Genomic DNA, 72,089 nt, shown 5'->3' with positions numbered 1-72,089 from the left:
TTGTCTTTCTGCAGGATGTGGTCAGGGACTCCACTAAGTGCTGGTGTTCCAAGGTAGGGGGGGGGAGTGCACCATGTGCTGACTGAGGCCTAACCAGATGAAGCAGCTGCTGCTCCAGGCCGAGTTCCAGAGGTTCAGACATGGACTGTATGGAATCTGCTGTCACTGGGCACACATCAGGTGCTGCTTTGTAGTCTGTCCCTGCCCGACAACACAGATCAGCAAAACATGTCTGTAACATATGCTGCAGTTGCACATATAGCAATGGCTCAAGGGTGCACATTGCCCACATCTGCACCCTGACCTGTATAATCTGTGCCAGCATTTGTTATGATGGGAATCTCACACAACCCTAATTGGGCCACATATGGCACCATGGATTGTGTGGGGTTGCCACCTCCCACAAGTGGGGATTCTGGCCCCAGTGAGAGGTTGGAGTGGTTCTGGGTCTATGCAGCCAATGGTCATAATCCATCATTCTATGCTTTTTCCAAACCCCACTGTGCAGATGGATCTTGGTTTACTTGACCTGGAGCTGGCCATGTTGGTGACAGCAGGGACGGAGGAGGAGGAGGAGACGGCGGATCAGGAGGTGGCGGGCGTGGAGAGACCACCACAAAGAGACCCTCAGGAAGGAGGGCAGGTTGCTGCCGCCGAAGGCCTGGAGGCGGGTGAGCAGACTCCAAAGTGGGTGCACAGAAGGTGGAGGGTGTCGAGGCCAAGGACTTATAAGGCCTGCAATTCCTTTGAGGCCCTCTCAGAGGAGATTTACCATTGCCGGCTGCGCTTGTCCAAGACCATGGTGCATCACATTTGTGAGGTGCTCTCACACCTGGCTCCTGGGGGGACCGGAGGCCATGCGCTCCCTGAGGACGTGAAGGTGATGGCAGTCCTCAATTTCTATGCTTCCGGGTCATTCTAGGCTCCCGGTGGCGACCTAGTTGGGATCTTCCAGGCCTCCGTGCAAAGATGTGTGTGGCAGGTCACAGATGTCCTGTATGCCTGGGCAGGACAGTTCATTAATTTCAATGTGGTCCATACACAGCAGGAGGCCCGAGCTCTCGATTTCACCTCCATCGCTGGGATTCCAAATGTGCAGAGTGCAGTGGATGGCACGCACATCGACTTGTGGGCCCCCCACGCAGGGCTGCAGTGATTTGTGAACCAAAAGGGGTTCAACTCTCTGAACATCCAAATCATCTGTGAGCATCGGCTCAAGATCATGCAGGTCAATGCACGCCACCCAGGGAGTGTCTGTGACAGCTTTATGATCCGGCAATCGGACATCACTCGGCTCTTTGAAGACCAGCCCAGGCTCCCGGGATGGTTACTGGATGACAAGGGTTACTCACTAAGGTCATGGCTGATGATGCCTGTGTGGAGGCCCCCGACGAGACAGAGACCCGCTACAATGAGGCCCATGTTGCCACCCTGTCTGCCCCTGAGTATTCTGCTGAAGATGTGGTTCCGCTGCTTGGACCATTCTGGGAGAGTCCTTCCAGTATGACTCTGTGCATGCTTCACGCATCGTGATCATTTGCTGCACTCTGCACAACATCACCCAGCAACGGGGAGACCAGCTGGAGCAGGAATAGGAGAAGGAGAAGGAGGAGGAAGAGAAGGAGCGGCAACGAGGTGGGCACCCAACCACATGAAGAGCCAAAGGAACATCGACGTGCAACAATGGCAGCTGTCCAGCAAGAAATGGCAGTGAGGGATGCTTTGATTTCAGCCTGCTTCACGTAGCTGGTGCTGTGCAGTGAGGGGGGTGCAACTAACACACACCCATCACACTCCATGAGCAAGTGCAGCCACTAATTCCCCCTCCAAATTGCCCTGTACCCTCAAACCACCACATCATCCTTCCCCTGCTCCTGTCATCCCATCACCATTTTTCGCAGAAACATTTGATCCTATTAATGTGCCTGGGCTGGCAATGGTTGCAAGTCTTGTTTGAAGGCTGGAGGATGATGACGACTTGCTGCTGTGCACACTGCGATCCTGCCAGTGGTGGATTAACTACCACCCGGACCCCTAGGCTGAGCTTAGGTAAGGCCCCCTGACCTTGCCCCCTGCTCCTGCCCCATCCTTCGTTGAATAGAATAAAGTGACGTTAAGTGATATTACATAAGTTACATCGTTGTACTATGTGTAATGTACTACATGTATAATATAATGCTACATGAATCAATTATGGCCCTTTTATTCATTTATTTTTCATTTTCTTTACATTTGTACTTTAAAAAGCTTCCATGTTTTTTGGTTTACAGAAGTGTTGATAACAGCATGTAAATCAACAGATTGAAGCATGCCTGATTCAATGTACATGAGTGCCAGACGACTAAGTTTCTCATCGTTCATTGTTGAGTGCAAATAGATTTTGATCCTCTTCAGTGCCGAAAATGAACGCTCACCTGAACAGCTAGTGATCATTAAGGACAGATAAATATGCACTAAAATACACGTTATAGCATGATAATAAACCCTTTGTTGCATTTATTTTGTATTTATTTGCATGTAATACAAGTCTGGGGGTGAAGCTCCTCTATTTCCCTGGGAATCAATTGATTCCTATGGACCTTCCAACATATTTCGTGGCTCACTTGTCTTACTTTTGTGCTTCTGGGGATTCCGTAAATGTCTGTCTAAGTTTTGCATGTTTATTGATGTCTTTTCTTTTACTTCACAGGTGATTCGGTCCGCCTTCTTGTCCAACAAGGGGCATACACGCGGTGGCTCGTGCGATGGCTGTTCTTGGATATTGCTTCGAGAGTTACCTAGTGTTTCACGTCGTTAGTGTATGCTTAAACTGGACCATCTGACAGGCAACATGACAGCTCAGTGACTATCACTGTTTGCTGTGCAGATACATGGATTTGGGCCAGTGTCTGCGGGAGTTTGCACATTCTCCCCGTGATTGCATGGGTTTTCTCCGGGTGCTCCGGTTTCCTCCCACACCCCCAAAGATGTGTCCTTAGGCTGATTGGTGTAACAAGTTGTCCCTAAATTAGTTTTCCCTCAATCTTCCCCAATAGGCGTAGACAAAGGAAGAGGAGGGCACTCATAATGTTAAAATAGTGGCGCGGGCTTGTTGGGCTGAAGGGCCTGTTTCCCATGCTGTGTTGTTCTTTGTTCTTTGTATTTATAGATATTTGTTGTATTAATTCGCCCATGGGGTATAGTTATGAAAATTTATTCGCCCTTAAAAAGATGAAATCAATTTTTTTTGCTCTCGGGCCCCCCTCCCTTCCTGGCCCCTAGCCTTAAGCCTACTCAGCCTGGTGGTTAATCTGCCACTGGATCCTGCCCCTGGTGCAATACAAGTCTGACTCCTACCTGTACTCCAAATGCACGCTGCCACCCTTCCCAGGTAGCTGTAAGAGTTGGGGACACGTGTACTTTCACAAAGAGGGATGTGGCGCGGGTGGGGTTGGAGGGGTGGTAGGTGGGGTTGGTGGGGGACACTTGCACCAAGTATCTGGTGGATATTGGGGAAGGTAGGGTAGGCACTCTGAAACATGGGCTGAATCTGCAAGACTCCACAGACATCACCTCTATATTTGGGAGTCAGGAGCACTGAACTGGGGGAAGGAAAGAGAGAATCAGAGACAGATTAGTCACAGCATGATGTGCAATTAACAGTTTATTGTGCTCTCATCATAAATGATTACCAAACTCTGACTAATGCTGACCTTCACCTGTACCCTCTAGTGAACAACAACTTTTCATCTTTGTACTGTCTATTGCTTCTTCTAGGTGCTACCCCAGAATGCACATTGGAGGTGGAGGTGTCTAGCTGTGATGCATGCCCTGTTGCCTGTGATGCCCTTGGCAGACGTTCCCAGGTTGGCCGGGTCCTGGAGAGCCCCGGCTGACTTGTGGATGGCAGTGTTTTGGTACCACTCTATACACCTCTTTTGCCCTGAGATGCCCCGGTGTGAGCTTTGGGGGAACCTAGACATCCGAGATCTCCTGGGTGGAAGACCCTGGCATGGCCTCAGGCCCTTTCTCCTCCCTTGGGGTGCCCAGACGCCCCAGGGCCACTCTGATGGATGCCAGTCCTGGATGCCTAGATGTGTCTGCTTCATGATGTGTGATCACTCAGCCCTGGCCCTCTGAGACTCAGCCAAGCTCTGGAACCCCTTTGCTCCAGCAGTCTGTGGGCAAGCCAGGCTCTGGAGCCCCTCAGCAGTAGCCCTCTGAGCCTGGCCCATAGTGTCTCCAGGATGGCCTGGACACTGTCACCCATGAGGACAGACCCCTGAGCCAGACATTCCACTGTGGTCGCCACCTTTGCAGTGTTGGCCTGGGTCTCACACTGTGTCGGCACCACCTCCCGCAACAGCACTGTTTGACTCCCCTAAACAGCTTTGCAGTTGCAGCATGGTTGCTGACAGCCATCTACAGCTTCCCATGTTCCCTAATGCATCTCCACCTGTCCTGCGAGGAATAAACCCAGAGGTCCAGCAGCTGGCTTGGGGATAGCTGAAACCTGGCCTCCAGCAGAACTCTGTGTGTGGAAACCCTTGGATGTGCCTGCCTTCATCCCATGTGCATTAATGGCTGTGATGTACTCACTAGATCATTACCCAGAAGCCTCAACACTCACTGTGGTGCTCATCTCTGCGTTGGTGGGTTGTGTGGTACCAGCCTGTGATGCTTCAGTGGTGCTGCTCTCAGACAATTCCTCAGTGTCTCCCTCCAAGGTGTCATCCAGGGGATCTTGGGCCGTTTACTCCAGACCAGCAGGGCCGAAGGGCTGGGTTCCTCTGGGTCCAGAACTGGAAAAGAAAAGCACATTAGGGGGAGGGAGGCAAAACATTCCACGCAGCATCGCACTTACTTAGAGGAGGACCAAGATTGAAGGTGAGCTTCTGCTCCCTTGCATGCCGTATGGCCCATCACTCCAAGCCAGCTCTATGGCACATTCCTTAATGCAACTCAGCTGCCACAGATTGGGCACACCACCACCAGTCTGTGTCATCTTCTTAGCGTTGTGTGCTTTTTTTTCCCCTGTGGGAACACAAGGTGGATAGCAAGCATTAACATATTGTAGTGTATGGTGCGCTATGCGTGCCTGTGCTTTGGGTGTTATGTTGGCAGTTTTGGGGAAAGTGGTCACCACTGAAGGGTACTTGTTGAGGGGCGAGGGGAAGGGGATGGATTCTGTTCCGGGGGAAGGGTCACTTGTTGCATGGCCTTCAGGTATGTAAGCAGGGTTGGAGATGTGTGCCAAGCATGCGCGCGGTTCTAAGAGGGATGCTCACTCACCCCTGCTGCTCGCAGAAGGTTGTTCATTTTTTTGTGGCACTACCAGCCAGAGCGCGGTGTCAGGCTCCTGGAATTCACCGCCTCTGCCACCTCCTCCCACAATGCCATGGCAGAATGTTCCCCTTGGCATAGGGCCCTGGCCTGAGAATAGATAATGACGTCTCTCCTCCACGGCATCTAGCAGGTGCTCCTGGTCTGCCTCTGAAAACCTGGGAGACAGTTTACAAACAGCCATCTTTGTGGCGTGACTGGCTGTATGTCCATTCCTGCAGCTTATATACAGCTCTGGTTTATCAGAGTGCTGATTCGATGTCATTCAATAGGCTACTGCATCCACGGAGGGTACCATAGTCAGAGCCCCTAATCGATTAGCTGCTGTGTCCAGCGGTTGGGGGGGGGAGCGGTGGGGTGCAGCTGGTTGTGCAATATTCAAGGCTCCCATTCATGAGAGGGAATGATCACAAGTTGGGATCGTGCATGTCTGCACAATGTTAGTTCCCTGCAGGGCAGCAGTGAGGACAGTACGTTCAAGGAAATCATGGCCAACATTTCCAGTGCAGGTGAGTGTATCTAAAATTTTCTCCAGATTTCCCACATGTGCAGTATTTTGCTTTAACACAGGGACTTGACTTGGCTCTGGAAAAAGTACTTGTCTGGGAAGGGGTTAAGTGAACTTGTTTATTCAATGACTGTAAGTAATGCAATTTACTCCTGAATCAATCTTTCACTTGAACGCTTTCCTCTGCTACATATAGGAGATTCCGTTAAACGTATCACTGCAAAGCATCTGTGGAACTTGGACAGAAACCAGGAGTTGTGTTTTATCTCACAGACAGGCGCAACTATGCTTTGGACACTTTTTGATATACAAAAATATTACTATCCAATTCTTGCTTTTATTGGTCTTCCTGGTAAGTTTTCACAATCATCCATTCTATAACTAACACTGCTTTTCTTGTTCAGTCATATCCCATCGTCAGTGCTCTCAATATTCCAATGACATCTGGGCAGTACGGTGACACAGTGGTTAGCACTACTGCCTCACAGCGCCACGGACCCCGGTTCAATTCCAGCCTTGAGTAACAGTGTGGAGATTGCACCTTCTCCCCATGTCTGCATGGCTTTCCTCTGGATGCTCTGTTTGCCTTTAACAGTCCAGAGATGTATTGATTGGGTGGATTGTCCAGAGTAAATGCATGGGGTTGCAGGGAGGGTGGTCTTGGGTCAGACATTCTTAATATTTTAACAATTTCTTGTGAATTTTAAGGTATGTTGTATGTTGGGAAATTCATGCTGTTTGCTTCAATGTATCTGCAGCTAAATCCAATCCTGATTTCAATCAACTCAACATTTTCTCTCTATTGACCTCATTTTGTTTCAGCCTTTCTCTGGGAGACAATGTCAATATCTTTCGCTTCTCTTTTCAATATCCTTAGTCCTTTTATGACCTGCCGGCTCTCAGTTCCTGCTTTATGTTTTCCAATGTTTGGGATTAGTGTTTTTCCTTTTCTAATTTCTTCAGATTGCAATGTCTTGCTGTGGTCTCTATCCAGAAATAAACTGACATTCCACTATCTCTCTCAGTGTCTGGATTGCTTGTGTGAGGCAGTGACATCTAGTGGGCAGCTGAGTTAATTTTATTCATCAAATGCAAAGGCAGGATTTATTGCCTGTTCTTCGATAACCTGGGATATCTATCATTCTGATCAATTCCCCTATACCTTTCCCAAGGCCATTTGTTTGTTTTTTTTAGGTAAAGGTAAAATAAGTCACCCTCTAAGTGCCAGCAATAGGAGATTTACTGGACTGGGACAAGGGATGAGGAACTTCAGTGATGTAGAGACACTGGAGAAACTGGGATTGTTCTCTTTGGAACATAGAGGTGTTGAAAGTTGGAGATGCGTTGATAGCTTTGCCCTGTTAGCACTTTTCAACAGTTGGCAGGGTTGGAGGAAGATGCAGATTTAAGTTTATTCACAAGGAAAAAGAGGAAGATACTTTTTTTGTCTGTTGTGAGTTATTCTCAGCTAGAATGCAAAACCTCAAAGGGAGGTGGAAGCAGATTCCAAATTAACTTTCATTTGTAAATTGAATAAATATTGAAGGGAAACATTTGCAGAGCAAAAAGGAAATAGCAGGAGAGTCGGACTAATTGGATGGATCTTTCTGAGAGCTCACAAATACACAAAGGACTGAATGGCCTCCTTTTATACTGTTGATTTTATTATCTCCTCTCTTTCCTGTTAAAACCCGATTACCATTAAATAATTGGTTAAAGTTACCATTTGTACACAGCAATTCCTTCAGAATATTCCGAGCCTGGTTCCTAATTGGTTCTTTTCTTGTCTGGATGCAGTGAATGTGATAACGCTTGTGATCTTATCCCGGGGAAAATGTGGTCTGTCCAGTTGTGTCAACCACTACTTGATAGCGATGTCTGTGACAGACCTGCTGATCATCATCGTGGATCTGATCATGCGGCGGCTCCCCATTGTTTTCTCTACTCAGTTTCACTTTGTGACCAAGCTGAAAGTGTGTAATATCCACGCTGTGTTGCTCTATGGTGTCACTGATTGCTCCGTCTGGTTCACTGTGGCTTTCACCATCGACCGATACGTGGCCATCTGCTGTTCAAAGCTGAAAGCCAAATATTGCACCAAGAAAAAGGCAGCTGTGATTATCACTGCGGTGACAGCCATCTGCTGCTTGAAGAACATTTTCTGGTACTTCATCCTTGGTGATGGATACACCCTTCTCCCTTACTCATGGTTTTGCTACATAACAAACCGGGCTTTCTACACACCATTCTGGTCAACCATTCAGTCTCTCCATCATGTACTCACCCCAGGGGTCCCATTCTTTCTGATTCTGTTACTGAACTCTTTGACTGTCAGAAACATCTTGGTGGCCAACAGAGCCCGTCAGAGAATCCGGGGCCCGAATGGTGTGGGAGGTCAGAAAGATTTGGAATTGGAGAGCCGAAAGAATTCCATTATTTTGCTGTTTGTCATATCAGGTAATTTTATTTTGCTATGGATGCTCTTCATGGTGAATTCAATATATGTACGGATTGCTGTTGACAATTTCGTTCTTTCCTACATTTCGCTATGCGCCCGGGAAATTGGCTTCATGCTGCAACTCTTGAGCTGCTGCACAAACACTGTTATTTATGCTGCCACCCAGAGGAAGTTCAGAGAGGATTTGCATTATATCTTGAAATGTCCAATCACTTGGATCACCAGATCAATCAATCATCAGTAAGAGCCAAATCGCTCCCAGCATTAGGTATCCTATGTGGTTCAAAAAGCAAAATGTTTTCTCAGGCACTTTATCTTACTTTATTTATTAGGCTAAGTTAATATTTAATTGTTTGTAGAAATTATTCATTGTACATTTATTGCACTGATAATTTAACTACATTGTTGAAATGGCAATAAAATATCAAACATCCTCATGAAAACAATGCTACAATAATTCACTATTTTCTGTCACACCATTCATGCAGCAATATAAAGAACAAAGAACAAAGAACAACCCAGCACGGGAAACAGGCCCTTCGGCCCAACGAGCCCGCGCCGCCGCATCACCCTACACCTATTCTACCCTGCATGTCTACGAATGGAACCCTACTCAGTCAGATTCAGGGAAGAAATAGTGTCAATTTGGTAAAAACCGATTAGCCTAAGAGCACATCTTTGGGGTGTGGGAGGAAACCGGAGCGCCCGGAGGAAACCCACGCAACCACAGGGAGAATGCGCAAACTCCCACAGACACAGGCCCAAATCCATGTGTCTGCACAGCCAGCAGTGCTAGTCACCGAGCTGTTGCGGCGCCCGTCTACCGGTCCAGGATCAAGCACACACACCGACATGAAGTACTAGGCCACTCCTGGACTTCCAAGAGCAGCCCACGCACGACCCGCCGTGTGCATGCCCCTCGCTTGACACGAGGTGGACCTCCACCTGTGGAATAAAGACAAAAATATTAATCTTACAGCCTGCCCTTCCGGTGTCTCCCGAGGTTTAACCCTATTTAATAGCCCCTACCATATCCCTCCATTCTCGTTTCACTCATGTGCCTATCTAACTGCATCTTAAACGAGTCCAACGTTCCTGCCTCCACCACCCTACTCGGTAGCGCGTTCCAGACCCCCACAACTCTCTGCGTAAAGAACCTTCTTCTCACCTCCAAATTATACCTGTCCCCCCTCACCCTTAAATGATGACCTCTCGTGTTCGTACCCAGTCTAGGGAGCAGTCTCTCACTATTAACTCTATACCCAAAGCTCTTCCCAGCAGGATAATTCAACAACAACTGACCCCATAGAAGGAAAGATTCAGTGAGATCACTTTAAGAGTTAAACTTTAATTCGCAGTGTAAAGGAGGAGAGAGCGAGATGAAAAGGTTAAAAGGATGAACCCCAGAACATAGCATCCCAACAGTGGAAAGCACTGTCCACAAATGTGGAGTGAAGGATGGATAAATAGTCAGAATTAGGCGAATGCAGAGCTCTTGGAGGGTTGTTAGATTGGTGCTGTTTAGAGTGGCAGGCTATGGAGGAGTCTGAAAACAAGTTGAGAGTTTTGTATTCAGTGCTCGACCACAAGATGATACGGGTCAGTGAACACAAGTATTGACATAATTTTGAAAAATGCTGGGAGCCCAATCATCCAATCAGAGGCTGGTTTTTCCATGCTTTTGGCTGTTGATTCTCTGGTGAGCCAATCAGCAGACAATGCAAGGAGAATGCAACCTGTGATTGGACAAACCAAATGCAATCAATTTCCATGTAAGTTTGTTGGGGTGCAGCATTGGGGAGCTCAAAGCAACTAAAATAGGCCCGTGTGGAGTAGGGAGATGATAGGATGTGGCCCAGCTGGACCATGGAGGCATCAGGCTGCCCTTATTATAAGTTAATCCAAGTTGTAGTGGGGTTGCGGGGGGGTGTGCGTGTGGAGAGGAAGGTGAGCAGAGCTCAAGAGTCTCCAGGTGGGGCTATGCAGGTCTCCCGTGGGCCTGGCAAGGACCTTTTTACAGTGGACCACAACAGACATCAAGCAAGACTGGGAAGGGTCTATTGCAGTAGACTGGGGAGGACTCAGGGCTGAGTGAATAAGTAAGTGAGTGAGTGAGTAAGTGAGTGAGTGACTGGAGAGGGTGAGTGTCACAACTCAATGTCCAGGTTCATGACATTGGAGATTATGCTAATGGAAATGTAAGAGCGCTTCACCCTGCAGTCTGCAATCCCTGTGCCATGTGATAACCTCAGAATCTTCATTTTTCCAGAAGGACAGAGTTGACAGGAACTACCTCCAATAAATTGGAATCACGCTGAGGACTCTGGTGTTGAGAGGCATCTGGGTTCAATCAGGACCGATGGGTGACTGAATATTCCCAGGCCACAGTTTCCAGGATCTGCTCAGCCCACAGCCAGTTAAGGGCCAGGATAGCTCTGCTCTCTTCCATCTCGCCCCTACCTCATTGAAAAGCTCAATCGAGTTTCCTGGACTCGGTTTCTGCTTTATTTCTTCATGTTTATCCAAGCTCCTGTTCATTTTCTCCAGGATTATTCATTCTAACCATTTCCAAAACATCGAGTTGCAAATGTCTGGTCTCCCTTTGCCAGCTACATCAATCTCTATTTTCTCAATATGGCTGCAACATTTCATTTTTTGGGGCATTTACTGGCCAGACCAGCATTTATTACCTATCCCTAGTTGGCCTTGAGAAAGTAGTGCTGAGCTACAGTTTTGAATTGTTGCAGTCCACATGGTGTATGTACTCCCACAGTGCTCTTAGGGTGTGAGTTCCAGGATTCTGTCCCAATGACAGTGGAGGCACAGCAATATATTTCCAGGGGTTGATGGTGCCAGGTATCTTCTGCCCTTGTCCTGCTAAGTGTTGTGATTGGAAGGTGCTGTCTAAGGAGCCTATTGCATCTTGTAGATGCCACACATTGCTATTCTTGCATTCCTCTGTCTCAGGGTATCAAGCTCAGTACTATGCTCCTCCAGATGCTGTCACACTCACCAGTACCCAATGCTGACCCTTAAGAATAGAGATGGATATGAGGGGTAGGAATCCACTGAGAATGGGGCAATCTCTCATTGATATTCAGCATTGGGTACTGGTGAGTGTGACAGCCATCTGGAACATTTCAAAACTGTAGCTCAGCACTACTTTCTCAAGGCCAACTAGGGGTAGGCAATAAATGCTGGTCTGGCCAGTAAATGCCCCAAAAAAATGAAATGTTGCAGCCATATTGAGAAAATAGAGATTGATGTAGCTGGCAAAGGGAGACCAGACATTTGCAACTCGATGTTTTGGAAATGGTTAGAATGAATAATCCTGGAGAAAATGAACAGGAGCTTGGATAAACATGAAGAAATAAAGCAGAAACCGAGTCCAGGAAACTTGATTGAGCTTTTCAATGAGGTAGGGGCGAGATGGAAGAGAGCAGTGCAGTTGAAGAGGTGAAGATGGATTTTAAAAAGATTTCTAATTGCAGCAAATTGTGAGTGAATAGATTTTAGTGGGAAGATTGAAGAGAGACAGTAACAGGTGCAATGGGACAATCCCAATGTGCAACACAAGAGCAGACAGAGATTGCGCTGTTGGTGACTTGATTTGTCAGGACAGATTAAGGAAGCAGTTGGCCATTAAAATGGGGATCCTGCTTTCTGGTTACCTCAGGCAATTTCCACAATGCAATGGGATGTCTGGCAGCTCTCCAATCCCAACAGCAGCAACAGGACCAGTGGGAATGTGAAATATTGTCCTGGATACAGATTCCGTGGTCAGTTTGAAAGCAGGATTTAGATACAGACATGTGGAGAAAGAAATTGAAGATGATGATGTGACTGCCCATCTCAGGAAACGATGGGCTGTGTCCAGAGTGTTTGCCACTCCTGCTCTGTACATTATAATGGGTGTAGAGGCCAATTGGTGAGCAACAGTTCACACAGATTACTGGCATTGGCCCGAGGGTGACTGATTTTTTTTTCATTCTGATGGGCTCTTTTTGCTGTCGTCCAGTCATTTATTTTCTCCTCTGCTTTTTCCACACCCTTCCTAACTGATTGTCTCCTCAGCAACCAGGACTGCCCCTATCTCCACTCCAACCCGTGTCAATTTAAATGTCTCCATTGCAGACATCTTTGTGTTGCTGACATCGGTGACTATTGTAGCAATTAAGATCAATTATGCTGCTGCAGTAACAATGCATGATCTCAGTCACAGACAAAACAGCACCAATAATAACTAAATTTCCAGATCCAGCAGAAGAATTATGTCTAAAAGATATTTCTTCAAGGTTTGGCATTGTCACACATACCAGGAGGTGACCAATATTGTCTGAGGCAGAGCAGGTGAAAGTTGTTCAGCCATTTTTGTTGCCTTTTATAAGTCGTCCAAGCCTCACTAATGTAAAGGAGGCTGCTGAGAACACAAACCGTGTTCACACGGAGTTTTGTATTTTCAGTTAGTTTGCTGTTTGTCCAAACTCAAATTGACAACATTGACATGACAGTTGCAACCTTGGCAATCCTGGTGCTGGTTTCCTGCACCAGGGCAAGACATCATGAGCCCCAGAACTTCTCCAGTTCCAGGCCCTTTATTCCACCCCTACACCATATATAACCCCTCCCCCTCAAACTTACATGAAATCTTCCCTCTTTTCAGATTCACCAACAAACTCATCAAACAATGACAGAAAGGTCCTTTAAAAGATAAGACCCATTGTTTGCATTTGATTAGAAATATCATCCAATAAATGCAGCATGGGTCAATAGCATTAAACAGCAGCAATGATATAATGTAATTTTAGTTTGTGTCCCATCTATAGGTGATCTTGGCATGACGATTAACAAGACCAGAGAGAAAAAAATGTACTTTAACAGCATTGTGCAATATTGACATGAGAATATTCCATTGGTTATTTATAAACATGTACAAATGACTGTCTTAACTCTTACCAACACATTCTGCACATTGAACCACGTGGATGGGGTAACAGAAGATTGATATTTGGGAATGTTGCATTATTTGCATTAGATGAACTGCACAAGACCTTTTCCATTATGTATGAATAGAAGACTTTCTCCTGCCTGGGTAAATGATATGAGGTAATATAATTATTTCATGCATGGTGAATCATTATATTCTATATTTCTACTATTTTCATAGAGTTGAAAGTTCAAATAATTCCTGAGCAACAAAGTGGAATGGTTGAACAGCACAGTGTTCACAATCAGTGAGAAACATTGGAGCCCTCAGGTGTATCTGTGCAATACAACAGTTAAGAGGTCAGATACCAAAGGCTGAATTGTTCACAGTGCCTGTCCAGCAGTAGTGCAACATTCATTGGGTTGGGAGTTGACCACATATGCAAGCGCTTGGGGTCACTCGGAGACGAGGGGGTACGTGCGCAACACAAGCCCCAAACCAGCAGCAAACTACAACCTGAGGACCCCCAGATAGGGTACAAGCCCCCCCAAACCCCTGCACCCAGGCAAACCCCCACCCCTGCCTGCACCATGGCAGCTGCTGAGACCCCCGCTGCTGCCCAGGGGTTAGTACTCAGTCATTCTCACCTCCTCGCTCTCTTTCACTACTGCTGTGCCCGAGCCACACTTTTAAAGAGCAGTGCTGATTGGCAGTGCCACAATATCACCCCAGAGGGGTGGGAGGCACTTTGGGAGGGGGGAAGCAATTGTATGACGAACTAGCAAAAGATATTGACATCCAGTCAATTTCAAGCTAATAAGCTTTGTGCCATTGCTGGGTGCAATGTGGTTTGCTCCATGAACAAGGGGCTGGGAAGATAACAAACTGTTTGACACCAGGTGTGAATCAGATTTTTAGCTTCACACACTATTTTCCTGGCTCACCACACTGATCGCTGTGCATGATGTTGTGGTAAATTCCCACACGTAAATTTTATTTAATTTAGTCTGCACTAGTTGGGATCCAGGAGATTCGATAAACACACATACACGCACACACACACAAACACACAAACACACACACACTATACAGTTTCCAAAGGGGAAAAAGAAATGGGATAAGGAGATGGAAATGGATGTGAGTGGATCATTCTTTCAATAGCCAGAAAAGATATGAGAAGTTGATTGGTCTCTTTTTTGTAGCCAGTGGCATGTTCATACGATCCCTACAGTGCAGAAAGAGGCCATTTAGCCCATTGAGCCTGCACCGACAACAATCCAACCCAAGTCCTATCCCCACAACCCCATAGATTTAGCCCCCTAATGCCCCTGGCAGTCAAGGGCAATTTAGCATGGCCAATCCACCTAACCCGTACTTATTTGGACTGTGGGAGAAAACTGGATCACACGAAGGAAAACCATGCGGACACGGGGAGAAGGTGCAGTCTTGGCATATACAGTGAACCAAGCCAGGAATCAAACTCGGTTCCCTGGTACTGTGAGGCAGCAATGCTAACAACTGTGTCACTGTGCCGCCCCAACTGTGCCACTATCCAGCCCTTGATGTTTCTATTCCAGTGCTTGTGTTGCTGATTAACCTGTGTAAATAATACAATTGAGTCTATTCTGTTTATTTGATTTGATTTATTATTGTCACGTGTATTAACATACAGTGAAAAGTATTGTTTCTTGCGTGCCGTACAGATAAAACATACCGTTCATAGAGAAGAAAACGAGAGAGTGCAGAATGTAGTGTTACAGTCATAGTTAGGGTATAGAGAAAGATTAACTTAATGCAAGGTAAGTCCATTCAAAAGTCTGACAGCAGCAGGGAAGAAGCTGTTCTTGAATCAGTTGGCACATGACTTCAGACTTTTATATCATCTTCCCGAAGGAAGAATGTGAAAGAGAGAATGTCCGGAGTGCATGGGGTCTTAAATTATGCTGGCTGCTTTGACAAGGCAGCGGGAAGTGTAGACAGGGTCAATGGATAGGAGGCTCGTTTGTATGATGGATTGGGCTACATTCACAACCTTGTGTAGTTCCTTGTGGTCTTGGGCAGCGCAGAAGCCATACCAAGCTGTGATACAACCAGAAATAATGTTTTCTAAGGTGCATCTGTAAAAGTTGGTGAGAGTCGTAGCTGACATGCCAAGTTTCCTTAGTCTTCTGAAAAAGTAGGTGGTGGGCTTTCTTAAGAATAGTGTTGGCATGGGGGGACAGCGGGGGACCAGGACAGATTGCTGGTGATCTAGATACTGAAAATCTTGAAGCTCTCAACCCTTCCTACTTAGTCCCCGTGATGTAGACAGGAGCATGTTCTCCTTTATGCTTCCTTCAATAGCTCCAATTACTTGAATTAATAACAATGTTTACGTAAGCACAGTAGGGTGGCACGGTAGCACAGTGGTTGGCACTGCTGCTTCATAGCTCCAGGGTCCTGGATTCGATTCCCGGCTCGGGTAACTGTCTGTGTGGAGTTTGCACATTCTCCTCATGTCTGCGTGGGTTTCCTCTGGGTACTCCGGTTTCCTTCCACAGTCCAAAGATGTGCGGGTTAGGTTGGTTGGCCATGCTAAGAAATTGCCCCTTAGTATCCAGGGATGCATAGATTACAGAGATTAGTGGGTATAATATGTAAGGATAAGGGGGTAGGGCTTGGGTGGGATTGTGTTTGGTGCAGACTCAATGGGCCGAAGGGCCTCTTTCTGCACTGTAGGGTTCTATGATCTATGTAAGCCCTGTGGTCTCAATGGGTGTCACTCATCTGTATTAATAAAGAGTTTCACTGAGTGAGTGAGCTCAGAGAGTCAATGCAGACTAAAGGGCAACAGAGTTCATCACAGAATATGGTTCAGGTGAATCTATTATTTCTACACAATGATGTTGCACCCATTTTCTACCATGTCTTTGCAGAGGTTGGAGTTCTATGTGAGTTATTATAACCATTGATAGTTTGACTGCTCTGATAGTGAAACATGTTGGTGTTGGGTATGTCACACAATCATATGTTTGAAATTACTATTTTCAAACATGTTTCCAGGCAATGTTTTATTTCAAGCATTGAATCCTAACTAAGCACGTGTTTATTGATGTTCAGGATCTGTTTGACTTTGTCCAGGTTTCAGTGAGGGTATATTATATTTTTGATTGCTCTCTCTCTATCTCCCTCTCTAGAAATACACCTATATGCAGTTTCCTGAAACTGGACAAGTGGAAAGATGTCCTCCCAATATCTTTGAATTGTTCACTATCTCTTGCCAATGAACTTTGGATGAGAAAGAACGTGAATTTATAGAACATTGTTCACAATTTTAGTTCATCCTAAAGCTCTTTGTATACGATAAAATTCCTTTGAAATGTAATCACTAGTGTGACATCTCTATCTCGTCTACTATGCCCGGACATACCCCGTCGATGTGTTTAACCTGATCTCAGTTACTATATTTCTGCAATAATGACATTCTCCTTGTTCATTGAGAAACTTATCGGCTGGCCTATTGGGTAACAGGCTTTTTAATGTGAGTTGTAAAACTAACTTTGAACATTTTGTCTACTTTCTCTTCATATCTTTGCTCCTTCTCATGGATACCTTTGTTTCACAATCTGTTTTAAATTTACAGCTAACTTAGTTGTGATTGTGACTCTATCTCGAGGGAGATGTGGACTTTCCAAAGGTGTCATTTGGTACCTGGTGGCGATGGCTATAGCAGATCTGCTGGTTGTCATTATTCAGGTCATAATGGAGAGAATTAATCTCTTCAAACTTAACGCTGTATTCCTTTTCACTGATCATGTCTATGGCATCAGAGAATTCATTGCTACTGCAGTTGTTAGCAACTCCATCTGGCTCACAGTCGCCTTCACCTTTGACCGAATGGTGGTCATTCGCTTCCAGAAACTGAGGATGAAATACTGCACTGAGAAAACAGCAGCCATCGTTATCACAATGATGAGTTTACTATGTTTATTCACCAAAATCCTGTTTTTTTTTAAGCTTGACCCCTATGACTGTATGGTATCACACAAGTACTACCTTTATCCTGTGTGGAATGTCTTTGACTGGATGGACTGCATTTTAACTCCAGTGCTCCCCTTCTTGCTGATTCTGCTGCTCAATGGTCTCACCGTCAGGCACATCCTGCTGGTCAGTGTAGTCCGCAGGAAACTGAGGGGACAGCGAAGCGGTGAGCAGAAGAATGATCAAGAAATGAAAAATATCCATCATTTTGCTGTTCACCATATAAGGCAGCTTTTTCCTATTATGGGCAACAATTTCTAAAGATTCAGCGGATTAATGGGATGTATAATTATTGGACAGCTGATGGACTTGCAATAGATATGATGGGATCAATGCTTTAGTTATTCAGTTCCTGCACCAACACATCTATTTACGTAGTCACACAGAGAAGTTCAGAGATAAGGTGATGAATGCTGTGAAATATCCCTTCACTGTCATCCAGAATTTCATGAAATGATGGGAAGAAAGCTGGAAAGTTTATATCCAGACTGGATAGCAAAGTTATTGTTTCTGTCCAGCTCAACGTCTGTTGAATAAACATATCCAAAGGACTTTGAAAATGAGAATCAGAATCTTCCTCATATCTGCACATTATAATCAGGTGGATGTTTAAAAGTGAATTCTTCAGGTTCTGACAAATGATTTGATTTGAGGATAGTGAAATGAATATTAGTTAGTTTCAGGCAGAAAGTTTCATAGAATCATATATTCCTGCACTGCAGAAGGAGGCCATTCAGCCCATTGATTTGGCATCAACTCTCTGAAAGGCGGTTTTACACAATCCCACCCTCCTGCCCTATCCCTGTAAGCCAACATACTTACCCTGCTATTCCCCCTAAACTACACATTTCAGGAAAATAAGAAGCAATTTGGCATGGCTACTCCGTGTAACCTGCACATCTTTGGTCTATGAGAGAACACCGGATTATCCAGACATGTGGGGGAAATAAACTCATGCAGACACGGGGAAAATGCGCAAACCTTACCCAGACAGCGATCCAAGGCTGAAACCAAAACTGGTTCACTGCCGCTATGAGGCACTATTGCTGAGCACTGTGCTACCATAGCACCAAATTAACTGGATATAATTAAGACATTCTGACAAGTAAAAGGCAAATATTCAGATGTCACCTCTCACAAACTCCACAGAATAAATACTGTGAGTCAGAAAGGAATGGAAGCAACTGGTTCAGTGAGAAGCAGAAAAATTGAAGAAGCTGCATAGAGATGGTGATTACAATTGTTGAGAACTGACACTGAAAATCAATTGAAAACTGCCTTTTCAGGAAAAGTGAAATCTTTGTGAGGAATTTAGAATGTCAACAAATTGAAAACTTCTGGAAAGCAGGAACATGGAGACAATTGCTGAATCATCAACCTCAGGAGAACAAACTGTATCGGCATTGGGAAGCGGACTTCGAACCATCTCACTTGTAATAGATTCAGAAAATGGAATGTGAGCAAACACACTGGGCAGAATTCTCTGGCCGTGCTTGTCTAAAAGCCGGAAATTCCCACCCAACCATCAATGGCATTTCACATTCTCCACAAGCCACCACCAAAGTTTCAGTGGTAAGTGGGATGGGAGAATTCTGGCCTCTGAAACAGGTTGCCCATCCAGTTCATTCAATGATCAATAGTCATCATCCCATGTGTTTCTTCTGTTCCCATATCTCTTTATCTCCATTCTGCCAGTCACCAACCGAACGTATTGCTCAATGCTCTGAATGGTATATTCCTCCGGCAATGTGGAATGGACAGAGAGCTGACTGCAAGACAGGGAACTGGGAGATGGGGTAAATACAGCCATTCAAATTGGCAGGAAGTGGAAAGAGGCTCCCACAAGGCCCAGTGCTGGAACATTGTTGTTCCCAATTCATATTAACAACATGAACAATATTCACAATGACTAACAAACTGAGGGGACAGTGAAATGTGAATGAAACCAACAACATAACTTCCACATTTGTAGATGACACAATATTGAGGAACACTGTCAATACTGAGGAGGGACTGCAACAAATGAGGAAGAAAACATTAGTAAACTTACAAAGGAAGCATTTCAAATTAATTTTCACATTGATAAGTGTGAGGCAATAAATCATAAGATCAGATAAAAGATAGAAAATAACAATCTAAATGAGGCAGAAAAACAAAGAGATCTTAGATTTTCGGTGACCAAGGTATTAAGACTGTAACAGGAGCAAATCAAACATTAGCTTTTAATTCTTGAGGATTGGAACTGAAAATGAAAGAATTGCAGTTAAATCTGTACAAAGCACAGTCAGACCACACTGGGAACTCTGTGTATGGTTCTGGTCACCTCATTATAATAAGGATATGGAAGCACAAGGAGGATGCAAAAATGATTGACAAGGATGATAAAGATTCTACTTCTGAACAATTGATAAACAGGCTGGGTATCGGGCTCTAATTGGTCACGAGTGGTTTTCACTGTTCTAAGCCAGGCTCCTGATGTTGTCGCTCTGTCACTCCATTGGGAGAGATTCTCACTGCTCATCCAGGAAGAAACCTCAGGAACTGGGCCAGGAAATGTCCATAAAAATACTTTTAAAATGCAGGACCTTCCCTGCCCGTGTCCTCATTTGTGGGATCCTTGGCCTCTGGTTGTGATGTCCCCCTTGGACTGTCACATGCTTGTCACCTTCAATTAACTGATGGCTCCTCACTGGATGCAGAGCTGTCCCACCATTGAAAACATGCCAAGAACCCAATGAATTGACCCCTATTTGGAACAGTGTCTAAATATAAGCATTAATTTCAAATATGCACTTCCCTTTGTGTATAAATTTACCTCCAGCTTTTCTCCAAATCTCTTCTAGTTTATCTTATGTCTATGTCAACACTTTACAATGCCAGGAAATATCTTGGAGAATATGTGTTGTGTCATCTCGATTGCAGCAACATCTTCCTATAATGGGAAATCAAAATCCACAAATATTTCTTCAACTGTAGGTTACAGAGATTTTATCGACTTTCACCATTACATCTTGAAATTAATATTCTATGCTTACTGCCATAAAAGTCAGTATCTCATTGATTCTTTATCAACTTGAGGTGCTGTTTTTAATGTTGGAAGCCGGAATCCCCAAACCTTCAGCTTTTTGATATCATTCAGCTTTTCCCCCATTCAAAACATTTTTTTTTCAGTGAAATGTAAAACCTTACACTTACTGACATTAAATTCCATTGTTACGCATTGGCTCATTTATCTCAGCCACATTGTTTTGATCCTCAGAATTCATTACTGTGATTCCTATTTTAAAACGATCTGCAAATTTCTCCATCACTCCATTTAGCCCTATACCTTGATCGTTGTTGCACACAGTTAACATGAGTGAGACCCCCTGGGTCTCCACTGCTCTTAACTCCCATTTTTTCTTCCCATCTAAGCAGTTTGCTTCCCTCCCCCTGACTTCATGCTGCTTCATTTTCTCCTATTGGATCCTGCGTAGCATCTTACTCAAGCTTTCTGAAGATCCATGTACACAACTGTAGGAGGGAGTTTAGAATAACATGGATCTAAAAAAAAACTAACGATCAGAGTGAATATAGTATTGAAAAGTACAAAGTACCTTGAGTTACAAAGATACTATTTTGCTTAGACACACATATAACCACTGTCAGAGAATTGAATATGCATTTTTGAATATTCTGTACACCTTTGACAACTGCACATTTCCCCAAGTCATGGTAGGATATAGCTGAGTAAAAAGAACCATATTCCTTGGAACAGTACAGCTACTGAGCAAAAGAAGAATGGAACTCTGATCAGTATGGATTCCAGGCCGTCCTGGAATTCTCATTCAGGCAAATGAATAGGTCTTAGATTATACCAGATGAGATTGTCTACTGCACATCGTAAGTCTCTGAGAAAGACTCTTAAAGTGCACAAAATTACACATTTCCATGCTGTCAGAAGTAAATGTTATTGGTCTTGCTAAATAATCCATACCAATAATGATTGGCTCATAACAGGATGGGGTGAGATGAGGGGTGGGCAAATGACTTTAGAAAGTTGTATAAGTGTAATACTGAGAAATGTAATTTCAGAGTGATTTGGAACTGCCCCAAATCAACCTCCAGCGTAACGGACCAGGCCTGGATAATTAAGAAAGAATTTAACCAGAATACTGTCTCCATGACTCTTTGGGTTAGCTGAGCCTTAAATTAAGTGAAAACCAGCTTAATGCTTAGCCTCTGAAAAAAAGCTTCTACAATACCGCCCACTATCTTTCCCCATGAAAGGATTCCTGTAATTGTCATGTGTAGAGTTCACATTTTGATCCATGGAAAATCTAAATGTGTGTATCATTAGTATTCTTCTGCCTTGCTTGCTTCATAACCATGAAGATTTATTTACACTAGTGTTACATACACTTCACACAAACTAATCATCACAAATATCTTACAACATAACTTGTTGCATTATACACGTAGACTTCTCTTATTTCACAAATTACAGTTGTATCGCACAACTACAAAGATTTAATTGAAACAAAATCCCCAATGTAACAACAATATCATAAACTGCACATGATAGCATTGTCATAACTCAAGTCATGGGTTTTATTTTCTTCTGCTTTTTTCCTTCTTTTACACAGAAAGGAAGGCTTTATTTAAATCTACAGTCATATTGTCCTTTTCACTCTTTGTAGGGAGAATTCCACTCACAAACCAAATTTCCAAATTCACATGCGGTAAATTCTGAATTCAATTAAACAATGACTCGTAACTTCTGATTAGCGACAGAAAGCCATGGATTGCCAAATATAATTTTTTTTTGCTGACTTACCTGTGTTCAAAAATTGCCAACTAACTCCCTGTAGGAGCAGCAGCCTTCTGTCTTCAGCGATATAACCTCTGTAGGCCCCAGTGCAACGCAGGTGGAGTCTATTCACATTCTCTTATGATGGGGCTAACTTGGGAACTCCGTTTGAGATCTTACTTGGAAATAATAGTTTTCTTTTGGAAACAGAGCAGAAGGATTCCCTGCTATTACAAAAGGGATGTTGAAGATTTTTGATCATTTTTATTTTGCTATTTCTTTGATTAGTTAATCATGTTGTTATTGGTTCATTTAGAGTGCAAATTTAATTTTATTTTGTGATACGAGTTTTTATTTAATATGTATAAATGGACATAGGCTTTGTTATTTGTTTAAAATCTGTGAAACTTCAATTTAAATCAGCATTATGTTATTATATAACTTTACATGCGGCATGCTGAGAAGGTTTCAGATATTTTAATTTAGAATGGGGAAACTGGAAATTTAGTTGGGAAGATGAGAGGTCAGAACTTCACGGACAATGATTTGGAAACCTGCATGAGGCTGAGCAAAGGTGCATTCACATTTTAGGCCGTGAAAAATCTAAATGCGTTTATCATTAGTATTCTTCTGTCTTGCTTACTTCATTAATATTTACCAGATATTTAAACTTTTGTTTTGATATTGCAATGAAACATTTGCAAAAATTTGTATTTTTTTTGTTTTAATGTTTCAATAAAGCATTAGTAGAATTTTAATGGAACACATTTATTAACAAACATAATGTTAGAAATACAAAACATTAGAACCATGTTAACATTTAACTAAAGGTTTTACTTAGCAACCGCTCTGTGACATTTTGTTTAATTGCCTCATCTTTTCAGATTTCTTACAATATATATTTTTTTCTTTTTACAATGATCAATAATATATTTTTATACATTAACATAACAGTTTTGTTTTTGCTAAACAAAAGGGTGAGGAAGGGAGGGATATGAAGATAGATAAGGAGGGGAGAGGAGGGGAGGACAGTAAGGAGGAGGAAGGGAGGGAGTGGGGAGGGGAGAGGTTGGACATAAAATTGTACATTTTACATTACACTGATTCTTCTACTCCTACATCAAAGCCTCAGAAGAACTTGGGAAGAAGCCAAGCTAAAAGTGCAATGTACCAGCGGTGGTGGAACTGGACTCCAGATTTTCACTCTGCACTGGATTCTGCAATCCCTATCAGATACTGCATTCACATCAGCTTACAGGACACTTGCAAATGTCATCTTCAGAATAACACTTTCCTAAAGCATTTGAACTAGCCAAGTTGCATTTTTCCCAACATAAATCAGAATTCATTTCACCAAGAGGTTCCTAAAGATCAGCATTGCATAAGAGAGACTCGTAAAACTGGAAGAAACAAAACTGCTTAAAATACATAGCATAATCCAAATGGATTTTTGATTAAATTTATTCCAGACACTAACATCCACCTTGTTATATATGAATGTACTTTTTGCTGGAATTAATATATCATGACAAAGCGGTAAAAATTATTTTTATAAATCTGTCTTTCACTTTCTGTGAACTATGTAGTATTATTCAGAAACCCTTCTAAATTCACTTCTAATGAATGTTTTGCAATTTTAGTCTTTCATCTTAACAATTGGTAATTCCCAATTTTGCAGGTTTTCTTCTTGTCCATTTCTAACTTTGATACATCAGTGATATTACTTGGATCAGTTCTTTGCTCAACTGGATCCTATTCAACAAAGAGTTTTTATTCACAGGAACAACTTAAGAATTGTGACTCTCCATACCACACATCTTACCCTTCATCTTATCCAATTTGCTTTGAAGTTGAAGAATCTCATTACTCTTCTTCTGATGAACATCTAACAGTTTGTTAGTTTTGCTTTTTAATTCTGTTATTCAACCCATTATTCTGATTTATCGGCAATCCATGTTCCTGTTCAAGGCATTTTCCACAATAGTTCATAAGTCATTCCGATGCTTGAAATTCATCAAGTTTTAACTGAAGATGCAACTTTACTAACTTTGTTTTTTCAATTTTATTAGACATTTCAATTTGTTAGTCAAGTGTCCCACTTTCCATGATTGACTCTCACCATTTCTCATTTCTCATTAGCAAACTCCTCTTTCCTTTGTAAAAGTTGTTTTTCTACATTGATCAGTTCTTCCTTCAATTGTTTGTTATGTGCAATAGGTGTCTTAATTTTATCCGCAGTAGTTTTCAAAAGTCCATTAAAGGTAACATGATCAACTGTCTATTCCAACACAGTTGTCATCACATTACTGTCCCCACAAGCCAAGTCATTACCAAGAATGAAGTCTATCCCTCCAGTAGGTGATTTAGGAATAATCTCCACTGTAGCAATTCCATTTACTAAGTTACGTCTGAAAGTAACTTCACACAATGAAACAGGTTCATCCCTCAATGAATATTCCTTATTCTTACTTTCTTCATCATAGAAACTTTTAGAATACAAATTGTATCATCAGCCATCATCAATAATTGATCTGCTCCAGTAACTCTCAAAATTTTAATTTGATTCTTGATTTTTTACCCTTTTTGAAAAAGATATCCAGAACTAATGACCTGATTTCCTTCAGCAGAATCCAAAGGATTCTCTGAGCTCTCTTTAATGTTATTCCCCTTTCTCATTGATGTGGTGGGGAGGTGGGGGGGCTGGGGGGGGGGGGGGGGGGTGGGGGGGGAGGTCGCGGGGGGTGGGGATCATGGTGGGATGGTGGTTCGGGGAGCACGATTCATCTGTACCATTGCTACAGTTTTAACAACCATTTCCTTTTCCGGTGTTACCTTTCTGACCACTGCTATTGATGGGTGGAGCAAACTGGTAAAATCACGTGAGAGGCGAGAACTCAGGATCACAGTCAATTTTTTGCATCTCAGTTAGCGGAAGCTGGATTTTCGGTGAAGTCAGTCTGTTGCCGGAATCGGGCAAGAGGCTGAATAAATTATTTAAAGTTATTGCAAATCTAATTTAAGGGGCATTAGCAAGCGCAGTGCTAAATAGTCTGGGCTTGCTTGCACTTATGGCAGGAAAACACAAGCACGTATTGAATGGAAAAGTCATGTTGGTTTTGTCAATAGAACCAGAGGCCACTGAGACACCCTGGGGAGGCTGAGAGTAAGGGGGTGTGCCATTGGGCAGTGCAAACCAACTACTGTCGTCATGTCATTTTGGTAATGACCACCAGGCAGTACCAAGGGGATGGGGCATATAGGGGAACGAGTCTATCTGCTGGTCCAATCGGGGAGGGAGAGGGACACTGTGCTCTCTGCCTGTGATTGGATCAGCAGGAAGGAGGGCTGCTCTGCATTGCAATTGTGGGCGATATGGGCAACAGAGGAAGGACAGTGGGGGTTGCACTTCAGGTGGAGTCGATCACAATGGACCCCACATTTGTGGAGGGGATATAGGGAAATTTGTTCAGGTCTGATAGCTCTCTCTGTCAGACCTCTGCTGCTGCTATTGCACATGTGCAGAATCAGATGTCTGCGCATGTGTAACAGCCCCCTCTGCTAGTTACTGAATTCATTCCAGCGCACTGCCTGCTAGCAAGGGTCTAGACCATTTTTCCATGCACTTTGTGCACAAGATTGGGTGCGACAACTCACCCAAAAAACAGATTGGCAACTCTCCCATCTTCATGCTTGATGGTCACTTAGAATCTTTCTCATAAAATTTGACTCTCCATCAGTTTCTTTTTGTTTGAAACCACAATTCTTAACATGGTTCTGAATTTCAAAAAGAAAATTGGTGACGAGTCTGAAATTTGATTCTTTGTCAATATCAAGAAAATACCCTAGGCAGGTTGAAAATATGGACTGGACCATTTCTAGCTGCCAGAAGCAGTGGGTGGGGCTTAATTTGCCAGCCAGCCTGCAGCTCAGAGCAGAGATACAAACTGCACACATGCTAAAAAACAACAGCTCTCCTGTCAGACCCCCCAATCTCCTCCCGGGGCAGATACATCACCACGTCCCCACACAGACGTCGGGCAGCAATGCCCCCCCTCCTCCCACAGACAGAAGGGACCCCTCCCAACATCACTGAACCATTTAACCCTTGGAATGTCCTTGCACATGGCCCCCTCATAACAGAGGCACATTTCCTCCATGCAGCCCCACCCCCGCATCAACACATCTGCAAATGTGGATTTTGCTTCCCTTCCATGACAACGAGGCATTAAACTCGCTGGAATGCTCTAAACGGCATGTGACTTACCCAAACTCCTGCAGCTGATCTGTCTAAACAAATGGGAGCTCCATAAAAACCCCAAGGATGGACGGACAAGCAGGCAGTGCAGGAAGAAATGGCCTCGAGCAGGATAGGCCCCTGTTTCTCCAATGGCCAGGTTGTTGGAGGCAATGGATGTTAGATGAGAAACCCTCTCTCCCACCGCCCCACCCATCCTCCCTAGCAGGACACTGCTGCATAGGAAGTGACAGTAATACAGCCTGGGAGATGGTGGCAGCATGAATGAGTGCCAAGGCACTGGCCAGGTGAACTGGGCAGCAGTGTCACAAGAAACTGAATGACCTAATCTGGGCAGCAAGGGTGAGTGTTAAACCTTACCAAGCATCTTTCCCCAAAATGACAATCAGATTCCCTCACCCCCAGTATCCTGCATACTTCCAGCCCCTGACACCTTTAGCACATACCTCCAACTCCTCCCATCCCTACACCCTCCCCACAAGATTCTCAGAACCCTTGCCATTTGAGGCCACCCTGATACCCTCCAGGACTCATGTCATCAGAATTCACATGGCTCCTTCTATCTTTCTGTCTCCACAGGAGAAGAACACCCATTACCACTGGGAGAGGGCAAAGACATGGGGTAGTGTGACTGAGATCTGGGTCCACACCCTCTTTGAGGAGCTGGTGCTGGATCTTGTGGGAGAGGAGGGGATCTGCACAATCAGTGACAGCATAGTCGCGCTGGAGCATAGAAGAGAGTATCTGTCAATTCTCCATAAGAACACAAAATCTAGGAGCAGAATTGCGCCATTCAGCCCATTGAGAGCACTCAGCCATTCAATTGTTTCTGATATGATTATCACCCCCATTCTCCTGCTTTTTCCCCACAGTCCTCGATCTCCTGATTGATCAAAAATTTTTCCCTCTTTGTCTTTAAGATGCCCAATGACCTGTTCACCAATGAGTGGCAATGAGTTCCACAGATTCACCTGTGAAGTTGTATGAATCAAGTAGTGGCAAGATGGGAAAATTGGTCAAGTATTTGGTACAAAATAAGGAAAACTGACTCTGCACAACCTAAGACATGAATAAGACCAGAGAAGGTCAAAACCTGATAAGGCTGACTCCGCATAACATAAAGCTGTATGACTAAGACAAGATAAGGTCAGGGATGAAGGAGTCACCAACCTTCTTCTGTTCTATCAAAGGACAAGATAAACATATGACTGATGAGACAAAGAGTTTTAGGAAGTCAGCAAACTGTATCATGATTTATGACATTACTTGTGATGCTACTATTTGATCAAATTCCTGAAGAAGGTCTGGTCATGCAAACTGATAATGATTATATATAAATACTGAACTGATTCTTTATGTCAGTGCAAACTTAAGGAAGAATTAGCAAGTCGTAACGACGGCTCTCTGAACTCAAGTTTTTGCTAATACTGCGCGCAGTCTTTCGTAAATAAAGACAACTTATTTTGTTGGAACGAACTTTGTTGAGTCTTTCTACCACAGTCAAGAAGCAGGAAAATTTCCACTTCAACACATCCACTTTTTTTTTCCTTCCATACTCCTTGGCTACAAGCTGTATCCATCATAGGCAGACCCCAGGAACCATGCTGAGATGAAATAAAATAAACTTCTAAATATTTATTACAAATTTCATTATTTTGAAAATAATTATTTAAGAAATCAATGCATTCTGTTCCCTTGAAGTCCTGAACCCCTTACAAAAATAAACATTTGCATTCATAGCCCCAGAGCAAAGACAGCTAATACCTTTACAGACACTTAAATCTGTCAAACTGTGAACTCACACAGGCGCACCACTCGGATAATGAAAGGAAGCATTCAGACATCACTAATACTTTAATGACAACCTTTAGGTTAATGTCACAACTATTGAAATTGCAGACACTGATTCTTTCAACTGAGTGTTGCAACAGATTGAGGTTTTTTTATTCAAAATACAAAGGACAAGGCATGCAAATGAATTGAGAACTTTAGCTCCACAAATAGTATCTATGATTGAGACAGATTATTGTTTCCTGCTAGTAATCTCAACAGATACCCAAACCTCCACAAATTGTCGCTGCTCTTTCTAAAATCCAGTGAAAAATCAAATGAAGGACACATATTGTGGAATTTTTCCTGATTGTGTAGTAATAAGGTCGCAAATTTACAGGTTAAGACAGGAGGAGAAATCAGAGTGAAAATAAGACATTTGAAGTTCAATTATCAGAAACGATTTTTAGGCAGATGGTTGGAAGGAAACAAGAACAGGTGGAGGATGAGGTGGATATTTTTTAGTTGAGGAAAAATGACAGGGTTACAATAGAAAAATATAGAAGTAAAACAGTTGCAACGGAATACATACACAGAAGAGGGATCTGAGTGCATACCAGAGTGTTATTGCCTTAAAAATGAGGCCTTAATGAGGAAATGGAGACCTCTACATATTCAGGCAGATGATAATTGGCAAACATTCATCAAATGATACTGCCAGTAGGGTATAAGAAGGAGGTAAGGTGAGTGGCACATGAGGGCTAATACAAGTGCTTGGGAGTTGGACCACTCCCTAGAACAAAAAATGGGCATCAATATCTATTGACCATAATGGATGTGTCTGCTAGGTTTCCAGAAGCCATCCCATTACACAATATTACAGCGAAAAGTGTTGTAGAATAGTTACTTAATTTTTTTGCTATATATGGTCTACCCACAGAAATACAATCAAACCAAGGATCGCATTTTACATCAAAATTATGCAAGGAGATTATGGATGCTTCAGAGTAAAATAATTTGTATCAACAGTATACTATCCAGAATTGCAGGGAGCATTGGAATGACGGCATCAAACTTTGAAGACAATGTTGAGGTTTGTTGCAAAATTATCCAAAGGATTGGGACAATAGAATTCTCTTTGCAATTTGGGATGCACCTAATGAGTTAACCTAATTCAGTTCATTTGAATTGATTTTTGGTCGTGTGGTGAGGGTACCAGTTAAATAGATTCAGCAGAAATTGGTGAGTGAGTGTTCTAAAACTACATTACTGGACAATGTGTCAAAATTTAGGGAAAAGTGAAATCGAGCAGATGAATTGGCCATTTAAAAGTTGTACAATGTGTGATGAAACAGGAAGCGGATAAGAAATCAAAAATTCCGTTTTGCTCGTGGAGATAAAGTTTTGGTACTGTTACCAGTGGCAGGTGAACCTTTAAAAGCAAGGTTTAATGGACCTTTCTAGATTGAAAAGAAATTGAGTGAGGCAAATTATTTGATACGAATGCCAGTTAGAAGGAAAACTCAGTCATGTGAATATGCTGAAAAGGCACTTTGATAGGGGAAGGGAGCAGAAGAAGGAAGTTTTGGTGGTTACAACTCAGAGGAAAGATCTAAATCCAAATGACACTACATTTGATATTCTTCAAATTAAATTGGATAATGAGGACATTATTAAAAATTGGGATAAAGTATTGAATTACTTATTGAGAATTGAGTTATTGCCATTCAACCTTAAATAAGCTGTATTTCAGGAAACAGATTAGACTACAAACTCTTCTGATTTTCTTCACAAGGGATTTTCATCATTCAACAAAGGAGGTTGGATTCCAGTAACAAGTGAGCATTAACCTCTGATGTATTGTGCTTATTTGGAGTGTTTTATGTATTGGATGTTAGCTTTGGTTAGAACACATCAGAGATATTCCTTAAGGGTTAAACGTTATTGTAGTTGTTGTGTTTCTTGTTTGCAATTGTTAGAAGTTCTTGCTAAGTGTCTTAATATACACGTCAACAATATTCTTAATTAAACTTTGTTTTTGGTAAAAGCTCCTCGTGGTCAGTTGAATCACAAATAAAGTGAAACCTCTCATCCTCATCCTAGTCAAATTCAAAGTAAATATAGAACATCTTGGGGTATCCAATTTGAGTTGTAACAATAACGTCACATGCATGTCACTGAGCAAACAGTAGGGGGGCTTAAACAATGTCTCTGCTGTGGAGAATGAACTCTGGGAACGGGGGTGGGGGTTTTCCTGCAGTACTCTCCAGAGTCCATATCCTGTTTCCTCCTCATCTGCTGTATTTTCACAACCTCACTAACATGAGGGCTCTGCCCTTACTACCAGGTATACAGGGAGTGATGGAGGAGGAAGCGACAAGACATCCAACACATTTCCCTTTTATAAAAGCAAATCACTGCGGATACTGGAATCTGAAAGAAAAATAGGAAATGCTGGAAAATCTCAGGAGGTCAGTCAGCATCTGTGGAGAGAGAATGCAATTAATATTTTGATTCTGGATGACTCTTCATCAGGTTTCTGTCCCTGTTATAGAATCACAACATCTCTTTCTGTGGAAGGGGATTTGAGTTGCCTTAGTTTAAGACACAATTGGTCACCTTTTAAAATTTCCCCACAACTGCTCCCAATGTAACTATGATGTCCCACGTGACTATGAATGTGGTCATCAATCCCTCCTTATCCTTCTTGACCAATCTGCAGCCTTTAATAAGGTTGACCCCACAATCCTTCTCTAACCCCTCTTCCCCATCACTCAACTGAGAACATCTTTTCCCACCTGCTTCCATTCTTATCTGTCCAATTGTAGTGAGAGAATCAACTGCAATGGTTTCCTTTCTCACTCCAGCACTATTCCTTCTGGAATTTCCCAGTATCAATTCCTGATCCCCCCTGTTTCTCTTTGACATGCTGCCTCTTGGCAATATTATCTAATGACACATTTCCAGATGCAGTACGTAGGGGGACAACATACAGCTCTATCTCACCACCACCTCTCTCACCTTCACTGTCTCATCATTGTCACCACTGGCTGTAAGTAGTCTGACATCTATCCTGGATGAGCAGTAATTTCCTCCAATAAATTACTGGGAAGACCAGAGAAAATCCATTGGCTAGTCACTAACATCATCAGTATCTCTGGAAACAAGCTGAGACTGAATCAGATTGTAACTAACCCTGGTGTGTGATTCAATCAGGAGATGACATTCTGATTACATATCCATGCCAGTACTCAGACAGATCACTTCCAACTCTGTAACATTGCCTGACTCCATCCCTGCCTCACCTCACCCATTAATGCTCATCTATTTTATTGTCACGTCCAGCCCTGACTATTCCAATACTCCTGGTCAGAGTCCCAACTTGCACCTTCCAAAAATGAAAAGGAACCTTGATGTTTACTGACTGGTAGAGACTGGAGAAATGAGGACAGTTTATATTGACTCCCCCTCGTATCCGTGACAGAAGCAATGCATGCATTGAGGAAAGAACTGTGGAAAGGTTCAGGTGAGGGGAAGTTGAACACCTTGAAAGGTATAATCATGAGTCTGTCAGAGTTAGAGGAATTTACTGCATAGAGCAACCTCTGAGGCCACAGTTGTTTCCAACTCAGATAAATCACCCAGATTTAGAAACTCAAAGCAAAGTAGCCAGATTTGTAGAGAATGCCAAGCTGGGATAGATGTTAGATTTGGAAGAGGCAGCTCCAAAACCACAGCAAGATTTGGACAAGATATTTCAGACAATAAAACAATGGTGGGTGAAATTGAATGGAGACAGTTTTGAATATTATTGCAATGGTGCACAAATAGATAAGGAGGAATCCAAAAGAGATCGAGAATTCTTAGTAGATTCAATGTTAAATATCACTGAACAATGCAGAGCAGCGCAAACAAAGCCAATAAGATATTAAACAACAATCGCCAAATCAGCAGAATAAAGGAACAGATCATCAAACTAACTGAAATCTTTTCTGATTACATCATGAATATTTTGTCCAGTTTTCCTCCCCTTCAAAAATGCGGGAAATGGGAGTTGGCAAGTGGGAAGTGAACACATTGGAACAACACGGATGTGACACAATCATAAAACCACAATACTTCCTAAAGAGGAAGTCTTTCTTTCTGTGATTTATCTCAGGAAAATAACAAGGTAGAAATTCACTGGTGTTTCTCAAACTGTGAGCTCTCTTCAAACCGTTGTATTGAACAATGTTTCTGTATTCCTGAAATAGATTGTTCACTGGCAGGACACATTCTACATTAGCTATTGGTTGCCATGATGTGTATTTTAAAATTAGCACAAAGGTCAAATGTATTAATTAATGCAACAATTTAAATTGTAAGCTTTAAATAAAGAGCCAACTTTTATTTGTATAACACCTTCTGTACATTGCAAAGCATTTCACAGCTGAGTAAGCATTTTGAAGTGTGGTCATTGTTGTAATGAAGGAAACTTTCGCAAATAGCAAGGCTTCTCAAACCACAACCGGATCAATGATCGAACAAACAGATTCTGGTGGTGCAGATTAAGGATAAGTATTGGTGAGCAGAATGCAGATATATCCATAGTGGAGTTGGATTAGTCCAATTGGTTGTATGGCTGATTATGATGTAGTGCTATACCAACAGCACGGGTTCAATTGCTGTACTGGCTGAAATTATTCATGAAAGCCCCATTTTCTCAAACTTGCCCCTTGCCTGAGGTGCGGTGACCCTCAGGCTCAATTACCACCAGTCAACATTCTCCCAAAGGAGACCTTGATCTCTGTGTTGGGAAGTTGGTGAAGTCAATTATTAAGGAAGAGATTACTAAACATTTGGAAAGACAAAGCTCAATCCACCATTGTCAGCATGGTTTTATGAAGGATAAGTCATGCTCATAAAACTTGCTTGAGTTCTTTGAGAACATGACCGCTTCGGGAACCAATGGACTTTCAGAAGGCTTTTGACAAGGTGCCGCATAAAAGACTGATCCAGAAGGTGAGATCGCAGGCACTGGGGAGTAGAGCACGAGATTGCCTTCTGTCAGTCAGTCAATCCGCAGTCCAGAGTGTCGGGATAAATGTGTCCTTCTCTGGCTGGCAAGACGTAACCAGCTGGGTGCTGCAGGGATCAGTCCTCGACCTCAACTGTTTACAATCTATATAAATGATCTGCAAGCAGGGACAGAGTGTAGCATAACAACACTTGTGGATGTTACTAAAATAGTTGGGAATGCAGGCAGTGAAGAGGGTATATAAATTTTACAGACGGATATAGATTGGCTGGGAGGATGGGCCAAAATTTGGCAGATGGAGTTGAATGTGAATAAATTTGAGATTGTCCCTTTTGGCCCAAAAAAAAGAACTGGTGTATAAAAGTAGAGAAGTGTTTTTGCAATTGTATAGGGTGTTGTTGAGACCACATCTAGAATATTGCGTGCATTTTGGTCTCCTTAAGATGTGGTGGCTTTGGAGGCAGTTCAGAGGAAGGTCACCAGATTGAATCCAGGCATCAATGTGTTGACATTTGAGGAGAGATTAAATAGTTTGGGGCTTATACTCGCAGGAGATAAGAAAGATGAGAGGGGTTCTGATCGAGGTATATGGAATTCTAAATTCTAGAATAAATTTAGAGCAAATGTCTCCCCTTACAGAACAATCTAGAACAAGAGGTCACAGATATAGGTTGAGAGGAGGTGGATGTATAACTGAGATGAGGAGTAACTACTTCTGGGAGAGGGTGGTGAATTTGTAGAACTGGTTTCTCCATAGCGTGGTTTAGTCTGAATTGTTGAATAGTTTAAAGAAAGAGATATATTTTTGGCAATAAAAGGTTTAAAGGGATATAGGGAACAGATGGGGAGGTGGACTTGAGACCAGTGAGAGATAGGCCATTATCTGGTTGAATGGTGGAGCGGGCTGACTCACCTACTTCTTCTCCTAATTCGCATGTTCCTAAGCCTATGGCGACTTTACCATTTGGCATGAAATCTTTTCCCTCCACCCGAGGGGATAGATGGACTTTGATTTATTTGCTTATCTGAAGTGAGCCACCATCTGCCTTGATTATATGCTTGAGCACATGACCTGCTGAGTCTGAACTGAGAATATGACTGAGGAGCCAAGACTGATATTTCCTGCAAGCATCAACCTCAAAGGACAGAATTTAAGGTGGAATTCACAAGATTGTTCGGAATATATTTTGCTGTTTTGTTTCAAATTGCTTGGATTATTTGACACATTTAATAATCACAGAAAATGGATGCATTATTGCGTTTCTCAACTTCTCTCTGAATTTAGTCTGGGCCAGTGCATAAATGTACGTGTTTGTACAGGAGCTCAGTAGTTGGAACATATCTCCGGTGTACTCTACGATAAGTAAGGGATCCGAGAACTGGTCTGGCTTGTAATATCTGTCTGTAATTCTGGAAATGAGGAAAAATACAGTATATGGCAGCCACAACACGATAAAAGTGCCAGAAATGGAGAAGAGTAAAATGATGGATTTCCTTCGGCTCTGCATCTCTGGATCATCGCTGTTCTGGATGTTGCGTTGACCTTGCAGTGCTCTGCGGGTTCGATTAACCAGCACAATGTGTCGCACAGTCAGAGCGTTGAGAAATAAAATCAGAAAGTATGGCAACAAGGGGTTTAAAACTGTGTCAAGCCAGTCATAAATGACCCATCCTGGCAAAGTAAAGTAAGTTGCTTTGAAATGAGCTTTCCACTCCACATTGTTAATTATATAGACAGGCTCAAAAGCAAAATACAGAGGGATATTTTTGAAACAGAACACAACACACACGGTCACTATAATCACAGTTGCAGTTGTCTCTCTGCAATACTTCTGTCTGAACTTCTGACAACAAATGAGGACAAAGCGATCGACAGTGAAAGCCACCGTCAACCAGACAGAGCAGTCAACAACTACATAGTTTATAACCTCATTAATTCTCACTATGGAAGTGAAGTGTAGAAGTGAAAATGGAAAATAGTAGTAAAGAATGTAATAGATGATCACATTGAAAATAATAACCAGTAGGTCCACAGTTGTCATACCCACCAGGTAAAGAGTGATCCCTTTGGATAGGCCGCAGCCTCCCCGGAACAGAATCACAATTGTCAGCAAATTAGCTGCAAAGAAAAGAACAGGTTTCCCAATTTGTTACATTGAATTTCTTGGAAATAACAGCCTACAATCAGCTCATATACTTCAATAGGTCTATGCTGCTTGTTCATTCTTCACAAACACCTCTACCCACCCTACTCCATCCTTCTCACCCTATCAACATAATCTCCTACTCTATTCTTCCTCATTTACTTATTCAGCTTTGCCTCAATAAACAAGCTTATTATGTCTGTCTGGGTAACAATGCTGCACAGATTAGAAGGAAACAAACACTCTCTCAAACTAGAATATTTTTAGGGAGGTGAGTTGAGCAGGTGACTCCCCTTCCAGCCAGGTCTCTGTACAATGATGTTGGATCACAACCTGTCTCAACACTCCAGCCTCAGTCTCACCAAAAGGTGTGCTGGATTCTAACATCTGGGGCCCCCTCCAACTTCCAAAATTGATTAATTTAATTATATAGAACCTTGTTATGAGTCCAATTGACCATGATTTTAGGGACCATTTTCATTTTCTGGAGGTCACATGGGATACCGGAGAGGATTTCCTGGCAGTTTTGCATGGGTGACACTGGGGCAGAGAACCAAGCCTCAAAAAGTTTGAAAGGTGAGAGGTTAGATGCAAGCAGTGATTTTACTGAGATTTTAACTCCGTCTGGTTTACTGTTATCTACATTGTATAAGGATAACGTTGACCAATGAGAGCAATCAATCCCAATCAATGAGTCTACAACAGTTCCGACATGACAACAGGAACCCCCACCCCTCCGTCTAAAGTGGGAACCAGAGGTCTGAAAACACTTGTTCCTCCTCAAGATGGAACATTTACCCCATCCCAAACTCCTCATTTGCTGCATCCCAAAGTGTTTCTGAAATAAATAAAGTGAATCCAGAGCAGAAAGTGCTGCCTATTGAAGGAGGAGAGGGAAGTGGATTCAGCACGAAGAGAGAAAGTCTCAGCTTTTAGACATTGAGAAATCCAGCAAGAGAACAGAGTTAAAGACTGATTGAAAGAAACCAAACCCACCAGTTTTAGCTTCTTACCGGGAACTCCGAAGACTGCAAGAAAATGATAATAAATAAAAGCTGCCTGTTCAATTGTTGATAATTCCATTTTCGGAGAGTGGGGACAACACCAAACAGTGAGAACAGAGCTGAAGCAGCAGAGTTTCTTCATTAGTGATACTCCCTTTATATAAAGAAACTAAAACCTCCTGTGATTCCATTCACTTTCAGAGGGAGCGCAATCAGTTCACGGTCTCTGAACAGGGTCAATGGATTTTAACTGGGATTGGGCAATACTGTTTTTACATTGGAGCCAAATGGTTCCAATTGAAGATTATTGTTCTAAATACGTAAATAAAGGAAATATTGACTCTTCGCTGCCTTATTCAGATATTAATAATTTGGGGTTTCATGAACTGAAAGATTAAAGTTGTATTGCGGGAAATTGTGCTCTGTATCAATGTAAAGAGTCAGAGAAATTAGCAGCAAATATATTTCTGTTATTGATTCTCAAATCCAAAGCATCAAAACCAGGGGTCCTCCATTTGCCATCAGTGAGGCTCAGTTTCCTGGTATATAGTTATTATTTCACGTTACATTACCAATTATTTACCTTTGAGTTTGGAGTGTTTGATTTACTTTTAGACTTTTTCCTGTGTAATCTTGATGAGCATGAATGGATTTTAATTGATTCAACTGTAGATGTAAGTTTCACATTGAACTCATTCTGTAGGGCGTTTTCCGGCTTGTCTGCATTTATCAGGAGAAGGCAAAGATGCCCATACTGATTCTTCGAGTAAGTTAACCAATCAGTCCACCTCCTCTGCTCTTCCCCCATAACTCTGCAAATCTTTCCCTTAAACTGTATATCCCATTCTCTTTTGGAAGTTACCACTGAATCTGATTATATTACTCAATCAGGTAATCCCTTCCAGAAAGAGTGATCATAATAGCTTTAGGCTTACAGTGGTTATGGAAAAATCAATAGTGAAAACTTTCACCTGGTAGAGGCTTAACTTTCAGGAGTTGAAAAGAGTTCACAGCCAGCTGAATTGGAGTCAAATATTCATCTTCTGAAAGATATGAAAGGTACAGGAGATGATTTGGGGAAAATTCAGTGGAAGGAATTAAGGGGAGGGTGGCAAGCTGGTTATAAGTATAATAGCCATCAAGATGAAGTTGTACATTTTGGTGAAAATATATTTTGAATGGAGGAAAGATGGATATTATAAGAAAAAGGGGTTGGGAGTTCAGTATTCCAGCTTAAAAAGACCTTTTCAATTGATGAGGTGAAATAGTTAATTTCGACTTGGTGCTGGGACCACTGTGAGATCAAACTGCGATAAATAATACAAATTCTGAAACTCAATGCAATGTCAAATTTGCAGTAGTTGTCAAACTGAGAGGAGCAGTGGAATAAGGAGACTACAGAATGAGTTGCTCAGGTTACTTCAGTCAGTGGAAGAATGGTGGTGAAAGTTAATGGAGACAGTGTAAGGTATTCCAGGTCGGAAGGAAACCTAAGCAGTAAGTTCTTAGTGCAAGAATGAAACAGAAAGAGACTTCGGACTTGGAGTCAACGCTGAATTTCAGCAATAAATGAGGAGCAGCAATTCGCAAAGCCAATTGAATACTAAATGAAAATAATGTAATGGAATTAATGCTACGTTAAGGCAAATGCTAACTAAAAACGTGACAGAATTTACATTCACCTTTGGTGGCTGTGTAGATAGTGGTGGTGAGTGTACAATTCCTCAACTGGTTCTCTTGCTGAGTTACTGCCCACCCGCCCCTGTCCCTCCACAATTTCATCCTTGGGTGGGCACGGCCTTGGCGCAGCCCCACCTTCCTCTCCCTACCTCCACCCCTCGCAATACTTGCCACTTGAGGCCCTTCATTGACTCATTATGGACCATTAAATGGCCATTTCCCACTCAGATCCAATTTTCAGACTGGTCATTGAACTATAGAATTCCTACAATGTTGAAGGAGGCCATTCAGCCCATCGGGCCTACACTGACTCTCTGAAAGAGCATCCTCTCCAGGCCCACCACTTATGTGTATCCCTATATCCCTGCACATTTCCAGGAGGATTTATGAGGAAAGCCCAAAAATAAATTGGGTTCTGGCCTCGGTTGGGTAGGGTCAGATGTGCTTTCAGCAGTAACTCCCTTTTATCATCAGATTAAAGCCTGGTAACCACAGGATCTATCCCCTGTCCCAGCCTTCCTACTGATTCCCCAATCCCTCTCTACACATAATCCTCCAAGCCCACCACCGCCCCCCCCAACCTCTCCTCCCTTCCTCAGCCTAAAACCCCACAACATCCCAATTCTTGGACACCCTCGAGTTTTGGCTTAGGACCCTGTTTTCAGCAACTGCCAGGAGGATGGAGCTGCAGCTCTCTTAAGGTGGTACTTCCTCCTCAGTGACGGATGTAAGACCTGCCTGCAGCCAATTACCTCTGGTGGCATGTTGGCATTTTTCAGATTGGGTGATAAATGTGTGTCCCTTTCTAGTCACATTCAAACAGGTGAAAAATAGGAATTATATTTAGAGCAGGTGGAGATCGGGAAGTGAACAAATTGCAACAATTCCGAGGTGACACCATCAGAAAAGCACAATACCCACCAAAGTTGAAACCTTTCCTTTTGTAACTGATTCCAGGGAAATAACAAAATAGAAACACACTTGTGTTTGTGTCTGCGAGTTCTCTCTCCAAACTGCTGTATTAAAGAGTGTTAATATATTCCTTAAATCCATTCTTCACAGAAGGTTCACATTGTTCACATTTGTAGTTACTGCCATGATGTCTATTTCCAACATAACATTCAATAAAATGATGATCCATGTTGTAAAATTCATCTCTCTGTACAGGAAGAGTGAGATTTGCATTGATGTAGCACCTTCCACTTCCTCAGTAAGTCCCTAAGTCTTCCACAGTAATGAGGTACTTTGAAATTAGTGGGAAATGTGGCAGCTAATAATTACCAAGGCCTCACCGATAACACTGAGATCGTTGAACAGACGTTCTGGCTGGGGTTTTCTGGTTGTGCTTGACCCAAGACTAGAAAATCCTGCCTGGGGCCGATAGACCTTTGCATGGTCCTGTCCCTCTCATTCTGATTCGCAGGATAGGAAGTTCCCGCCCTGTAACTTTGGAGACATTGATTACGGGATAAATATTAGCCAGAAGACTCAGAAGATCTCCATTCAATTTGTTCAACTTAGTGACTTGGGCACTTCCACAGCCACCTAACAGGGGAGAGGAGTCTTGATTTATTAGCTTGTTTGAAATGCACGTTTGAAAGTTCAGTTCCAGATTGTTTATGGGCTTAAAGTAAGTATCAATCCCAGGAGAGAATTTAAGATAAAATTTAGCAGAATGCTATCAATGCTTTGCTACTTGTTTTCATGTTGATTTGGTTATTAGACACAATCAAAAAAAAATTATTGCACTTCTCAACTTCTTTCTGAATTTAATCTGAACCAGTGCATAAATGCACATATTTGTATAAGAGCTCAGCAGTTGGAATGTATCATAAGAACGTAAGAACTAGGAGCAGGATTAGGCCATCTAGCCCCTCGAGCCTGCTCTGCCATTCAATAAGATCATGGCTGATCTTTTTGTGGACACAGCGCCACTTACTCGCCCACTCACTATAACCCTTAATTCCTTTACTGTTCAAAAATTTATCTATCCTTGCCTTAAAAATGTTCAATGAGGTAGCCTCAACTGCTTCACTGATTGCTACGATTAGCAAACAGTTCCAATATCCCAATTTCAGTTAGGGGGAGGTGGTGACATAGTGGAATTGTTACAGGACTCTTAATCCAAAGACCCAGGGCAATGCCCTGAGGACCCAGGTTCAAATCCCACCACTGCAGATGGTGAAATTTGAATTAAATAAAAACGTCTCATGGTGACTGTGGCTGAATGGACATTTAACTTTTAAGATGCTGAAAGATCTTCAATCAAGCAAACCTTTTTTTTAGTTAAAGTTGTTTTTCCACTGTGCTGGGATTTCTTGTGGCCAGTGGCCTGGAAATTGTCAAAGGGGAGAAGGTGTCAGATGTAACAGCTTGTCCTTGGTAGGGAAGAGTGATACACAATCTTTTGGAGCCAGTGTCCTTCATCTGGGCATTGGACTGTAAATTATCTGTACTTCAGAGGCCGAGAGATTAGGCTTGAGGTGACCAACGCCTCTATTCTGCCTGCATGAGATTGGCGTAAGCAAATGATGCAATTGGGGTTTCTGATCAATTCATTAGCTTGATGGCAGAGAATCTTCCAGAAGCGAGCGGAGGTTTATGGATAAAGAGACATGTGAGCTTTTATTTTCGAGTGATAACTCATGGAGACAAACCAGCACATGAAGACATTGACCCCGAAGGATGCTTCAGAGAACAGGAAGATAGATTCTACATCGAGGCTATTTCTTGACCAAGCTTTTCCTAAACATGGGAGTATATATTTTCAGTGAAATAGTTAAAGTTATGTCTAATTAAAGTTGACGTTCAGTTAAAGTTGAAGTGCAATTTAAGAGTTAAAGTTCCATTGGAAGTTAATGTTCAGTTAGTGTTAAAGTTCAGGAAAGAGTTAATGAGGTTGCAAGAGTTTATTTTTGAGTTGTTAGTAGAAGTGTTAAATCAAGGAATTGTTGAATTACTGTCCTTGCTTGTCTCAATAAACTGGAATGCTTGGAAAGTGTTCAAATTCAAGCTGTGTAACAGTGATCATGAAATCATTATTGATAGTTGTAAAAACTCATCAGGTTCACTGCTGTCCATTAGAGAAGGAAACTATCTTAAGAAAAAAATAGGAAAGGAGAATATGTAAAGTATAGTCTAAAGTGGGTTTAATTTAATGTTGTTGCATAAGGTAATGTAAACCTAGAGGCTGGAATTCTCCAGTCTCGCATTCCTGTGGCCACTGCCAATGAGAACAGAGAATTTGGTGCTCAACAGCAGGTCTGGAGAATCCCAGCAACGGGCGAGGTCAGGGAATCTGGCCCATCGTTAAATTCCTGTTGGGCAAAGGTGATTTCATCTGGGAGATTTTGGTTTCATATTAAACAAAATAGCAACATGGTTTTGAGGATTATGACTAGATATAAACAAGCATGGAGAAGCATAAAGTTGATGCTTTAGGGTAGGAAGGCGTTTTAAGTTTAATTTTAGCTGAACTCTTGAGCAGTTGGAGTAATGTAGTGAGAGAGAAGCAAGTTACCACATCTCTGCTGGAAGCAGTAAAAAACAGACAATGGAGTAAGTTGCACAAAATCAAACCTTAGGGGAACTAAAGGACAGTTAGTTCCAGAAACCAGAGAATGGAAAAGGAGCTTTGAGAATATTAAGGGAAAAGGATCAAAGAGTAACTGCCATTGAGAGCAGGATACTGATAATGAAATTCAAAGTCAGATCTGGGGAGAGAAGAGTTGATAAGTTTGGCTACAGACAAGTGGAGTGCCCCAGGGATCTGTTCTAGGACCCTTGCTATTTGTCATTTTCATAAATGACCTGGATGAGGAAGTGGAGGGATGGGTAAGTAAGTTCGCTGATGACACGAAGGTCGGTGGTGTTGTGGATGGTCTGGAAGGGTGTCAAAAGTTGCAGCAGGACATAAATAGGATGCAGGACTGGGCGGAGAAGTGGCAGATGGACTTCAACGCGGATAAATGTGTAGTCCTCCATTTTGGCAGAACCAACGGGATGAACGAGTAAACTATCAAGGGCAGGAGTCTTAGTAGTGTTGAAGAGCAGAAGGATCTTGGGGTCCGGGTCCACAGGACTCTTAAATCGGCCTCACAGGTGGAGGAGGTGGTCAAGAAGGCGTATGGTGTACTGGCCTTCATTAATCGAGGGATTGAGTTTAGGAGTCGGGAGGTAATGCTGCAACTTTATAAGACCCTTGTCAGGCCTCATTTGGAGTACTGTGCGCAGTTCTGGTCGCCTCACTATAGGAAAGACGTAGAAGCTATTGAAAGGGTACAGAGGAGATTTACAAGGATGTTGCCTGGACTGGGAGGCATGCCTTATGAAGTTAGGTTGAGGGAGCTGGGTCTCTTTTCCCTGGAGAGACGAAGGTTGAGAGGCGACCTGATAGAAGTTTATAAAATGTTGAGAGGAATAGATAGGGTGGATTCTCAGAGGCTATTTCCCCGGGTTGAAATGGTCGCTACGAGAGGACACAGATTTAAGGTGCGGGGAGGAAAGTACAGAAGTGATGTTAGGGGTAAGTTTTTCACTCAGAGGGTGGTGAGTGAATGGAATCGGCTGCCGTCAGTGGTGGTGGAGGCGAACTCGCTGGGGTCTTTTAAAAGACTTCTGGATGAGTATATGGGGTTTTATGGGATTGGGAGTTATAGATAGGTCTATAGATTGGTAGGTGTTGATGAGATCGGCGCAACTCGTGGGCCGAAGGGCCTGTTTGTGCTGTAGTGTTCTATGTTCTATGTTTTAAGTCACATATCTGAACTAATTGTAAAGTTTGTGTCCTTATTTCTAGCGTTTGCGGCAATAATATTCTATTGGGGACTGAGTACCTGAGTTTGTGTAAAAATATTTATGACAAGGGAAATTTGAAAAAGGGATGGAAAATCTGGAACTGGATTCCTTGTTAAAGTGGGGTGGAAGCTTTGTCTGACAGTATTGGTGGAAAACCTGGATTGGGCTTCTAATGCAAGCAGTTGATGGAACGCATTGTTTGAAAGAAGATTTTAAAGCCTGTCTTTTTGGGAGTGGAGTTCCAGAAACCATCACGTCACAATCAGCTGGGGGGATTGTGAGAGAAATCCACAGATCATTGAGTGGTATCAGCCATTTAATTCAGAGTTATCTTTGAAAACTACATATTTGTGAAGCTTAAGAGGGAATTAAAGGAATATTGCGTCAGAATCAAACTTTTCATATTTAAAAAATGCTTTTTCCTTGTTAAAATAAATCAACAGTCCTTACACTCTGTACCTCTATGTTTCCTAAAAAAAAATTAAGATCTTTTGAGCAGTGTTCCATTCTGGAATTTTCCCATCCACTAGTAACACCAACTGGGGTTGCAACAAAAGTGGGGGCTCTTCTAGGATTTCAAAATGTGCAGAAAGGTTACTGATGCTGATCAATAAAACGTGGTCTGAGACTAATTGTTAAAACCTGGGAATTATGGATCCTTAAAAAAAAGTAAGTGGGACAGTGAGGTGCTGGACATAGAAATTGCAGTTACTGAGGTGTAATGTCTGGGTTAGAATCCAAAATGGCATGAGAGATTGCGAAGATTTCCTAAAGGTGGAAGATGTCACTCTGACCGGTTTACAGAAAGTAACCAAGAGTCAGTTAAACGAATTTGGCAAAGAACTGGAATTAGGATTACCTGCGGGGAAATGTAACATGAGATTACTGAAAACACACATTTAAGTGTGCGAGGATAGGTTGAGAAACCAAATACCCTGAAATGTGAGGCAATTGAAGTAGCAACACTTCAATTACAAATGAAACAATGAGCGATGCAGGAAAGGGGAAAATGAAGAAATGGAAATGGGAAAACCTGAAGTGCAAATGGAAAAAGTCAGGAATGGACGGAAGAGAAAAGTAGAGAGAGAATTTCAGTTTAAAATGCTCTTAGTTTAAAAAGAGACACCGGCGCACGTGGAGGAAGGTTGTCGTTCTAGAGAAGAACCTTGTGCGGAAATATTTAAATTTATAAAAGCAATTACAAAATTTGAGAATGATGTGGAAACATTCTTTATTTTTTTTGGAAAGGAGGCAAAATAAATTTAGACATTACTTTTGCAAAATAAAATAGTAAGTACAGCGAGTGAGATGTATGCTTCTTTGTCAGAAGAGATATCAGTAGATTACTGTGCGGTAAAGAAACATATACTTAGTGCATAAGAGTTGATTCCTGAACTGCATGGGTGAAATGTTGAAGCGAAAGAAAACAGTCAGACAAACCTATATTGCATTTGAGTTAGTGAAGCAAAACAATTTTATCTGTTAGAGATAGGGAGAAAATATGGAATGCTTAGACAAGTAATTCTTTTGGGAGAAATTGAAGGTTCACTGTCTCTTAGGACTCATGCTGAGGGACAAATAGTTAAAACTTCTAGACTGGCAGCAAAGCTAGCAGGTCATTTAAAAATGGCCCATTGGAACAAACCTGTTTTTGTCATCCTTTTAAACGTCAGAAGGATAGAAGGTGGGAAGGACAAAAGAGAACAAATACTCAAGGAAAAGATAGAACAATTGGGAATGATCAGGAAATGTTACCTCAGTTTAGAAGGAAGATACTGAGGGAGGAGCCTAAGTGTTTCCATTGGAACAAAGTGGGGCATATTTGGGCAGGTTGTTGGAAGCTAAATGGAAATCCAGTTACAGTAATAGAAAAGGAAGCACAAGAAAAGGCTATGACTGTTAAAACTGCATTAGTGGTACAGATGAACCATCCTCCTTCAGAATCAATGAGAAGGGGGGTAGATTCAGGTGGTGGGTAACAATTGCTTTTGTCCAAAACCCCTTATTTGAGACAAGATGACTTTAGCGGTCCGTCAATATCCTTTTTATAATGTGGTGACCGGAACAATACACAGAGCTGCAAGTGTGGTCTGATAATGCTTTGGACAGCTTTAGCTACAATTCTCTAATTTTCAATTCCAATCTTTGAGAATTAAATGCTGTTTGGTTTTCTCCTCTAACAGCCTTAATAGCACTCTGCCTCACAGCGCCAGAGACCTGGGTTCAATTCCAGCGTCCGGTGACTGTCTGCATGGAGTTTGCACATTCTGCCTGCGTGTGCGTGGGTTTCAACCGGATGCGCCAGTTTCGTCAACTCAGTGAGCAACCTGAATGAGTTTGCCACTGCAGTAACAGACTTCATTAGTGTTAGAAGGCTGTCGAATAGTGTATGCCAAAGAAGCTAATCCAAGTGTTTCCCAACTGGAAATCATGGATGAACAGGGATATTCACTGCCTACTCAAGTCCAGGTCTAAGGCATTCAAGTCAGGTGACCCTTAGATCCAAGAAATCCAGATACGATCTATGGAGAACCATCAAAGATATTAAGAGACAATACCAGGGCAAGCTAGAATCCCAGGCTAGCCACACGAACACTCACTGATTATGGCAATGCCTGCAAGACTAAACTTGCTATAGGGTGAAGATGAGTAGAATCACTGGCAGAAATGCATCTCTCCCCGAAGAGCTCAATGTAGTCTATGTCCGTTTTGAGCAAGAGGTCAGCGAGACACGCCTTTCACCCCAACAACCTCAGTGGAACTGGTATCCAAGGTCACCATCGCAGACATTAGAACAGCCTTCATAAAAGTCAACCCCACAGTTGGGCTATCCAGAGGAGCATTTAGATCCTGCACTGACCAGATGGCAGGGATATTTGCAGGTATCTTTAACCTCTCCTTCTGCTGATCTGAGGTCTCTACCTGCTTCAAGAAGAGAACAATCATCCCAGTACCAACAAGAATCCGAGCAGTGTGCCTTAATGACTATCGCCCAGTGGCTTTCATGTCCATTATTATGATGAACTCTGGTCCTCAGATTGCCTGGAACCCCTCCAATTCGCCTATCGCTGCAACAGGTCCACAGCAGATGCCATTTCTCTGGCCACTGGAACACTTAGATAACAAATACACTTATGTAAAAGTTAACATTTATTTATTAGTCACAAGTGGAATTACATTTTATTGTGAAAATCCCCTTGTCGCCACTCTCCAGCGCTGGTTCGAGTACACTGAGGGAGAATTTAGCATGGCCAATCCACCTAACCAGCATGTCTTTCGGACTGTGGGAGGGAACCGGAGCGCCCGGAGGAAACCCATGCAGACAGAAAGAGAACGTGCAAACTCTGCACAGAGAGTGACCCAAGCCAGGAATTGAACCCAGGTCCCTGGCTCTGTGAGGCAACAGTGCTAAACACTGTGTCACTGTGTCGCCGACCCTTTCGACTGACTACAGCTCAGCCTTCAATACTATTATCCCATCAAAACTCATCTCCAAACTCAATGGCAGAGACCTCGGCTGTAATAACATCCCCTCCTTGATCATCTCAACACCAGTGCCCCACAACGCTGCATCCTTAGTCCTTTACTATACTCCTTATATGCTCATGGCAGCATGGCCAAATTCCAATCCAAATCCATTTTCAAGTTTGCTGATGACACCACCGTAGTGTGTCAGCTCTCAAACGATGAGATGGAGTCGTTGCACATGTGGAACATGAGGTGTATTCAGATGGGTTGGAGCTGAGTGTGTGGATGAGAAGCCAGAGACCAAGAAAAGATCTTTGACAGTGTGAGGGAAGCCAGTGTGAGTGAATTTCGACAATGACTGAACACTGAAGAATGGAACCAGGGAGGGGAAACTGGGAATGAGGCATTGACAGAGGATGGGATGGTTAACCATGTCAAAGCTGTAGATAGGCTGAGAAGGAAGAGGAGGGAGAGTTTGCTGTGGTCACAGCCACATGGATATAATTTGTAGCATGAATAAGGGCTCTTTCAGAGCTGTGGCAGAAGTGGAAACCTGATCAAAGGTGAAGCTATGGAACAGTCCTTGACTGTTGGACGTTTGAATTATGATGGCTGGCGATGCGGCATTTATAATTTAATACTGTGTAGTGAATTTGAAATGATAATTCTGACTTTATGACTCTGTAATAAATTGGGCATTAATAACTAAATTGATGTGACTCAAAGTAACAAGGGATTTAATGCCAATGATAAATAATATTTACAACAGAAGGTCAAGAGGGCAGACAGATGGCAGATGGAGTTTAATCTGGACAAATGTGAGGTAATGGCATTTTGGAAGGCCTAATACAGATAGGGAACATACAGTAAATGGCAGAACCCTTAAGAGTATTGATAGGCAAAGAGATCTGGGTGTACAGGTACACAGGTCACTGAAAGTGGCAGCGCAGTTGGAGAAGGTAGTCAAGAAGGCATACGGCATGCTTGCCTTCATTAGCCGGGGTATTGAGCTTAAAAATTGGCAAGTCATGTTGCAGCTTTATAGACTCTTAGTTAGGCCGCGTTTAGAATACAGTGTTCAATGCTGGTTGCCACACTACCAGAAGGCTTTGGAGAGGGTACAGAAAACATTTACCAGGATGTTGCCTGGTATGGAGGACATCAGCTATGAGGAGCGGTTGGAGAAACTTGGTTTGTTCTCACTGGAGCGATGGAGGTTGAGGGGAAACCTGATAGAAGTCTACAAGATTATGGGAGGCATGGACAGAGTGGATAGTCAGAAGCTTTTTCCCAGTGTGAAAGAGTCAATTACAAGGGGGCATAGGTTTAAGGTGCGAGGTGAAAGGTAGAGGCAGATTTTTTTACACAGAGTAGTGGATGCCTGGAACTTATTGCCGAGGGAGGTTGTGGAAGTGGATATGGTAGTGAATTTCAAGAGGCGTCTTGACAAGTACCTGAATAGGATGGGAATAGAGGGATATGGTCCCTGGAAGAATAGGGGGTTTTAGTTAAGTCGGGCAGCATGATCAGTGCAGACTTAGAGGGCCTGTTCCTGTGCTGTAATTTTCTTTGTTCTTTGTTCCTGAAGGTGGGAGAGAGAATGTCCGGGGTGTATGGTGTCTTTAATTATGCTGACTGCTTTGCCGAGGCAGTGGGAAGTATAGAAGCAAATGCAATGCCCTTCCACTCCATCAGCCACCGAGTGGGATGACAATGCTCCCATTCCATACTGTGATGAACCGCAGATAATTTCCAAAGGTTTGGTTGGATTGAGAAGCATCAACAAAGCCGATGACTGAAGAACCTGCTTAATTTTTACAAAGGTTTCCCCACCTCCAAATCTGATGTTTTTTTAACTTTGCTGGATATATTTTTTAAAGAACTACCATAGTAGTTCACCGTGCCCAGAAATGATTTCAACGCTGATACATCTTTTGGCTGTGGAACCTCCTTAACAGCTTTAACTTTCTTTTCCAAAGGACGTGGCCCTTTGTGTCTACCCTAAAACCCAAATATGTAACTTCCTCTGCTTGGAACATACTTTTCTCCCGTTTCAACCTAACCCCTGCTTATTTAAACCTTCTCAATACTTCTTCCAAATTTGAGCTGTGTTCTTCAGGTGACATGCCTGTCATTAGTACATCATCAAGATAAACCATTAAGTTAGAGATGCCTTGTAATTGGCTCTCCAATGTAAGCAGGGAAATGGCGAAAGTTGATGAGACTCCAATAAGTAACTGTGTATACTGGTACAAACCCTTGTGGGTGCTGATAGTAGCTTTTGTGAATCCTCATCCAACTCCAGCTGCTGATGGGTGTGATTGAAGTCTAATCTGGTATATTTTAAACCCGCAACTAGCTCAGCCCTCTCTACTTGCCATGTTGTACAAATCGCTGGTCTAGCAGGGTTCAGGTGTGGACCACCCAACAGTACAGGTCCCACTTTCCCCAGGGGCGCTATCTGATTTAGAGGCTGCCAGGTGGGAAGATCCAAAGAGGGGCTACAATCTAAGAGGGGTGGGGTGTTCCCATTGTACAATGCAATTTACTCCTGAACCAATCTTTCACTTGAATGCCCCCCTCTGCTACATACAGGAGATTCCGTTAAACGTATCACTGCAAAGCATCTGTGGAACTTGGACAGAAACCAGGAGTTGTGTTTTATCTCACAGACAGGTGCGACAATGCTTTGGATACTTTATGATATACAAAAGTATTACTATCCAATTCTTGTTTTTATTGGTCTTCCTGGTAAGTCTTTACAATCGTCCATTCTATAACTAACGCTGCTTTTTCTGTTCAGTCACATCCCATCGTCAGTGCTCTCAATATTCCAGTGACATCTGGGAGGCAATGTGACACAGTGGTTTGCACTGCTGCCTCACAGCGCCAGGGGCCCAGGTTCAATTCCAGCCTTGGGTAACAGTGTGGAGAATGCACCTTCTCCTCATGTCTGTGCACTCCATCCCCTTACTCGCCACCCTTTCGCCAACTATGATGGACGAATAGTTTTCCCAGTCCCACCTGAATCCCATTGCCCAGAGAATAATGGCAGTGGAGGTGGATTGAGCTCTTTAAATAGTCATTAATTGGTATTGGATAATGATGCAGAGTCATTGTGAAGATGAAGTCCAATCTTCACATTGAGGATATCACTCACCATATTGTGTGGTTCTACCACTGTAAGAAATGTGATAGATTCCAAACAAGTCTAACTGTCAAAACTGGGTGTTCATGAGACACTGTGGGCCATCAGCAGCAGCAGAATTTTACTCAACCACAATCTGTAATGTCACCAGCCCACATTTCCCCACTCTACCATTACCACCAAACCAGGAGATCAACCCTGGCCCAATGAAAAGTGCAGCAGGGCATGAAATACCAGGCATGCCCAAAAATGATTTGTCAACCTGGTGAAGCTACAACACAGGATTAATTGCAGGCCGGCCTAATGGTTGAAGCAGTATGAGATTAATGGAGCTAAGCGATCCCACAAATAATGGATCAAATCTCAGTTCTGCAGTCCTGACGCATCCAGTTGTGAATCGTGCCAGACAATTAAACAACGGACAGGAAGATGAGCCTCCACAAATATTCCGTCCTCAATGATGGGGGAGCCCAAATCAGTGCAGAAGACAAGACTGAAATATTTCCAACAATCTTCAGCCAGAAGTCTAATTGGATGATCCATCTCATCCTCTTTATATGGTCCCTATCATCGCGGGTAATCTGTTGCCAATTTTATTCACTTATCACAATATCAATAATTTGCACAGTTAATGATCAGAAGTGTTTGACTGGACAGTGTGGAGGGAACTTGCATCCCAGTCTAACCTGTGTGGTAACTAACTAGTCAACATATTTCACAATGAATGCAGGAATGCTCCTATATTATTGCAGATGAAGATTGATGCGCTCCAAATGTGTTTGACTTTGCTGTAATTTCTGGGCTGCATCTTCTGAGTAACATCACTGTGTTCAGAAACATGAGTGATCCATCCATCATTTCAGGCTGGAGAAATTAGTTTTGACTCCCTGGTTTATTGGTGATCATTGATTGTCAAGTGTAATGTAACTTGGCTGATTACTGAATAGCAACTTTTTAAAAATTATATCCATACAAATCTCAAAATTACGCTGCATAACAGAATTGGAATTCCAGAACTTCCAATTTTGTCTTGCAACAAAAAGATGTTTGGAGTTTCGTGGACCTCACTTTGGCATACATTAAATTGAAATAGAAACAGAAAGTGCTGGATAAACTCAGCAGCCCTGGAATGTGGAGAGAAACAGAATTAAAATTTCCAGTCCAGATGAGTGTATCCAGCATTTTCTGTTTTCATTTCAGATTTCCCACATGTGCAGTATTTTGCTTTAACACAGTGACTTGACTTGTCTCTGGAAAAAAAACTTGTCTGGGAAGGGGTTAAGTGAATTTGTTTATTTAATGACTGTAAGTAATGCAATTTAGTCCTGAACCATTCTTTCACTTGAACGCTCCCCTCTGCTACATATATGAAATTCCGTTAAACGTATCACTGCAAAGCATCTGTGGAACTTGGACAGAAACCAGGAGTTGTGTTTTCTCTCACAGAAAGGTGCGACTATGCTTTCGATAATTTATATTATGCAAAAGTATTACTATCCAATTCTTCTTGTTATTGGTCTTCCTGGTAAGTCTTTACAATCATCCGTTCTATAACTGATATTGCTTATCCTGTTCAGTAATGTCCCATCATCAGTGCGTTCGATTTTCCAGTGACATTTGGGAGGCATGATGACACAATGGTTGGCACTAGTGCCTCATAGTGCCAGGGACCCAGGTTCAATTCCAGCCTTGGGTAACAGGGTGGAGGTTGCATGTTCTCCCTATGTTTGTATGACTTTCCTCTGCTCCAGTTGCTGTCCAAAGCTGTATAGATTAGGTGGATTGGCCAGAGTAAATGCATGAGGATGCGAGACAGCAGCCTTGGGTAAGATGTTTTTAATATTTTAACAATTTCTTGTGAATTTTAAGGTGTGTTGTATGTTGGGAAATTCATGCTGTTTGCTTTAATGTATCTGCAGCTAAATCCAATCCTGACTTCACTCAATTCAGCATTTTCTCTCGATTGACCTCATTTTGTTTCAGCCTTTCTCTGGGAGACAATGTCAATATCTTTCGCTTCTCTTTTCAATATCCTTAGTCCTTTTATGACCTGCCGGCTCTCAGTTCCTGCTTTATGTTTTCCAATGTTTGGGATTAGAGTTTTTCCTTTTCTGATTTCTTTGGATTACAATGTCTTGCTGTGGTCTCTATCCAGAAATAAACTCACATTCCACTATCTCCTGCAGTGTCTGGGCTGCTTGCTGTCTGTAACCCCAATGACTTGCCTGGGCTTGTAAAATCTCACTTACTGTCCTGCCTGGAGACAATTCACATCTCTTTAACCTATGCTAATACTATCTCCACTCACATTGTCTGCATCTTGAAGACTTGAACAGCAGGTTAGCTGTAAAGGCTCGCATTCTAATCAGTATTCTGTAAACTGTGTGTGACTTTATGTGCCCTTCTCTGATCAGAACCTTCCACACGCCTCACGAAGGAACACCATTTCTGAAAGCTTGTGGGATTACTATCAAATAAACTGGTTGGACTCTAACCTGGTGTTGTGAGACTTCTTACTGTGTTTACCCCAGTCCAATGCCGGCATTTCTACATCATGACTGCTCATGTGAGGCAGTGACATTGAGTGGGCAGCTGAGTTATTTTTATTCATCAAATGCAAGGGCAGAATTTATTGCCTGTTCTTAGATAACCTGGGGTATTGATCATTCTGATCAATCCCCTTGTAGCTTTCTCAGGCCTTTTGTTTGATTTTCTTGGTAGAAGTTAAAATAAGTCACCCTCTAAATGCAGCAATATGAGATTTACTAGACTGGGACAAGGGATGAGGAACTTCAATGATGTGGAAAGACTGGAGAAACTGGGTTTGTTCTCTTTGGAACTCAGAGGGTTAAGGGGAGAATTCATAGAGGTGTTCAAAGTTGGAGATGTGTTGATAGCTTTGCCCTGTCTACACTTTTTGACAGTTGGGAGGGTTGGAGGAAGATGCAGATTTAAGGTAATTGAAAAAGAAAGAAAGGAAGAGAATTTTTTTTTGCCTGTTGTGAATTATTCTCAGTTGGAATGCACAACCTCAAAGAGAGGTGGAAGCAGATTCCAAATTAACTTTCATTTGTAAATTGAATAAATATTGAAGGGAAACATTTGCAGAGACAAAGGGAAATAGCAGGAGAGTCAGACTAATTGGATGGCTCTTTCCAAGGGCTCACAAATACACAAAGGACTGAATGGCCTCCTTTTATACTGTCTGATTTCATTATCTCCTCTCTTTCCTGTTAAAACCCCATTGCCATTAAATAATTTGTTTAAAGTTACAATTTCTACACAGCAATTCCTTCAGAATGTTCAGAGCCTGGTTTCTAATTGGTTCTTTTCTTATCCGGACACAGTGAATGTGGTAACGCTTGTTATCTTGTCCCAGGGAAAATGTGGTCTGTCCAGTTGTGTCACCCACTATCTGATGGCGATGTCAGTGACAGACCTGCTGATCATCATCCTGGATCTGATCATGAGGCGGCTCCCCATTGTTTTCTCTTCTCAGTTTCGCTTTGTGACCAAGCTGAAAGTGTGTAATATCCACGCTGTGTTGCTCTATGCTGTCACTGATTGCTCCATCTGGTTCACTGTGGCTTTCACCATCGACCGATACGTGGCCATCTGCTGCCCGAAGCTGAAAGCCAAATACTGCACCAAGAAAAAGGCAGCTGTGATTATCACTGCGGTGACAGCCATCTGCTGCTTGAAGAACATTTTCTGGTACTTCATCCTTGGCAATGGATACACCCTTCTCCATTACTCATGGTTTTGCTACATAACAAACAAGGCTTTCTACACACCATTCTGGTCGGCCATTCAGTCTCTCCATCATGTCCTCACCCCAGGACTCCCATTCTTTCTGATTCTGTTGTTCAACATTTTGACCGTCAAAAACATCTTGGTGGCCAACAGAGCCCGTCGGAGAATCCGGAGCGCGAATGCTGTGGGAGGTCAGAAAGATTTGGAATTGGAGAGCCGGAAAAATTCCATTGTTTTGCTGTTTGTCGTGTCAGGTAATTTCATTTTGCTGTGGATGGTCTTCATGGTGAATTCAATATATGTACGGATTGCTGTTGACAATTTCATTGTTTCCTATATTTCACAATATGCCCAGGAAATTGGCTTCATGTTGCAGCTCTTGAGCTGCTCCACAAACACCTTTATTTATGCTGTGACCCAGAGGAAATTCAAAGAGGATTTGCAATATGTCTTGAAATGTCCGGTCACTTGGATCACCAGCTCAACCAAACATCAGAAAGAGCCAAATAATCCCCAACATTAGCTGCCCTATATAATTCAAAAAGTAAACTATTTCCTCAAAAACTTTATCATATTCTATTTATTGGGCCAAGTTAATTGATTGTAAAAATGATGCACTGTACATTTATTGCACTGATATTTTTGCTGTGATTTTGAAATGACAATAAAGTATCAAACATTCTCATGAAAATAATGCTACATTAATTAACTGTTTTCTATCACATCGTTCACACAGCAAAATAACCGTTCATGTAGTGTGAAGTAGGAGAGAGCAAGATGAAAAGGTTTAAAGTGGGAATTCCAGAGCACAGCACCCTGACAGTGGATGGCACTCTCCGCAATGGTGAAGGATGGATAAATAGTGTTACAGGAATGTAGAACTTCCAGTTGGTTGTCAGACTGGTGCTGTTTAGAGTGGCAAGGACGATGTTGTGGAGGAGTCTGAAAGCAAGGTGAGAGTTTTGTAGTCAGTGCTGGACCACAAGATGATACAGGTCAGTGAGCACAAGTATTGACATAATTTCGAAAAATGCCGGGAGCCCAATCAACCAATCAGAGGCTGGTTTTTCCATGCTTTTGGCTGTTGATACCCTGGTGATCCAATCAGCAGCCAATGCCGGGAGAAAGCAGCCTGTGATTGGACAAGCCAAATGTAGTCAGTTGCCAGGTAAGATTGAGTTATGGGTTGCAGCATTGGGGAGCTCAGAGCAACCTACAACAGGCCCGGGGGGGCTGGGAGATGATGGGATGTGGCCCAGTCGGATCCTGGAGGCATCAGGCTGCCCTTACCATAATTTAATCCGAGGTGGGGGGTGGGGACCACGGGGAGGAATGTGAGTGGACCTCTGGGATCTCCAGATGGGTCTGTGGAGACCTCAGATGGGTCTTGGAAGGAACTTTTCACAATGGATCCAGATAGACCTCAAGCAAGCCTGAGAAGGGTTTTGTGCCACAGATCCAGGAGGATGCAGGGCTCTTGTGAGTGAGTGGAGGACACAGGGCCCTTGTCATTGATTGAGTGAGTGAGTGAGTGTTTTAATGAGTGTGTGTGTGTGCATGGACGTATGTGAGAAAGTGAGTATATGAATGTGTGTGTGTGAGTGTGTGCATGGGAAAGTCACTGTGTGTGTGTGTGTGTGTGTGTGTGTGTTTGAGTGAGTGCACGAGTGAGTGAGTGTGAGTGAGAATGAGAATGAGTGAGAGTGCATGTGAATGAGTGCGTTGAGTGAGTGAGTGAGTAGTGTGAGTAGTGTGAATACGAGTGAGAGTGAGTGTGTGTGAGTGAATGCATGTGAGTGAATGCATGTGAGTGAGTGAGTGAGTAAGTGAGTGAGTGAATAAGTGAGTGAGTGAGTGAATAAGTGAGTGAGTGAGTGTCACAACTCAATGTCCAGGTTCATTACATTGGAGATTATGCTCATGGAAATGTAGGAAATGTAGCCTGCTGTCCCTGTGCCATGGGATAACCTCAGGATCTTCATGATTCTGGGAGACCCGAGTTTGCAGGAATCGCCTCCAATAGATTGGAATCAGGTTGAGGATTCTGAGGCTGCGAGGCAGCTGGGTTCAATCAGAGCAGGTGGGTGACTGAATATTCCTAGGTCACAGGATCTGCTCAGTCCACAGCCAGTTAGAGGCCAGAATAGCAAGTGGCTGCTCATCCTGGGAGGGTAGAGATGGATACAAGGGGCAGGAATCCACTGAGAATGGGACAATCTCTCATTGATATTCAACATTGGGTACTGGTGAGTGTGATGACCATCTGGAGGAGCACAGCGCCGAGCTTGATATCCTGAGACAGAGGAATACTGCAAATTGAAGAAATTCAGCAGTAATTCTGGATTTGACAGTCATGGCAACAGGGAAGTTGATGTGGCTCCTGTATGGGGTGGTGCCTCCCCAGCATCAGAGTAAGAAACATCACAGAGAGTGAGTGGAGTATTCTGAGGGGGGAGGTGAAAGAGGCAGAAATATGAGGTGCGCTTCTCTCTAAAAAATTCCAGGATTTTACCACCATGTTGTGCCCGTTAATTGGGGCAAAAAGCGATTAGTGCTAAAACAGTGGTATTTTACAAGTGTCGGATTTCTGGTGTGGTCAGCGTTTTGCCGGAAATGGTCAAGTGGCAGGTTAATATATTCAAATTTATTTAATGGATTGGGCGCAGTCAACTTGGCCTCGCTGGCGGAATTGGAATCCATTGAGGCCCCCACTCCCCAGGAGGCAGAGGGCAAGATGGTGACCCTTTGGTAGTTCCAGACTGGCAGTGCCACGCTAGTACCTGGGAAATACCAGCCAGGGGCTAATGGTTGGAGGAATCCCGCTGCCACTCTGCAGCAGTCAGTGGAGCGAGGGAGAGGAAGTCACATTGCAGGGGTTGGTAGGGTGAGGGCAGTGGGGCCGCAATTGGTGAGAGGGGAGGGAGTCCGCAAGCGGACTGGGCATCGGGGGATCAGCAAGGCCTGTACCTTGGGCCCCCCCACCCCATCGAGGGGGGTGGGGGTGCTTCTTCAGACTGCCTGCACTGGCAAGGGCTTGATAGTCCCTCTCTTTTCTGGCAGGTCCCTGCTACTATTAATGCAGCATCAGAGGACTGCACATGCGCACTAGCTCCCTCTGCAGGCTTTCGGGCGTGTTAAGCCCTGTCGACAGGCTTCTGCAGTGAGCAACAGGCTCACTCAGAATTTTGCGGACAGAGTATGTTGAGAGGGCGGGGTGGGCGCAGAGAACAAGCCCAGAATTTGGATTTGAAACTCTCCCAGTTTCAAGCAGTTAGAAACAACATGGTAAAATCAGCCCAGGGAGACATTTAAAAACCACTTGAAAAAATATCCTCTTGGAGCTCATAAAACCATCATTATAAATATGCTTGGTATCTCTAGATATCAACAAACCTTGCTGAGGTGAGTCCATTAGTGGGTTTGGTGCTCAGCAAAACCCTCATCATGACGTTCCATTGTGTCACTGTGTCAACTTTACAAAATGCTTCCAATGTAAGGGAACTTACAACAATATGTTTTGCAGAAAACTCATAACAGTATAACATTGAGCCACATTCAGAGACATTAAGTCAGATGAGCAGAAGCAGTGCCAAAGAGATAGGTTTTAAGCATTGCTTTAAAGGAGGAAGGCAAGGTAGTGAGGTGCAGAGGTTTATGGAGGGAATTCCAGAACTTGGGCCCAAGGCAACTGAAGGGTCAGTCACCGATGGTGGGACAATTAGAGTTGGTACTGCACTGGAGGCCAGAATTATAGGAGTGCAGGTATCTCAGGGGGCTAGGGTTTTGGGGGAGATTACAGAAAGAGAGAGAGGCAAGGCCATAGAGGGATTTGAAAACAAGGAGGAGAATTTTGAAATTGAGATGTGGTGTGAGCTTCACCGTCTCTGTCACCTTTGCTGCAGTGGAAAACAGTGGCCTGGGAAGATGCACAATTCACTGGCTGTTTCTCTGGGCCCCTTCTTAAGACAACCGAGCTTTCCATTTCTGCTCACCTCTTCCAATATCCTTCCAATGAATCAGCCTACAGAGGCTGGGCAGTCAGCAACTATCTCCCAATTGTCAGTGTCAATATCCATTATCTTCATATCTCACTGGCAGCTGTTCTTCTGAGGAGGTATGGGCACCCAGGAAGTCATGACCCAGTGGTCAGCTCACCATACAGAAGGTCATTGCTTACATACTTATCATCGTTAATCCAATGAGCATGGTTAAGGCATTGCAGACACTGTTGGATCAGTATGGAGTGTGTGCTGCTAGAAGTAGCACTTTCCAGAATCTCTGAGTTGGTGACATTGTTCAGCCAGGAGATGACAAGGGTATGCCTGAGACAGTGAAGGTGGAAACTGTTTAGCTTTTTCTCCTGCCGACGATATGTCTCACCACTATAGAGGAGTGCACAGGTGGTGTAGGTTTTGGAAATTCACAGTTTGGTATTCCTCAGTCAGAATGTTACTGTTCCACTCTCTTACTCAGCTTGGACACAACAGCTCGAGACTCTGCGACACGTATGTTGATTCAGCACGAAATGACAGATTGCTGGTGATGTTGGAGTCAAGATATGTGATGTTAAGAACAACCTCCAGCATCATATTATCAATGCTGATAGATGGCGCTATGGCAACATCCTGGATGTAGACATTTGTCTTCCTGATGCTGATGGTGAAATCAATTTATGTCACAGAGCAAGAGAACTTGTCCATTTGCCACTGAAGCTGTGGAAAACTAATGCTGAATCAGCAATGTCAGTAAGAATTTGGCCCAGCTTTGGCTTGGATCTCAGAGCAGCAAGGCTGAACAGCTCTCCATCAGCTCTGCAATGTTAGTGGACACTGTCTGTTGATGAGCTGAGGGCCTAAGGCAGCAGCAAAGAGAATTTGGGAATGAGTGTTGGTGCCAGAACAGAGCAATGTTTGACCACACTGCAGATCACAAAGTGTTCCAATGTTACCCTGCCATAGCTGACCTTACCCATCATGTTGTCAGGAAAAGAGGGGATCGCATTGAATAGACTGCCTCTGCTCACAGAGTTGAATGCATCAGTCAGATTGTTGAAGGTTACATACAATGGTCCCCATTGCTCTCAAACTTTCTCTTGCAGTCTCCCAGTTCAGTAAATCCCCCAGTTCTGGAATCATTCTGGAATTCTGGGTAGATGCATTCACAGTAAAAAGTCTGACAACACCAGGTTTTAGTCCAACCTATTTATTTGATAATATACTCGCAAGCTTTCGGGTTAGCCCCTTCGTCAGGTGAATGGAGAGTTCTGGCCTCAGACAGAGCATATAAAGCACAGACAGTTTAGAGATTGTGCTTTATATGCTCTGTCTGAGGCCAGAACTCTCCATTCACCTGACGAAGGGGCTAACCCGAAAGCTTGCGAGTATATTATCAAATAAATAGGTTGGACTAAAACCTGGTGTTGTCAGACTTTTTACTGTGTTTACACCAGTCCAACGCCGGCATTCCCACATCATAGATGCATTCAGCCAGGATCTGAGGTCTGACAAAGGTAACACGGGCAAATACTTTACTCACAATGCTCAGCAGGGAGATCCCTTGATAGTTGGTGCAATCACTGGGGCCGCCCTTTTCCATGAACAGGGTCGAAATCTTTGCTTCCCCCATATCCTACAGCATTGCCTCCTCCCTCCAACAGGGACTCCACAACACCTTGTTTTAAGGCAAACAGACTTTGTTTATTAAAAGATTAAACTAAACTACCACTATAAACATAACATGTTTTATAACTATCTATGCCATACAGGTTGCTCCCAATTTCATGTAAAAATATTCTTGAAGGAGACATGTCAATCTTAAAGTTATTGACTTCTTTAGGGGCCACCAATAAGAATGACACAGTCCTTGGAGAATTCTCCTGAGCTCCACCTATTCTCACATATAAAATTTTCATTAAACTTCCCTTGAGTGTGGAGTGCTCAGTCTCCTGCTCTGGTTATTTTTCAGTATTTCCAGGCAAATTCAGCTGATTACTTTCTTACACAAGAAGACACTGAAAGGTTCAATGTGTATTATCTTATTAGTTTCAAAGGAGTCTATTTTCCAATTTCTATTCTACTTGCAGTGCAGATCTATCTAATTGTCATGGACTTTGGCTGTCTAGTCGCAGTAAGCTGCAAATCATATGAGGTCCAGGCTGCAAAACCTCTCTCATAAAATGCTAAGATAAATTGAATCCAGAGAGCTTCTTCGAGTCCCACGCATTTCCAATCTACTCTGATGTACTCAAACCATATTAAGATTAATTATCCCTTAGTTCCTATTTCACCTTTGATCTGATGTAGTAAATGGATATTACAGCATTTTCTGTAACTCTGTTTTCACAACTTTGGTCTGAATCTTCTGAGATGTGACAAGTCTGCGCATTTGCTGCACTTCATGAAGATTTCCTGACCCCCAAGCTGCTGTCCATTTCCTCTGGGATATTTGATCCAGGATGTGAAAGAAATGTGCATCCCACAGTCCTCCATGGAAATCCACTGGATCAGAGTAAAGTCAGAGAGTAGGGGATATACCCCTCTTTATGGCGTTATGGCCTGTATTTGAATTAATGTTCGTGAATGCATGAGGAAATGGGTGAATGAGTAAACGGGTGAATGGTTAAGTGGGAAAGTGAGTAAATGGGTAGGTGGGTAAATAGTAAGGTGGGTGAATCCATAGGTGGGTAAGTGGGAGACCTGGGGAGATGTGTGAGTTAGTAACTGGGTGAAGTGGGCAGTTAGAATCTGGGTGAGGTTGCTAAGTTGATGAAGAGGATAACTGGATGATTGAGTAGGTAAGTCCATAGGTTGGTGAGATCAGGTGATCAAAGTGATGTTCAGGTGATCAGAGGTTACTGGTCGGCGAGTTGGTAGGTAGGTGTATGACAGAGTTGGTAGGTGGGTGAGTGGGCACAATGGGAAAGACACATGAGTTGGTAAAGTGGGTGAGGTGTGTAGGTAGATGACTGGGTACGTGCTTGAGTGGTAAGCGAGTGACATGGGTAGGTAAGTAAGTGGATCTGTTGCTGGGTGGTAAAGTTAGCAGGTGGATGAGTTGTTAATGTGGTGAGTGGGTGAAGGTTTGACATCGCTGGGTCCCCTCCCCATATAAACATCACTGCTTCCCCATATAGACATCTCTGTGCATCCCCCTCCCCACCCCCCTCAAACAGACATCGCTGCCCCAACCATAAAGACATCACTGGCCTCATCATTGGCCCCCACAACACCCACACAGACATTGCTGGCCTTTTCACTGCCCCCCCACTCCCCTGATGCACAGACATGGCTTACACGCACAACCCTAGCATGCTCGCATTCCCTTTATTGAATGGAAGCCCTGTCAGGAGCCACCCCCCCCTCCCCGCCACACCCATCCTCTCTCCCCGTCACCCTGGACACAGCAGCTTGTTGATTCGGAGCCCTGAGTATTGCACCCCTCTGGACACAGCAGCCTTTGAATGGCAGTCAATCAGCGCCCCGAGGGATATATGGCACTTAACTGAAAGCAGCCTTCAACATTTCTCACAGGCCCTTGACTGGCCTCAGTTATTGCACTCTCCTAATAAGCCAGAGCTGTATAAAAACTGCAGGAATGGACACACAGCCAGTCACGCCATGAAGACATCTTCGAGGAAAGCAGCACTCAAATTCATTGAGGTCGATCCGGACTACCTGCTAGATGCTGTGGATGAGAGGTGTGAGCGGATTGTCCCCGACCAGGGTCCTCGCCCAAGGGGTGCACTGCCACAGTATTGTGGGAAGAGGTGGCAGAAGCAGTAAATGCCAGGAGCCTGACACCGCATTCTGGCCAGAAGTGCAGAAAAAAACTGTATGGCTTTCTTCGGGCAGCAAGGGTGAGTGAGAATCCCATTTGGAACCCCGCTGATGTTTGGCACGGATCTCCAACATGCTTGGATACTTGAAGGCAGGCAAGAAGTTACCCTTCACCCAGGAACAGAATCTAATCCCTTCACCTCACCCCTCAATGAGCACCCTTCAGTGGGCTTTCCTCCCCCCATTCACTCCTCACTCTGTCCTTCCCTCCCTCCATTCCCTCCTCACTCTGTCCTTCCCACCCTCCATTCCCTCCTCACTCTGTCCTTCCCACCCTCCATTCCCTCCTCACTCTGTCCTTCCCACCCTCCATTCCCTCCTCACTGTCCTTTCCTCCCTAAATTCCCTCCTCAGTCTGTCCTTTCCTCCCTCCATTCCCTCCTCATTCTGTCCCTTCCTCTCTCCATTCTGTTCTCACCCTGTTCTTTCCCCCCTGCATTCCCTCCTCACTCTCTCTTTCCTTCCCACCATTCCCTCCTCACTGTGTTTCAGGTTCACTCAGCTCAATCTTGAACTCTCCCTTCTTCCTCCCTTTAGAAACCTCTCTCTGTATCTTCATGCACAGGTTTGAACAAGATTTCTTCACCACACAGGACCTTCAACTGATGCTATACACTAGCTCCAAAGATGTGTGGGTTAGGTTGATTGGCCATGCTAAAATTGCCCCTTAGGGTCCTGAGATGCTTAAGTTAGAGGGATCAGTGGGTGAATGTGTAGGATACAGGGATAGGGCCTGGGTGGGATTGTGATTGGTGCAGACTCGATGGGCCAGATGGCCTCTTTCTGCACGTAGGTTTTCTATGATTCAAGGGTGGATTTATTATTTCTGCTTATTGATGTCGTACCCATTTTCTATCACATCCTTGCAGTGGTTGGAGATTTATGTGAGTCGTTGTACTCATTGCTGGTTTGACATCTCTGATAGTGGAACTTATTGGTGCTCTTATGTCTGTGGTGATTATTTCAAATCCTGTTAATCATTGATGTTCTTCAATGTTTTCCCTTATTCTAATTACAGCCTCTCCACAGTTTCAGATACTCAAGTCAATCCGCTTCATTCAATGTTTCTCTCTTTGCTTGTTTTTTGTTATCAGCGAGAAAGTACTTGCATTTATATGGTATCTTTCCCAACTTTAGGATGTCCTGAAGTGTTTTACAGTCAGTGAGGTGATTTGGCAGAGTTGCAACAAGTGTCAGTAGCTTAGTTGGTCGCACATTTGCCTCTTAGTCAGATGGTTCCAGTTTCAAGTCTCACCCCAGTTTTTTGCATGGAACTCAAGGCTGACATCTCTGTGCAATATTGAGGTAGAGCTGCACTACTGAAGGTGCTGCCTTTAGGGTGAAATGTTGAAGTCAGGCTATGTTTCCTCTTTCAAGCGGATTTAAAAGATCCTACGACACTTTTATGAAGAGTAGGGGAATTATCCCTGGTGTTCTCTCTAATATTCACCTCTCACTTATGATTATATGATCGTTATCACGTTACAGTTTTGTGAGAAGCTGCTAAGTGCATGTTTCCTGATGTTTTTTGAGGGTTAGATCTTGTCCTGGATCACAGGGAAAATCCCCTGCTCTTTATGTATGAAATGACACGGAATCTGTTACTTCCATGTGAAGGGGCAGAGGGGGCAATGAACCGTACCACCCAAAACAGTGTCACTTTCCCTCAGTCTTCACTGCAGTATCAATCTTCATTTTGTGCTCAAATCTCCAGAATGGGAATTGACTCCACTATCTTTTCACTCTTTGCACATGTGCTACCACTGAGCAAGAGTTAACACAGCCAAGGTGTATCTCAGTGTATAACTCTATGTTCATGAAGTTTAATTCTCGATGTGTGTTCTATTGGAATTAACGTAGATATCTGTATATTCACCTGCCATTCCTCATCCTCCGTCAGACTCCAAAAGCATTGACAAGTTGTAATCTGTAGTTCCATTACAGGCCTCATGGATGGTCCAAATTGTCAGTATTACAAGCCCATATTGTGACTTCTTGTAGCTTTTTCAACTGCTGCCTTACAGCGTATGCAAACCCATTACCAGCCCAAGGCCCTGAGTGCAAGAATAGAACCCTCACAGCAGTGAGCATGTTCTGATGAACTTAACCAGAGCCATTCTTTTCCCAAAGATAGGGGAATCTAAAACTAGGGGGTATAGGTTTAAGGTGAGAGGGGAGAGATACAGAAGTGTCTCTTTTTCACACAGAGGGTGGTGAGTGTCAGGAAACATGCTGCCAGAGGTAGTAGTAGAGGCAGGTACAATTTTGTCTTTTAAAAAGCATTTAGACAGTTACATGGGTTTGATGGGGATAGAGGGATATGGGCCAAATGTGGGCAATTGGGATTAGCTTAGGGGTTTAAACAAAGAGGGCAGCATGGACAATTTGGTCCGAAGGGCCTGTTTCCATGCTGTAAGCCTCTATTACATGAATATAATTCCTCATGAATGAGCTTTTCTGTGTTCATTGAGAAACTTACATGCTGACTCAGTTCAAAAATGTCTCCACACATTTATATAATCTCATTTGTAAAAGTGTAAATTCTAATATCCTGATTGCTTTTCAGATCTCTCTTCCTTCACAATGGTTTTCTAATACTTTCTTTTTCTCATAACTTACAGCTAACTTAGTCACAATTGTGACTCTATTTCGAGGGAGGTGTGGTCTTTCCAAAGGTGTCACTTGGTATCTGGTTTCCATGGCCATGGCATATCTACTGGTCATCATTATTGATGTCATAGTGAGAAAAATGAATTATTTAAAATTTGTATCACATATCCTTAAGGTACACGCCAATCTGTAGCGGTCTGGAAGTGATATCTTCCATGGCCAGATCTCTGTCTGGCTCACAGTCGCCTTCACCTTTGACCGAATGGTGGCCATTTGCTTCCAGAAACTGAAGATGAAATACTGCACTGAGAAAACAGCAGCCATTGTTATCACAACGGTAAGTGTGTTGAGTTTGTTAAACAACATCCCGGTGTTTTTCAAATACAGAGTGTACGATTTTGATCACACTTGCTCAGTAACATATCAATACTGCTACTCATCTGTGTGGCAAACTTTCGACTGGATGGACCACATTTTAACTCCAGTGCTCCCCTTCGTGCTGATACTGCTGCTCAATGCTCTCACCGTCAGGCACATCCTGCTGGCCAGTGTAATCCGCAGGAAACTGAGGGGACAGTGAAATGGTGAGGGGCAGAATGACCCAGAAATGAAGAATCGAAGAAGATCCATCATTTTACTCTTCACCATTTTGGGCAGTTTTATCTTGTTATGGATGACACATGCCGTATTTTTATCAATTCAATGAATTAGTGGAATTTATTATGTGTGGGCAACATTTTACCTTGTAACAGATATGATGGGAAGATTGCTTCAGCTATCCAGTTCCTTCACCAACACATTTATTAATGCAGTCATGCAGAGGAAGTTCAGAGAGGAGGTGACGAATGCTGTGAAATATCTCTTTCCTGTCATCTGGAATTTCATTGAACGATCAGGAGTAAGCTGGAAAATTTAAATCTGGAACGGGTAACAAAGTTATTGTTCCAATCCAGCTCATCTCCTGTTGAACAAATATATTCAAAGGGCTTTGAAAATAAAAGTCAGAATCTTCCTCTACACATCATAGTCAGGTGGAAATTAAAACTGAATTTAACATGATCAGAAATATTGTTGGATAAAAGGAAAGATTTGGAATTTAAACTAAACCCAATGTTTGGATAGTAACTGTTAGCTGTGATTCTAAGTAAATAAATATTATTTCTCATTAATTCCACAGCTTTGAAAGGAAATGTTGAAACTGGTTCAGGAAGCATCATGGGCTGATCTTGATGTTGAGGTGGAGATGCTGGTATTGGTCTGGGGTGGACAAGATGAGAGGTCACATGACACCAGATAATAGTCCAACAGGTTTATTTGAAATTAAAAGCTTTCGGACCACTGCTCCTTTACCACTTCACTCCTCTCATCTTCATTTTGAGGAATCCTCTTTACAGGTGATGGTGAGTCAACAGCCTGTTTCACACTCTCCCCATTCTCATCTCCATTGTCTTCAATGGGAGGGATGGGAAACAATCAGACCGCTCGCCAATACCTCACTTCTCATAATGTCTAGATAACCTACCAGAAATCTCAGGTGTCATTTAGGAAACATGTGAGCATTCCAAAGAGAATTCCAGAGACATTTTTATATTATGTTTCCTGACCCAGAAATGAAGAGTCGAAGAAGATCCATCATTTTACTCTTCACCACTTTGGGCAGTTTTGTCCTGTTATGGATGACACGTGTCATATTTTTATCAATTCAATGAATTAGTGAAATTTATTATGTGTGGGCAACATTTTACCTTGTAACAGATATGATGGGAGGATTGCTTCAGCTATCCAGTTCCTGCACCAACACATTTATTTACGCAGTCACACGTAAATAAATACACAGCGAGATTTTTATTGAAATCAAATTTCACAATCTCCTGTGGTTAGATCTGAATGCAGGTCTTTCAGTTTCCTGACATGTAGCCACTCAAGGGCAATTAGAGATGGGCAACAAATATTGGTTATCCCGACAATCTCATCTGCCACTTTTCTGATCTCAGTATACTTTTAGGACAAACTCAAATCCTTCCTTTTATCCAAAAATCTATATTTTAGATACTGATGAATTTAATTTTAACTGAAGACAAGGTATAAAGTTTAAGTTGACTGTCTAAAAGATGGACTCTAAAAATGAAGGTAATTACGTTTGATCTCTGAAGATGTTAGTTGAGATAAGGGAAAGTGAAAGGGGTAATATTTGTATCAGGAGATGATGAACTCTATGAAAGGGGAAAGGTTCACACCCCAGCCACTGCAGGAGTAGTTGTTTACCTCCCAGTAGTCCTGCTCTGTGAAGAAACCCTGCCTTAAAAAGCCAGTTGTATGTTTTATCTCAGTAGAAAATAGTGAAGAGGTATAACTGGCTGGTATGGTTTCTGTTACTGGACATTTAAAACAGTTCTTAAAGATCTATAAGGTTTTATGGAGAATTAGCTCTGAAGGTTCTGCAGTAAAGATTGTTTGGAACTGGGATACGCTTGTGATACACTGCATAGACATTGCCTTTTTTAAGGACTCTCCTAGCTTATTTTATTCTCGTAATTTTAGTGCTAAACAAAAACTTATTTTGTTTGGAATCAAGAAAAAATTTTTGGAATATCATTCTCTGGATTTCAAAACTTTCCTCACATTATATCAAACTGAAGAAACAGTTGACAGAAGTTGTTTCAAGTTTCCCTTCTGGGATTAGAATAACCAGGCATTTACCATCAGCTGTGTTTGAAACAAAATTGGAGGCTCTTTGCAGGATATTAAAAAAATCATGATTAGTTGGAATTGGTGACTTTAAAAGTGACGAGAGTGGGCAGCCAGTTACGTAGTGGCATTGTCACTGGATTAATAACTGAAAGATCTACATTCAAATCTAACCACAGGAGATTGTGAAATTTGATTTCAGTAAAAATCTCACTATGTAAAGGTACGATTGTGGAAATTCAAGTTGTAAACTTTCCAGTCACTAGGTTTATCCATTCCTTTTTGGGGTCGCACAGTGGCCACCACTGTTGTTTCACAGCACCAGGATATTGGGTTCAATTCTATTCTCAGATGATTGTCTGTGTGGAGCTTGCACATTCCTCCTCGTGGGTTTCTTCCAGTTGCCCCAGTTTCCTCTCATTGTTCAAAGATGTGTAGGTTAGATGGACCAGCCATGCTGATTTGCTCATAAGTATCTGAGAATGTGCGGGTTAGGTGGAGTAGCCATGGGAAACGTGTGGGGATATGGGGGTAAGGGGGAGCGGAGAGGCTATGGGTAAGATGCTGAGTTGGTGCAGACATGATGGGCCAAATGGCCGCCTTCTGCTCTGTCAGCATTCTATGAGAGCGAGGAGAGTATTGAATCAGGAGTGACATTGTGAGGTTTGAAAGTGAGTGACAGCAAAATGGTTTTGGTAATCACTCAGACATATCTGGAGTAGAACATATATAAAATTGGATTGTTTACAAAAAATAACTAAAACTAAATTGAAGGAATTGGCAGATAAGTAGCAGTTAAAATTACCTGTAGGCATGAGAAAATCAGACATAGCTGTGATAATAGCACAGCATTTGCAATTACAAGGGATAGCTGACAGACCACATTCTTCAAGGGCAAGGTTTTGAACTGGCTAAAATTCAGTTACAAATGAAACGAGGCATTGAAAGAGCAAAAGAAATGAAAAAGAAAGGGAAAGAGAGGAAGAGGCAAAAGAGAGCATTCCAAGGGGAATCGGCAGAAAGTTAGGAGAAAGAAAGGAAAGAGAGGATTTGGAATTGGAAATGGAAAAGTTAGCAATGGAGGAAAGAGAAAAGGAGAGAGAAAGAGAATTGCAGCTTAAAGAGAAACACCAGAAGAAGGTGAGGAAGGAGCTATTTCTAGAATAGAACCCAGTGGGAAGATGCTTATATTCAGAAAGATTCTTCCAAGAGTCAAAGAAAGAGAGTGAAGCATTTTTTAAATTTTTGAGTAAACTCTAAACAAATGAAGTAGTTGAAAGGAATCTAGAAATGACTTTTACATAATTGATTACTGAGCATGATAATGAGGCATATGCCTGTCTGTCAAAAGAAATATCTGGGGAATGTGATGTGGTAAAGAAAGCTGGCATTGGTACTTGTGAGTTGATAGCACAAGCAAGGAGGCAAAAGTTTCAAAATACCCCAAATCAGCCTGAACAAACTTATATTGAATTTGAAAGAGTTAAATAAAGTGATTTTGATTGGTGGATGAGAGCATTAAAATACAAGGAAGCTATGAATCCTGTGGAGAAATGACTGTTGTGAATGAATTTAAAGATTCACTGCCTTCAGTGATAAGAACTGAGGTGGAGGAACAAAAGGTTCAAACTGCTAGGGAGGCAGCAGAGCTGGCAGCTGCTTATGAATTAGCCCATTGATCGATCAAAACCTTTACTTACACCATTGTAGATCTGAGAAAGAAAGAAAATGGGCAGGTGAGAAAAGAGGAAGGTTTCAAGTAAGAGAAAGGACAGCTGGAGATTCTAAAGAGGTCTCATTCAGAACAAAAGGGAAGTTGCTGAAGGTGGAATTGATGTGGAAAATATTGAATGCTTTTGTTGTAATAAAACTGGGTGCACCACGTCAGGATGCTGAGGATTCATTGGCAAACTGATTGGATTGTTAGCACACAAGACAACTCGGAGGTCAGAGATAGAGAACAAGATAAACCAGTAGGTCTTATTCAAAGGAGAAAGCACATAATCAGTCTGGGAATGTGAAAATATATGCACTGCCTGTCCGAGGTCACGGTGAGCAGCAAGTAACAGGTAAGTTTGGAGATCTTGTCATTGAGAGAAAAGTCTTTGCAGGTCTACAAGATGGAACTTGTCAAAAAGTATGTTTGCTAAAGCACTTGACACATATTTAGGCCATCCTGTAGGACAGTGTCAGATAGCCCCACGAGATGCAAAAATAAACGTCAAGACAGAGTTCCCAGAGCTGACAGCAAAGAGGGGGATTGGATGATTTCTGGGCATGAATTGTTTCTGCAGGAAGTGTGTGCTGAGCTTTAGCAGCATGGTTGTGTCATTAACTGAAATCTTTAAAAAGAAATAGGAAATTTAACTGGAGAATGGAGTGCAAATGTGTTCAAAATGGGTGCGATGGCCATTTAAATGTTTTTGTGTGTATTTCAATCCATTTAACGGGTTACACATCCTACTTTACTAGCACTTTCCCTTTTAGCACTGCGTTCACCAATCTGGAGTGGGCCTGAAACAGACATGCTCCATAAAAGTCCAATTCGGGCACTCCAACAGTGAGGGTTAATGAGGAGGGAAGTGCCGACTGTCTGAAGTCAGGTGTCTGAAGTCAGATTTGCAGCATGAACCCAGATCTCAGCACTGACCTTGGGTATTGTGGATGCTGCGGCGTGCTAGTGTACTGAGCACTCTTCCAGCTGAAGGATACGCACAAAGCCCTTGGAAATTGTACTGCTACAGCATCTGAACTTTTCAAGGAGCTGTGTTGCTGGGGGTGCATGTGTGTGGAGAATGAGGGGGTCTGCATTGTGAGGGCATGTGGATGGGGAATAGGGAAATCTGTGTTGCGAGAGCACGTGAATGTGGAATGGGGGTGTCTGTGTTGCTGGGGGATGTGGGTGGGAAATGGGGAGGAAACAGCAGCCATCGTTATCACAACGGTGAGTTTACTGTGTTTATTCACCAAAATCCCGGTGTTTTTAAGTATGAACCATATGTCTGCAATGGAACATACATCTCTTACCTTTATCCTGTGTAGATAGCTTTTAATTAAAGTGCTCCCCTTCATGCTGATACCGCTGTTCAATACTCTCACCGTCAGGCACATCCTGCTGGCCAGTGTAGTCCGCAGGAAACTGAGGGGACAGCGAAACAGGGAGGAGCACAGTGATCCAGAAATGAAGAATCAAAGAAGATCCACCATTTTACTCTTCACCATATCAGGCAGTTTTATCCTGTTATGGGTGACATGTGTCGTATATCTATCAGTTTCATGGATGAGTGCGAGGGTGGCTCTGGTAAAACTAATTGACATGTTGGACATGCTGTGATCAATATTTAATTATCCAGTTCCTGCACCAACACATTTATTTATGCAGTCACACAGAGGAAGTTCAGAGAGAAGGTGACGAATGCTGTGAAGCATCTCTTCACTGTCATCTGGAATTTCATTAAACAATGGAGAGGAAACTGGAAAATTTAAATCTAAACTGGGTAGCAAAATTATTATTCCTATCCAGCTGAACACCTGTTAAGTAAACATATCCAAAGGTCTTTGTACACAAGAAACAGAATCTTCCTCAAATCTATACATTAGATTCAGGTGAAAGTTAGAAGTGAATGCTCCAGGTTCTAAGAAGCAATTGATTTGCAGATATTGGGATGAATTCTGGTTTTCCTCAAATAGAATGTTTAAAAGAGATCTGGTTATTTTTGAGACATTCTGATAAGTCAAAGGCAAAGATTCAAATGACACAGATTTCACCTCTCACTAACTCCACAGGATAAACACTGTGAGTGTTTATGTGGAAATTGTGTTGTTGGTTTCATCCACATTTCACTGGCCCCTCAGTTTGTTAGTCATTTGAATATTGTTCATGTTGTTAATATGATTTGGGAACAACAACATTCCAGCGTTGGACCTTGATGATTCAATAATTGTCTCCATGTTCCTGCTTTCCAGGTGTTTTCAATTTGTTGACATTCTGAATTCCTCACAAAGAGTTCACTTTTCCTGAACTATTTTCATTGCCATTTCCCAACAACAATCATCATTTCTACGCAACTTCTTCAACTTGTCTGCTTCTCATTAAATCAGTTGCTTCTGTTCTGTACTGTAGGGTTTCTATGCGGAGGGTGTGGAGAGTCTGCAGAAGGATCTAGATAGGCTGGGCGAATGGGCCAGGAAATGGCAAATGGAATTTAATGTTGGCAAGTGCGAGTTGGTCCACTTTGGTAGGAATAATGGTAGGAAGGACTATTTCTTACGTGGCAAAAAACTGCAGCAGGCGACGGTGTAGAGGGACCTCGGGGTCCTTGTGCATGAGTCGTAAAAACCCAGCCTGCAGGTGCAGCAGGTGGTCAGGAAGGCTAATGAGATGCTGGCCTTCATAGCGAGGGGGATTGAATATAAAAGTAGGGAGGTCTTGTTGCGGCTGTATAGGGCATTGGTGAGGCCGCAGCTGGAGTACTGTGTGCAGTTTTGGTCGCCGTACTTACGCAAGGATATCTTGGCCTTGGAGGGAGTGCAGAGGAGGTTTACTAGGCTGATACCGGAGTTGAGGGGGTTGAGCTATGAGGAGAGGCTGAATAAACTAGGCTTGTACTCGTTAGAGTTTAGAAGAATGAGGGGAGATCTCATTGAGACGTATAAGATGATGAATGGGATGGATAGGATAGAGGTGGAGAGACTCTTCCCGCTCAGAAAGGACAGTAGGACTAGGGGGCACAGCCTCAAGATAAAGGGGGGGCGGTTTAGAACGGAGTTGAGGAGGAACTTCTTCACTCAAAGGGTGGTGAATCTCTGGAATTCTCTGCCCGTTGAGGTGGTGGAGGCTGCCTCGCTAAATATTTTTAAGATGCGGATTGATGGGTTTTTGATAAGCGAGGGGATTAAGGGTTATGGGGAGAGGGCGGGAATGTGGAACTGAGCCACGACAGATCAGCCATGATCTTATTGAATGGCGGGGCAGGCTCAAAGGGCTAGATGGCCTACTCCTGCTCCTATTTCTTATGTTCTTATGTTCTTATTTCTATGATTTGTTCAGATACACTGAGGGAGGATTTAGCAAGCCTAATGACCCGAAACAGCACATCTTTCATCTTATGGGAGGAAACCGGAGTACTCGGAGGAAACTCACACAGACCCAGGGAGAATATGCAAACTCCACACAGACCGTGACCAAGCTGGGCATTGAACCTGGGTCCCTGGCACTGTGAGGCAGCAGTGCTAACCATTGTGCCACCATTTCACCTCACCAGCTACCCTTAAAACATATTGCTCAATGTTCTACACAATACATTCATCTGGCAATGTGGAATGGACAGAGAGCTGACTGCAATTCAGGAAACTGGGTGCCGGGATAAAGTGTCACCATTCAAATTGGAAGAAAAGTGGCTCCCACGAGGTCCAACGCTGGAACATTGTTGTTCCCAAATCATATTAACAACATGTACAATATTCACCATGACTAACAAACTGAGGGGACAATAAAATGTGGATGAAACCAACAACACAATTTCCACATTTATAAACGACACAACATTGAGGAGCATTGTCGATACTAAAGAGGGGGACTGCAACAAATGAAGAACAAATTTTAGTAAACTTATGAAAGAGGCATTTCAAATTAATTTCAGTGTTGGTAAGTAAAGTATTACAATTTGCTCAGAATAATAAGATCAGATAAAAGATGGAAAATAAGAATCTAAAAAATGCAAGGAAGTCTCAGATTATTGCTGACCAAGGTATTAAGGCCGTTACAGGAGCAAACCAAGCATTAGGGTTTAATTCACAAGGATTGGAATTGAAAATGAGAGAATTGCAGTTAAACCTGTACAATCCATGGTCAGACCACACTTGGAGCTCTGTGTATAGTTTTGGTCACCACCAA

General features: G+C 42.9%; 3 protein-coding genes across 3 annotated transcripts; 2 read left to right on the top strand and 1 right to left on the bottom strand.

Moving 5' to 3' along the window:
- The first annotated feature begins 6,113 nt into the window (after positions 1 to 6,113).
- LOC145350550 (putative G-protein coupled receptor 139) lies at positions 6,114 to 16,474 on the top strand. Its single transcript, XM_080199750.1, has 3 exons — positions 6,114 to 6,182; positions 7,628 to 8,287; positions 16,392 to 16,474. Exons 1-3 carry the CDS (start codon positions 6,116 to 6,118, stop codon positions 16,415 to 16,417), a joined length of 753 nt encoding a protein of 250 aa, XP_080055876.1. The 5' UTR covers positions 6,114 to 6,115; the 3' UTR covers positions 16,418 to 16,474.
- Positions 16,475 to 34,280: 17,806 nt separating this feature from the next.
- LOC145350694 (putative G-protein coupled receptor 139) lies at positions 34,281 to 36,293 on the bottom strand. The gene is made up of 2 exons (XM_080199904.1): positions 36,224 to 36,293; positions 34,281 to 35,185 (listed from the first exon to the last, which is right to left on the bottom strand). The coding sequence occupies exons 1-2, from the start codon at positions 36,291 to 36,293 to the stop codon at positions 34,281 to 34,283; spliced, it is 975 nt and encodes a 324-aa protein (XP_080056030.1).
- A 12,550-nt stretch (positions 36,294 to 48,843) lies between these two features.
- LOC145350692 (putative G-protein coupled receptor 139) lies at positions 48,844 to 53,583 on the top strand. The gene is made up of 2 exons (XM_080199903.1): positions 48,844 to 48,910; positions 52,655 to 53,583. The coding sequence occupies exons 1-2, from the start codon at positions 48,844 to 48,846 to the stop codon at positions 53,581 to 53,583; spliced, it is 996 nt and encodes a 331-aa protein (XP_080056029.1).
- Positions 53,584 to 72,089: the final 18,506 nt, after the last annotated feature.

The sequence above is a fragment of the Carcharhinus amblyrhynchos genome, chromosome 12 (assembly GCF_965287045.1).
Source record: "Carcharhinus amblyrhynchos chromosome 12, sCarAmb.v2.hapA, whole genome shotgun sequence".
Classification (NCBI taxonomy): Eukaryota; Metazoa; Chordata; class Chondrichthyes; order Carcharhiniformes; family Carcharhinidae; genus Carcharhinus; species Carcharhinus amblyrhynchos.
The sequence above is the reverse complement of the archived record's forward strand: the minus strand, read 5'-3'. Positions and strand labels throughout refer to the sequence as shown.

What these genes read in the sequence shown, in the direction of transcription:
- LOC145350550 (XM_080199750.1), top strand. Translation starts at nt 6,116, where the DNA reads ATGCTTTGGACACTTTTTGATATACAAAAATATTACTATCCAATTCTT. An exon ending in TGCTTTTATTGGTCTTCCTG is followed by an intron (nt 6,183 to 7,627) that starts GTAAGTTTTCAC and finishes GTCTGGATGCAG; the next exon opens with TGAATGTGATAACGCTTGTG. An exon ending in TTTGCTGTTTGTCATATCAG is followed by an intron (nt 8,288 to 16,391) that starts GTAATTTTATTT and finishes CTCCCTCTCTAG; the next exon opens with AAATACACCTATATGCAGTT.
- LOC145350692 (XM_080199903.1), top strand. Translation starts at nt 48,844, where the DNA reads ATGCTTTGGATACTTTATGATATACAAAAGTATTACTATCCAATTCTT. An exon ending in TGTTTTTATTGGTCTTCCTG is followed by an intron (nt 48,911 to 52,654) that starts GTAAGTCTTTAC and finishes ATCCGGACACAG; the next exon opens with TGAATGTGGTAACGCTTGTT.
- LOC145350694 (XM_080199904.1), bottom strand. Translation starts at nt 36,293, where the DNA reads ATGGAATTATCAACAATTGAACAGGCAGCTTTTATTTATTATCATTTT. An exon ending in TGCAGTCTTCGGAGTTCCCG is followed by an intron (nt 35,186 to 36,223) that starts GTAAGAAGCTAA and finishes TTTTCTTTGCAG; the next exon opens with CTAATTTGCTGACAATTGTG.